This window comes from Lissotriton vulgaris, chromosome 1_1, assembly GCF_964263255.1.
Source record: "Lissotriton vulgaris chromosome 1_1, aLisVul1.2, whole genome shotgun sequence".
NCBI lineage: Eukaryota > Metazoa > Chordata > Amphibia > Caudata > Salamandridae > Lissotriton > Lissotriton vulgaris.
The window spans coordinates 1,209,132,526-1,209,203,531 of record NC_141685.1 but is presented as its reverse complement, the minus strand read 5'-3'; positions in this window follow the sequence as shown (position 1 = coordinate 1,209,203,531).

Genomic DNA, 71,006 nt, shown 5'->3' with positions numbered 1-71,006 from the left:
CGCAAAAATTGGTGCAGATGGTGCGGATCTCTAGACACCGGTGTTTCTGGTTCATTAACCTTCGTCAGCAGAGATTACAGATTTAGTTTTAGGGGTTTGCTGAGTAGGTTGCCAAAATCGTATCAGGTCAGGTACTGCTCACTGGCGCGCAGGTGCTTCGTCCACGAGCTCATCAGCTCCATGACTCACGGGAGTACTTTTAAATGAACAGCAGGTCTGGGAGCACACCGCTCACCTATCAGGCAAGGTTCGCCCCTGGCATTCTGGGTAATGCAGTCTCTGGTAGTTCACCTCATAGAAATGTTGTTGAGTTTTTCGCCAAAGTTGGCGCAGATGGTGCTGATCTCTAGACACCGGTGTTTCTGGTTCATTAACCTTCGTCAGTAGAGATTACAGACTTAGTTTTAGGGGTTTGCTGAGTAGGTTGCGAAAATCGTATCAGGTCAGGTACCGCTCACTGGCGCGCAGGTGCTTCGTCCACGAGCTCGTCAGCCCCATGACTCACAGGAGTACTTTTAAATAAACAGCAGGTCTGGGAGCACACCGCTCACCTATCAGGCAAGGTTCGCCCCTTGCATTCTGGGTAATGAAGTCTCTGGTAGTTCGCCTCGTAGAAATGTTGTTGAGTGTTTCGCCAAAGTTGGCGCAGATGGTGCTGATCTCTAGAGACTGGTGTTTCTGGTTCATTAACTTTCGTCAGTAGAGATTACAGACTTAGTTTTAGGGGATTGCTGAGTAGGTTGCCAAAATCGTATCAGGTCAGGTACCACTCACTGGCGTGCAGGTGCTTCGTACACGAGCTCGTCAGCTCCATGACTCACGGGAGAACTTTTAAATAAACAGCAGGTCTGAGAGCACACCGCTCACCTATCAGTCAAGGTTCGCCCCTGGCATTCTGGGTAATGCAGTCTCTGGTAGTTCCCCTCGTAGAAATGTTGTGGAGTGTTTCGCAAAAATTGGTGCAGATGGTGCGGATCTCTAGACACCGGTGTTTCTGGTTCATTAACCTTCGTCAGTAGAGATTACAGATTTAGTTTTAGGGGTTTGCTGAGTAGGTTGCCAAAATCGTATCAGGTCAGGTACTGCTCACTGGCGCGCAGGTGCTTCGTCCACGAGCTCATCATCTCCATGACTCACGGGAGTACTTTTAAATGAACAGCAGGTCTGGGAGCACACCGCTCACCTATCAGGCAAGGTTCGCCCCTGGCATTCTGGGTAATGCAGTCTCTGGTAGTTCACCTCATAGAAATGTTGTTGAGTTTTTCGCCAAAGTTGGCGCAGATGGTGCTGATCTCTAGACACCGGTGTTTCTGGTTCATTAACCTTCGTCAGTAGAGATTACAGACTTAGTTTTAGGGGTTTGCTGAGTAGGTTGCGAAAATCGTATCAGGTCAGGTACCGCTCACTGGCGCGCAGGTGCTTCGTCCACGAGCTCGTCAGCCCCATGACTCACAGGAGTACTTTTAAATAAACAGCAGGTCTGGGAGCACACCGCTCACCTATCAGGCAAGGTTCGCCCCTTGCATTCTGGGTAATGAAGTCTCTGGTAGTTCGCCTCGTAGAAATGTTGTTGAGTGTTTCGCCAAAGTTGGCGCAGATGGTGCTGATCTCTAGAGACTGGTGTTTCTGGTTCATTAACTTTCGTCAGTAGAGATTACAGACTTAGTTTTAGGGGATTGCTGAGTAGGTTGCTAAAATCGTATCAGGTCAGGTACAGCTCACTGGCGCGCAGGTGCTTCGTCCACGAGCTAATCAGCTCCATGACTCACGGGGGTACTTTTAAATAAACAGCAGGTCTGGGAGCACATTGCTCACCTATCAGGCAAGGTTCGCCCCTGGAATTCTGGGTAATGCAGTCTCTGGTAGTTCGCCTCGTAGAAATGTTGTTGAGTGTTTCGCCAAAGTTGGCGCAGATGGTGCTGATCTCTAGACACCGGTGTTTCAGGTTCATTAACCTTCCTCAGTAGAGATTACAGACTTAGTTTTAGGGGTTTGCTGAGTAGGTTGCCAACATCGTATCAGGTCAGGTACCGCTCACTGGCGCGCAGAGGCTTCGTCCACAAGCTCGTCAGCTCCATGACTCACGGGAGTACTGTTAAATAAACAGCAGGTCTGGGAGCACACCGCTCACCTATCAGGCAAGGTTCGCCACTGGAAATTCTGGGTAATGCAGTCTCTGGTAGTTCACCTCGCAGAAATGTTGTCGAGTGTTTTGCCAAAGTTGGTGCAGATGGTGCTGATCCCTAGACACCGGTGTTTCTGGTTCATTAACCTTCGTCAGTAGGGATTACAGACTTAGTTTTAGGGGTTTGCTGAGTAGGTTGCCAAAATCGTATCAGGTCAGGTACCGCTCACTGGCGCGCAGGTACTTCGTCCACGAGCTCATCAGCTCCATGACTCATTGGAGTACTTTTAAATAAACAGCAGGTCTGGGAGCACACCGCTCACCTATCAGGCAAGGTTCGCCCCTGGCATTCTGGGTAATGCAGTCTCTGGTAGTTCGCCTTGTAGAAATGCTGTCGAGTGTTTCGCCAAAGTTGGCGCATATTGTGCTGATCTCTAGACACCGGTGTTTCTGGTTCCTTAAACTTCGTCAGTAGAGATTAAAGACTTAGTTTTAGGGGTTTGCTGAGTAGGTTGCCAAAATCGTATCAGGTCAGGTACCGCTCACTGGCGTGCAGGTAATTCGTACACAAGCTCGTCAGCTCCATGACTCACGGGAGAACTTTTAAATAAACAGCAGGTCTGAGAGCACACCGCTCACCTATCAGGCAAGGTTCGCCCCTGGCATTCTGGGTAATGCAGTCTCTGGTAGTTCGCCTCGTAGAAATGTTGTGGAGTGTTTCGCCAAAGTTGGTGCAGATGGTGCGGATCTCTAGACACCGGTGTTTCTGGTTCATTAACCTTCATCAGTAGAGATTACAGACTTAGTTTTAGGGGTTTGCTGAGTAGGTTGCCAAAATCGTATCAGGTCAGGCACTGCTCACTGGCGCGCAGGTGCTTCGTCCACGAGCTTGTCAGCTCCATGACTCACGGGAGTACTTTTAAATGAACAGCAGGTCTGGGAGCACACCGCTCACCTATCAGGCAAGGTTCACCCCTGGCATTATGGATAATGCAGTCTCTGGTTGTTCGCCTCGTAGAAATGTTGTCGAGTGTTTAGCCAAAGTTGGCGCAGATAGTACTGATCTATAGACACCAGTGTTTCTGGTTCATTAACCTTCGTCAGTAGAGATTACAGACTTAGTTTTTGGGGTTTGCTGAGTAGGTTGCCAAAATCGTATCAGGTCAGGTACCGCTCACTGGCGCGCAGGTGCTTCGTCCATGAGCTTGTCAGCTCCATGACTCACGGGAATACTTTTAAATAAGCAGCAGGTCTGGGGGCACACCGCTCACCTATCACTCAAGGTGTGCCCCTGGCATTCTGGGTAATGCAGTTTATGGTAGTTCGCCTCATAGAAATGTTGTTGAGTGTTTCGCCAAAGTTGGCGCAGATGGTGCTGATCTCTAGACACCGGTGTTTCTGGTTCATTAACCTTCGTCAGTAGAGATTACAGACTTAGTTTTAGGGGTTTGCTGAGTAGGTTGCCAAAATTGTATCAGGTCAGGTACTGCTCACTGGCGCGCAGGTGCTTCGTCCACGAGCTCGTCAGCTCCATGACTCACGGGAGTACTTTTAAATAAACATCAGGTCTGGGAGCACACCGCTCACCTATCAGGCAAGGTTCGCCCCTGGCATTCTGGGTAATGCAGTCTCTGGTAGTTTGCCTCATAGAAATGTTGTTGAGTGTTTCGCCAAAGTTGGCGCAGATGGTGCTGATCTCTAGACACTGGTGTTTCTGGTTCATTAACCTTCGTCAGTAGAGATTACAGACTTAGTTTTTGGGGTTTGCTGAGTAGGTTGCCAAAATCGTATCAGGTCAGGTACCGCTCACTGGCGTGCAGGTGCTTCGTACACGAGCTCGTCAGCTCCATGACTCACGGGAGAACTTTCAAATAAACAGCAGGTCTGAGAGCACACCGCTCACCTATCAGGCAAGGTTCGCCCCTGGCATTCTGGGTAATGCAGTCTCTGGTAGTTCGCCTCGTAGAAATGTTGTGGAGTGTTTCGCCAAAGTTGGTGCAGATGGTGCGGATCTCTAGACACCGGTGTTTCTGGTTCATTAACCTTCGTCAGTAGAGATTACAGACTTAGTTTTAGGGGTTTGCTGAGTAGGTTGCCAAAATCGTATCAGGTCAGGTACCGCTCACTAGCACGCATGTGCTTCGTACACGAGCTTGTCAGCTCCATGACTCACTAAGAGTACTTTTAAATAAACAGCAGGTCTGGGAGCACACCGCTCACCTATCAGGCAAGGTTCGCCCCTGGCATTCTGGGTAATGCAGTCTCTGGTAGTTCGCCTCGTAGAAATGTTGTCGAGTGTTAAGCCAAAGTTGGCGCATATAGTGCTAATCTCTAGACACCGGTGTTTCTGGTTCCTTAAACTTCATCAGTAGAGAATAAAGACTTAGTTTTAGGGGTTTGCTGAGTAGGTTGCCAAAATCGTATCAGGTCAGGTACCACTCACTGGCGTGCAGGTGCTTCGTACACGAGCTCGTCAGCTCCATGACTCACGGGAGAACTTTTAAATAAACAGCAGGTCTGAGAGCACACCGCTCACCTATCAGGCAAGGTTCGCCCCTGGCATTCTGGGTAATGCAGTCTCTGGTAGTTCCCCTCGTAGAAATGTTGTGGAGTGTTTCGCAAAAATTGGTGCAGATGGTGCGGATCTCTAGACACCGGTGTTTCTGGTTCATTAACCTTCGTCAGCAGAGATTACAGATTTAGTTTTAGGGGTTTGCTGAGTAGGTTGCCAAAATCGTATCAGGTCAGGTACTGCTCACTGGCGCGCAGGTGCTTCGTCCACGAGCTCATCAGCTCCATGACTCACGGGAGTACTTTTAAATGAACAGCAGGTCTGGGAGCACACCGCTCACCTATCAGGCAAGGTTCGCCCCTGGCATTCTGGGTAATGCAGTCTCTGGTAGTTCACCTCATAGAAATGTTGTTGAGTTTTTCGCCAAAGTTGGCGCAGATGGTGCTGATCTCTAGACACCGGTGTTTCTGGTTCATTAACCTTCGTCAGTAGAGATTACAGACTTAGTTTTAGGGGTTTGCTGAGTAGGTTGCGAAAATCGTATCAGGTCAGGTACCGCTCACTGGCGCGCAGGTGCTTCGTCCACGAGCTCGTCAGCCCCATGACTCACAGGAGTTCTTTTAAATAAACAGCAGGTCTGGGAGCACACCGCTCACCTATCAGGCAAGGTTCGCCCCTTGCATTCTGGGTAATGAAGTCTCTGGTAGTTCGCCTCGTAGAAATGTTGTTGAGTGTTTCGCCAAAGTTGGCGCAGATGGTGCTGATCTCTAGAGACTGGTGTTTCTGGTTCATTAACTTTCGTCAGTAGAGATTACAGACTTAGTTTTAGGGGATTGCTGAGTAGGTTGCTAAAATCGTATCAGGTCAGGTACAGCTCACTGGCGCGCAGGTGCTTCGTCCACGAGCTAATCAGCTCCATGACTCACGGGGGTACTTTTAAATAAACAGCAGGTCTGGGAGCACATTGCTCACCTATCAGGCAAGGTTCGCCCCTGGAATTCTGGGTAATGCAGTCTCTGGTAGTTCGCCTCGTAGAAATGTTGTTGAGTGTTTCGCCAAAGTTGGCGCAGATGGTGCTGATCTCTAGACACCGGTGTTTCTGGTTCATTAACCTTCGTCAGTAGAGATTACAGACTTAGTTTTAGGGGTTTGCTGAGTAGGTTGCCAAAATCGTATCAGGTCAGGTACCGCTCACTAGCACGCAGGTGCTTCGTACACGAGCTTGTCAGCTCCATGACTCATGAGAGTACTTTTAAATAAACAGCAGGTCTGGGAGCACACCGCTCACCTATCAGGCAAGGTTCGCCCCTGGCATTCTGGGTAATGCAGTCTCTGGTAGTTCGCCTCGTAGAAATGTTGTCGAGTGTTAAGCCAAAGTTGGCGCATATAGTGCTAATCTCTAGACACCGGTGTTTCTGGTTCCTTAAACTTCATCAGTAGAGAATAAAGACTTAGTTTTAGGGGTTTGCTGAGTAGGTTGCCAAAATCGTATCAGGTCAGGTACCACTCACTGGCGTGCAGGTGCTTCGTACACGAGCTCGTCAGCTCCATGACTCACGGGAGAACTTTTAAATAAACAGCAGGTCTGAGAGCACACCGCTCACCTATCAGTCAAGGTTCGCCCCTGGCATTCTGGGTAATGCAGTCTCTGGTAGTTCCCCTCGTAGAAATGTTGTGGAGTGTTTCGCAAAAATTGGTGCAGATGGTGCGGATCTCTAGACACCGGTGTTTCTGGTTCATTAACCTTCGTCAGTAGAGATTACAGATTTAGTTTTAGGGGTTTGCTGAGTAGGTTGCCAAAATCGTATCAGGTCAGGTACTGCTCACTGGCGCGCAGGTGCTTCGTCCACGAGCTCATCAGCTCCATGACTCACGGGAGTACTTTTAAATGAACAGCAGGTCTGGGAGCACACCGCTCACCTATCAGGCAAGGTTCGCCCCTGGCATTCTGGGTAATGCAGTCTCTGGTAGTTCACCTCATAGAAATGTTGTTGAGTTTTTCGCCAAAGTTGGCGCAGATGGTGCTGATCTCTAGACACCGGTGTTTCTGGTTCATTAACCTTCGTCAGTAGAGATTACAGACTTAGTTTTAGGGGTTTGCTGAGTAGGTTGCGAAAATCGTATCAGGTCAGGTACCGCTCACTGGCGCGCAGGTGCTTCGTCCACGAGCTCGTCAGCCCCATGACTCACAGGATTACTTTTAAATAAACAGCAGGTCTGGGAGCACACCGCTCACCTATCAGGCAAGGTTCGCCCCTTGCATTCTGGGTAATGAAGTCTCTGGTAGTTCGCCTCGTAGAAATGTTGTTGAGTGTTTCGCCAAAGTTGGCGCAGATGGTGCTGATCTCTAGAGACTGGTGTTTCTGGTTCATTAACTTTCGTCAGTAGAGATTACAGACTTAGTTTTAGGGGATTGCTGAGTAGGTTGCTAAAATCGTATCAGGTCAGGTACAGCTCACTGGCGCGCAGGTGCTTCGTCCACGAGCTAATCAGCTCCATGACTCACGGGGGTACTTTTAAATAAACAGCAGGTCTGGGAGCACATTGCTCACCTATCAGGCAAGGTTCGCCCCTGGAATTCTGGGTAATGCAGTCTCTGGTAGTTCGCCTCGTAGAAATGTTGTTGAGTGTTTCGCCAAAGTTGGCGCAGATGGTGCTGATCTCTAGACACCGGTGTTTCAGGTTCATTAACCTTCCTCAGTAGAGATTACAGACTTAGTTTTAGGGGTTTGCTGAGTAGGTTGCCAACATCGTATCAGGTCAGGTACCGCTCACTGGCGCGCAGAGGCTTCGTCCACAAGCTCGTCAGCTCCATGACTCACGGGAGTACTGTTAAATAAACAGCAGGTCTGGGAGCACACCGCTCACCTATCAGGCAAGGTTCGCCACTGGCATTCTGGGTAATGCAGTCTCTGGTAGTTCACCTCGCAGAAATGTTGTCGAGTGTTTTGCCAAAGTTGGTGCAGATGGTGCTGATCCCTAGACACCGGTGTTTCTGGTTCATTAACCTTCGTCAGTAGGGATTACAGACTTAGTTTTAGGGGTTTGCTGAGTAGGTTGCCAAAATCGTATCAGGTCAGGTACCGCTCACTGGCGCGCAGGTACTTCGTCCACGAGCTCATCAGCTCCATGACTCATTGGAGTACTTTTAAATAAACAGCAGGTCTGGGAGCACACCGCTCACCTATCAGGCAAGGTTCGCCCCTGGCATTCTGGGTAATGCAGTCTCTGGTAGTTCGCCTTGTAGAAATGCTGTCGAGTGTTTCGCCAAAGTTGGCGCATATTGTGCTGATCTCTAGACACCGGTGTTTCTGGTTCCTTAAACTTCGTCAGTAGAGATTAAAGACTTAGTTTTAGGGGTTTGCTGAGTAGGTTGCCAAAATCGTATCAGGTCAGGTACCGCTCACTGGCGTGCAGGTAATTCGTACACAAGCTCGTCAGCTCCATGACTCACGGGAGAACTTTTAAATAAACAGCAGGTCTGAGAGCACACCGCTCACCTATCAGGCAAGGTTCGCCCCTGGCATTCTGGGTAATGCAGTCTCTGGTAGTTCGCCTCGTAGAAATGTTGTGGAGTGTTTCGCCAAAGTTGGTGCAGATGGTGCGGATCTCTAGACACCGGTGTTTCTGGTTCATTAACCTTCATCAGTAGAGATTACAGACTTAGTTTTAGGGGTTTGCTGAGTAGGTTGCCAAAATCGTATCAGGTCAGGCACTGCTCACTGGCGCGCAGGTGCTTCGTCCACGAGCTTGTCAGCTCCATGACTCACGGGAGTACTTTTAAATGAACAGCAGGTCTGGGAGCACACCGCTCACCTATCAGGCAAGGTTCACCCCTGGCATTATGGATAATGCAGTCTCTGGTTGTTCGCCTCGTAGAAATGTTGTCGAGTGTTTAGCCAAAGTTGGCGCAGATGGTACTGATCTATAGACACCAGTGTTTCTGGTTCATTAACCTTCGTCAGTAGAGATTACAGACTTAGTTTTTGGGGTTTGCTGAGTAGGTTGCCAAAATCGTATCAGGTCAGGTACCGCTCACTGGCGCGCAGGTGCTTCGTCCATGAGCTTGTCAGCTCCATGACTCACGGGAATACTTTTAAATAAGCAGCAGGTCTGGGGGCACACCGCTCACCTATCACTCAAGGTGTGCCCCTGGCATTCTGGGTAATGCAGTTTATGGTAGTTCGCCTCATAGAAATGTTGTTGAGTGTTTCGCCAAAGTTGGCGCAGATGGTGCTGATCTCTAGACACCGGTGTTTCTGGTTCATTAACCTTCGTCAGTAGAGATTACAGACTTAGTTTTAGGGGTTTGCTGAGTAGGTTGCCAAAATTGTATCAGGTCAGGTACTGCTCACTGGCGCGCAGGTGCTTCGTCCACGAGCTCGTCAGCTCCATGACTCACGGGAGTACTTTTAAATAAACATCAGGTCTGGGAGCACACCGCTCACCTATCAGGCAAGGTTCGCCCCTGGCATTCTGGGTAATGCAGTCTCTGGTAGTTTGCCTCATAGAAATGTTGTTGAGTGTTTCGCCAAAGTTGGCGCAGATGGTGCTGATCTCTAGACACTGGTGTTTCTGGTTCATTAACCTTCGTCAGTAGAGATTACAGACTTAGTTTTTGGGGTTTGCTGAGTAGGTTGCCAAAATCGTATCAGGTCAGGTACCGCTCACTGGCGTGCAGGTGCTTCGTACACGAGCTCGTCAGCTCCATGACTCACGGGAGAACTTTTAAATAAACAGCAGGTCTGAGAGCACACCGCTCACCTATCAGGCAAGGTTCGCCCCTGGCATTCTGGGTAATGCAGTCTCTGGTAGTTCGCCTCGTAGAAATGTTGTGGAGTGTTTCGCCAAAGTTGGTGCAGATGGTGCGGATCTCTAGACACCGGTGTTTCTGGTTCATTAACCTTCGTCAGTAGAGATTACAGACTTAGTTTTAGGGGTTTGCTGAGTAGGTTGCCAAAATCGTATCAGGTCAGGTACCACTCACTGGCGTGCAGGTGCTTCGTACACGAGCTCGTCAGCTCCATGACTCACGGGAGAACTTTTAAATAAACAGCAGGTCTGAGAGCACAACGCTCACCTATCAGTCAAGGTTCGCCCCTGGCATTCTGGGTAATGCAGTCTCTGGTAGTTCCCCTCGTAGAAATGTTGTGGAGTGTTTCGCAAAAATTGGTGCAGATGGTGCGGATCTCTAGACACCGGTGTTTCTGGTTCATTAACCTTCGTCAGTAGAGATTACAGATTTAGTTTTAGGGGTTTGCTGAGTAGGTTGCCAAAATCGTATCAGGTCAGGTACTGCTCACTGGCGCGCAGGTGCTTCGTCCACGAGCTCCTCAGCTCCATGACTCACGGGAGTACTTTTAAATGAACAGCAGGTCTGGGAGCACACCGCTCACCTATCAGGCAAGGTTCGCCCCTGGCATTCTGGGTAATGCAGTCTCTGGTAGTTCACCTCATAGAAATGTTGTTGAGTTTTTCGCCAAAGTTGGCGCAGATGGTGCTGATCTCTAGACACCGGTGTTTCTGGTTCATTAACCTTCGTCAGTAGAGATTACAGACTTAGTTTTAGGGGTTTGCTGAGTAGGTTGCGAAAATCGTATCAGGTCAGGTACCGCTCACTGGCGCGCAGGTGCTTCGTCCACAAGCTCGTCAGCCCCATGACTCACAGGAGTACTTTTAAATAAACAGCAGGTCTGGGAGCACACCGCTCACCTATCAGGCAAGGTTCGCCCCTTGCATTCTGGGTAATGAAGTCTCTGGTAGTTCGCCTCGTAGAAATGTTGTTGAGTGTTTCGCCAAAGTTGGCGCAGATGGTGCTGATCTCTAGAGACTGGTGTTTCTGGTTCATTAACTTTCGTCAGTAGAGATTACAGACTTAGTTTTAGGGGATTGCTGAGTAGGTTGCTAAAATCGTATCAGGTCAGGTACAGCTCACTGGCGCGCAGGTGCTTCGTCTACGAGCTAATCAGCTCCATGACTCACTGGGGTACTTTTAAATAAACAGCAGGTCTGGGAGCACATTGCTCACCTATCAGGCAAGGTTCGCCCCTGGAATTCTGGGTAATGCAGTCTCTGGTAGTTCGCCTCGTAGAAATGTTGTTGAGTGTTTCGCCAAAGTTGGCGCAGATGGTGCTGATCTCTAGACACCGGTGTTTCAGGTTCATTAACCTTCCTCAGTAGAGATTACAGACTTAGTTTTAGGGGTTTGCTGAGTAGGTTGCCAACATCGTATCAGGTCAGGTACCGCTCACTGGCGCGCAGAGGCTTCGTCCACAAGCTCGTCAGCTCCATGACTCACGGGAGTACTGTTAAATAAACAGCAGGTCTGGGAGCACACCGCTCACCTATCAGGCAAGGTTCGCCACTGGCATTCTGGGTAATGCAGTCTCTGGTAGTTCACCTCGCAGAAATGTTGTCGAGTGTTTTGCCAAAGTTGGTGCAGATGGTGCTGATCCCTAGACACCGGTGTTTCTGGTTCATTAACCTTCGTCAGTAGGGATTACAGACTTAGTTTTAGGGGTTTGCTGAGTAGGTTGCCAAAATCGTATCAGGTCAGGTACCGCTCACTGGCGCGCAGGTACTTCGTCCACGAGCTCATCAGCTCCATGACTCATTGGAGTACTTTTAAATAAACAGCAGGTCTTGGGAGCACACCGCTCACCTATCAGGCAAGGTTCGCCCCTGGCATTCTGGGTAATGCAGTCTCTGGTAGTTCGCCTTGTAGAAATGCTGTCGAGTGTTTCGCCAAAGTTGGCGCATATTGTGCTGATCTCTAGACACCGGTGTTTCTGGTTCCTTAAACTTCGTCAGTAGAGATTAAAGACTTAGTTTTAGGGGTTTGCTGAGTAGGTTGCCAAAATCGTATCAGGTCAGGTACCGCTCACTGGCGTGCAGGTAATTCGTACACAAGCTCGTCAGCTCCATGACTCACGGGAGAACTTTTAAATAAACAGCAGGTCTGAGAGCACACCGCTCACCTATCAGGCAAGGTTCGCCCCTGGCATTCTGGGTAATGCAGTCTCTGGTAGTTCGCCTCGTAGAAATGTTGTGGAGTGTTTCGCCAAAGTTGGTGCAGATGGTGCGGATCTCTAGACACCGGTGTTTCTGGTTCATTAACCTTCATCAGTAGAGATTACAGACTTAGTTTTAGGGGTTTGCTGAGTAGGTTGCCAAAATCGTATCAGGTCAGGCACTGCTCACTGGCGCGCAGGTGCTTCGTCCACGAGCTTGTCAGCTCCATGACTCACGGGAGTACTTTTAAATGAACAGCAGGTCTGGGAACACACCGCTCACCTATCAGGCAAGGTTCGCCCCTGGCATTCTGGGTAATGCAGTCTCTGGTAGTTCGCCTAGTAGAAATGTTGTCGAGTGTTTCGCCAAAGTTGGCGCAGATGGTGCTGATCTCTAGACACCGGAGTTTCTGGTTCATTAACCTTCGTCAGTAGAGATTACAGACTTAGTGTTCGGGGTTTGCTGAGTAGGTTGCCAAAATCGTATCAGGTCAGGTACCTCTCACTGGCACTCAGGTGCTTCATCCATGAGCTTGTCAGCTCCATGACTCACGGGAGTACTTTTAAATAAACAGCAGGTCTGGGAGCACACCGCTCACCTATCAGGCAAGGTTCACCCCTGGCATTATGGATAATGCAGTCTCTGGTTGTTCGCCTCGTAGAAATGTTGTCGAGTGTTTAGCCAAAGTTGGCGCAGATGGTACTGATCTATAGACACCAGTGTTTCTGGTTCATTAACCTTCGTCAGTAGAGATTACAGACTTAGTTTTTGGGGTTTGCTGAGTAGGTTGCCAAAATCGTATCAGGTCAGGCACTGCTCACTGGCGCGCAGGTGCTTCGTCCACGAGCTTGTCAGCTCCATGACTCACGGGAGTACTTTTAAATGAACAGCAGGTCTGGGAGCACACCGCTCACCTATCAGGCAAGGTTCGCCCCTGGCATTCTGGGTAATGCAGTCTCTGGTAGTTCGCCTAGTAGAAATGTTGTCGAGTGTTTCGCCAAAGTTGGCGCAGATGGTGCTGATCTCTAGACACCGGAGTTTCTGGTTCATTAACCTTCGTCAGTAGAGATTACAGACTTAGTGTTCGGGGTTTGCTGAGTAGGTTGCCAAAATCGTATCAGGTCAGGTACCTCTCACTGGCACACAGGTGCTTCATCCATGAGCTCGTCAGCTCCATGACTCACGGGAGTACTTTTAAATAAACAGCAGGTCTGGGAGCACACCGCTCACCTATCAGGCAAGGTTCACCCCTGGCATTATGGATAATGCAGTCTCTGGTTGTTCGCCTCGTAGAAATGTTGTCGAGTGTTTAGCCAAAGTTGGCGCAGATGGTACTGATCTATAGACACCAGTGTTTCTGGTTCATTAACCTTCGTCAGTAGAGATTACAGACTTAGTTTTTGGGGTTTGCTGAGTAGGTTGCCAAAATCGTATCAGGTCAGGTACCGCTCACTGGCGCGCAGGTGCTTCGTCCATGAGCTTGTCAGCTCCATGACTCACGGGAATACTTTTAAATAAGCAGCAGGTCTGGGGGCACACCGCTCACCTATCACTCAAGGTGTGCCCCTGGCATTCTGGGTAATGCAGTTTATGGTAGTTCGCCTCATAGAAATGTTGTTGAGTGTTTCGCCAAAGTTGGCGCAGATGGTGCTGATCTCTAGACACCGGTGTTTCTGGTTCATTAACCTTCGTCAGTAGAGATTACAGACTTAGTTTTAGGGGTTTGCTGAGTAGGTTGCCAAAATTGTATCAGGTCAGGTACTGCTCACTGGCGCGCAGGTGCTTCGTCCACGAGCTCGTCAGCTCCATGACTCACGGGAGTACTTTTAAATAAACATCAGGTCTGGGAGCACACCGCTCACCTATCAGGCAAGGTTCGCCCCTGGCATTCTGGGTAATGCAGTCTCTGGTAGTTTGCCTCATAGAAATGTTGTTGAGTGTTTCGCCAAAGTTGGCGCAGATGGTGCTGATCTCTAGACACTGGTGTTTCTGGTTCATTAACCTTCGTCAGTAGAGATTACAGACTTAGTTTTTGGGGTTTGCTGAGTAGGTTGCCAAAATCGTATCAGGTCAGGTACCGCTCACTGGCGTGCAGGTGCTTCGTACAGGAGCTCGTCAGCTCCATGACTCACGGGAGAACTTTTAAATAAACAGCAGGTCTGAGAGCACACCGCTCACCTATCAGGCAAGGTTCGCCCCTGGCATTCTGGGTAATGCAGTCTCTGGTAGTTCGCCTCGTAGAAATGTTGTGGAGTGTTTCGCCAAAGTTGGTGCAGATGGTGCGGATCTCTAGACACCGGTGTTTCTGGTTCATTAACCTTCGTCAGTAGAGATTACAGACTTAGTTTTAGGGGTTTGCTGAGTAGGTTGCCAAAATTGTATCAGGTCAGGTACTGCTCACTGGCGCGCAGGTGCTTCGTCCACGAGCTCGTCAGCTCCATGACTCACGGGAGTACTTTTAAATAAACATCAGGTCTGGGAGCACACCGCTCACCTATCAGGCAAGGTTCGCCCCTGGCATTCTGGGTAATGCAGTCTCTGGTAGTTCGCCTCATAGAAATGTTGTTGAGTGTTTCGCCAAAGTTGGCGCAGATGGTGCTGATCTCTAGACTCCGGTGTTTCTGGTTCATTAACCTTCGTCAGTAAAGATTACAGACTTAGTTTTAGGGGTTTGCTGAGTAGGTTGCCAAAATCGTATCAGGTCAGGTACCGCTCACTAGCACGCAGGTGCTTCGTCCACGAGCTTGTCAGCTCCATGACTCACGAGAGTACTTTTAAATAAACAGCAGGTCTGGGAGCACACCGCTCACCTATCAGACAAGGTTCGCCCCTGGCATTCTGGGTAATGCAGTCTCTGGTAGTTCGCCTCGTAGAAATGTTGTCGAGTGTTTCGCCAAAGTTGGCGCATATAGTGCTAATCTCTAGACACCGGTGTTTCTGGTTCCTTAAACTTCGTCAGTAGAGAATAAAGACTTAGTTTTAGGGGTTTGCTGAGTAGGTTGCCAAAATCGTATCAGGTCAGGTACCACTCACTGGCGTGCAGGTGCTTCGTACACGAGCTTGTCAGCTCCATGACTCACGGGAGAACTTTTAAATAAACAGCAGGTCTGAGAGCACACCGCTCACCTATCAGGCAAGGTTCGCCCCTGTCATTCTGGGTAATGCAGTCTCTGGTAGTTCGCCTCGTAGAAATGTTGTGGAGTGTTTCGCCAAAGTTGGTGCAGATGGTGCGGATCTCTAGACACCGGTGTTTCTGGTTCATTAACCTTCGTCAGTAGAGATTACAGACTTAGTTTTAGGGGTTTGCTGAGTAGGTTGCCAAAATCGTATCAGGTCAGGTACTGCTCACTGGCGCGCAGGTGCTTCGTCCACGAGCTCGTCAGCTCCATGACTCACGGGAGTACTTTTAAATAAACAGCAGGTCTGGGAGCACACCGCTCACCTATCAGGCAAGGTTCGCCCCTGGCATTCTGGGTAATGCAGTCTCTGGTAGTTCGCCTCATAGAAATGTTGTTGAGTGTTTCACCAAAGTTGGCGCAGATGGTGCTGATCTCTAGACACCGGTGTTTCTGGTTCATTAACCTTCGTCAGAAGAGATTACAGACTTAGTTTTAGGGGTTTGCTGAGTAGGTTGCCAAAATCGTATCAGGTCAGGTACCGCTCACTAGCACGCAGGTGTTTCGTCCACGAGCTTGTCAGCTCCATGACTCACGGGAGTACTTTTAAATAAACAGCAGGTCTGGAAGCACACCGCTCACCTATCAGGCAAGGTTCGCCCCTGGCATTCTGGGTAATGCTGTCTCTGGTAGTTCGCCTAGTAGAAATGTTGTCGAGTGTTTCGCCAAAGTCGGCGCAGATGGTGCTGATCTCTAGACACCGGAGTTTCTGGTTCATTAACCTTCGTCAGTAGAGATTACAGACTTAGTGTTCGGGGTTTGCTGAGTAGGTTGCCAAAATTGTATCTGGTCAGGTACCGCTCACTGGCGCGCAGGTGCTTCGTCCACGAGCTCGTCAGTTCCATGACTCACGGGAGTACTTTTAAATAAACAGCAGGTCTGGGAGTACACCGCTCACCTATCAGGCAAGGTTCACCCCTGGCATTATGGGTAATGCAGTCTCTGGTAGTTCGCCTCGTAGAAATGTTGTCGAGTGTTTAGCCAAAGTTGGCGCAGATGGTACTGATCTCTAGACACCAGTGTTTCTGGTTCATTAACCTTCGTCAGTAGAGATTACAGACTTAGTTTTAGGGGTTTGTTGAGTAGGTTGCCAAAATCGTATCAGGTCAGGTACCGCTCACTGGCGCGCAGGTGCTTCGTCCACGAGCTTGTCAGCTCCATGACTCATGGGAGTACTTTTAAATAAACAGCAGGTCTGGGAGCACACCGCTCACCTATCACGCAAGGTGTGCCCCTGGCATTCTGGGTAATGCAGTCTCTGGTAGTTCGCCTCATAGAAATGTTGTTGAGTGTTTCGCCAAAGTTGGCGCAGATGGTGCTGATCTCTAGACACCGGTGTTTCTGGTTCATTAACCTTCGTCAGTAGAGATTACAGATTTAGTTTTAGGGGTTTGCTGAGTAGGTTGCCAAAATCGTATCAGGTCAGGTACCGCTCACTGGCGCGCAGGTGCTTCGTCCACGAGCTCGTCAGCTCCATGACTCACGGGAGTACTTTTAAATAAACAGCAGGTCTGGGAGCACACCGCTCACCTATCACGCAAGGTGTGCCCCTGGCATTCTGGGTAATGCAGTCTCTGGTAGTTCGCCTCATAGAAATGTTGTTGAGTGTTTCGCCAAAGTTGGCGCAGATGGTGCTGATCTCTAGACACCGGTGTTTCTGGTTCATTAACCCTCGTCAGTAGAGATTACAGACTTAGTTTTAGGGGTTTGCTGAGTAGGTTGCCAAAATCGTATCAGGTCAGGTACTGTTCACTGGCGCTCAGGTGCTTCGTCCACGAGCTCATCAGCTCCATGACTCACGGAAGTACTTTAAAATAAACAGCAGGTCTGGGAGCACACCACTCACCTATCAGGGAAGGTTCGCCCCTGGCATTCTGGGTAATGCAGTCTCTGGTAGTTCGCCTCGTAGAAATGTTGTCGAGTGTTTCGCCAAAGTTGGCGCAGATGGTGCTGATCTCTAGACACCGGTGATTCTGGTTCATTAACCTTCGTCAGTAGAGATTACAGACTTAGTTTTAGGGGTTTGCTGAGTAGGTTGCCAAAATCGTATCAGGTCAGGTACTGCTCACTGGCGCGCAGGTGCTTCGTCTACGAGCTCGTCAGCTCCATGACTCACAGGAGTACTTTTAAATAAACAGCAGGTCTGGGAGCACACCGCTCACCTATCAGGCAAGGTTCGCCCCTGGCATTCTGGGTAGTGCAGTCTCTGGTAGTTCGCCTCGTAGAAATGTTGTTGAGTGTTTCGCCAAAGTTGGCACAGATGGTGCTGATTTCTAGACACCGGTGTTTCTGGTTCATTAACCTTCGTCAGTAGAGATTACAGACTTAGTTTTAGGGGTTTGCTGAGTAGGTTGCGAAAATCGTATCAGGTCAGGTAAAGCTCACTGGCGCGCAGGTGCTTCGTCCACGAGCTTGTCAGCTCCATGGCTCACTGGAGTACTTTTAAATAAACAGCAGGTCTGGGAGCACACCGCTCACCTATCAGGCAAGGTTCGCCCCTGGCATTCTGGGTAATGAAGTCTCTGGTAGTTCGCCTCGTAGAAATGTTGTTGAGTGTTTCGCCAAAGTTGGCGCAGATGGTGCTGATCTCTAGAGACTGGTGTTTCTGGTTCATTAACCTTCGTCAGTAGAGATTACAGACTTAGTTTTAGGGGTTTGCTGAGTAGGTTGCTAAAATCGTATCAGGTCAGGTACCGCTCACTGGCGCGCAGGTGCTTCGTCCACGAGCTCGTCAGCTCCATGACTCACGGGGGTACTTTTAAATAAACAGCAGGTCTGGGAGCACACTGCTCACCTATCAGGCAAGGTTCGCCCCTGGCATTCTGGGTAATGCAGTCTCTGGTAGTTCGCCTCGTAGAAATGTTGTTGAGTGTTTCGCCAAAGTTGGCGCAGATGGTGCTGATCTCTAGACACCGGTGTTTCTGGTTCATTAACCTTCCTCAGTAGTGATTACAGACTTAGTTTTAGGGGTTTGCTGAGTAGGTTGCCAACATCGTATCAGGTCAGGTACCGCTCACTGGCGCGCAGAGGCTTCGTCCACAAGCTCGTCAGCTCCATGACTCACAGGAGTACTTTTAAATAAACAGCAGGTCTGGGAGCACACCGCTCACCTATCAGGCAAGGTTCGCCACTGGCATTCTGGGTAATGCAGTCTCTGGTAGTTCGCTTCGCAGAAATGTTGTCGAGTGTTTCGCCAAAGTTGGTGCAGATGGTGCTGATCTCTAGACACCGGTGTTTCTGGTTCATTAACCTTCGTCAGTAGAGATTACAGACTTAGTTTTAGGGGTTTGCTGAGTAGGTTGCCAAAATCGTATCAGGTCAGGTACCGCTCACTGGCGCGCAGGCACTTCGTCCACGAGCTCATCAGCTCCATGACTCATTGGAGTACTTTTAAATAAACAGCAGGTCTGGGAGCACACCGCTCACCTATCAGGCAAGGTTCTCCCCTGGCATTCTGGGTAATGCAGTCTCTGGTAGTTCGCCTCGTAGAAATGCTGTCGAGTGTTTCGCCAAAGTTGGCGAATATGGTGCTGATCCCTAGACACCGGTGTTTCTGGTTCCTTAAACTTCGTCACTAGAGATTAAAGACTTAGTTTTAGGGGTTTGCTGAGTAGGTTGCCAAAATCGTATCAGGTCAGGTACCGCTCACTGGCGTGCAGGTGCTTCGTACACAAGCTCGTCAGCTCCATGACTCACGGGAGAACTTTTAAATAAACAGCAGGTCTGAGAGCACACCGCTCACCTATCAGGCAAGGTTCGCCCCTGGCATTCTGGGTAATGCAGTCTCTGGTAGTTCGCCTCGTAGAAATGTTGTGGAGTGTTTCGCCAAAGTTGGTGCAGATGGTACGGATCTCTAGACACCGGTGTTTCTGGTTCATTAACCTTCGTCAGTAGAGATTAAGGACTTAGTTTTAGGGGTTTGCTGAGTAGGTTGCCAAAATCGTATCAGGTCAGGTACCGCTCACTGGCGCGCAGGTGCTTCGTCCACGAGCTCGTCAGCTCCATGACTCACGGGAGTACTTTTAAATAAACAGCAGGTCTGGGAGCACACCGCTCACCTATCACGCAAGGTGTGCCCCTGGCATTCTGGGTAATGCAGTCTCTGGTAGTTCGCCTCATAGAAATGTTGTTGAGTGTTTCGCCAAAGTTGGCGCAGATGGTGCTGATCTCTAGACACCGGTGTTTCTGGTTCATTAACCTTCGTCAGTAGAGATTACAGACTTAGTTTTAGGGGTTTGCTGAGTAGGTTGCCAACATCGTATCAGGTCAGGTACCGCTCACTGGCGCGCAGAGGCTTCGTCCACAAGCTCGTCAGCTCCATGACTCACGGGAGTACTTTTAAATAAACAGCAGGTCTGGGAGCACACCGCTCACCTATCAGGCAAGGTTCACCACTGGCATTCTGGGTAATGCAGTCTCTGGTAGTTCGCCTCGCAGAAATGTTGTCGAGTGTTTTGCCAAAGTTGGTGCAGATGGTGCTGATCTCTAGACACCGGTGTTTCTGGTTCATTAACCTTCGTCAGTAGAGATTACAGACTTAGTTTTAGGGGTTTGCTGAGTAGGTTGCCAAAATCGTATCAGGTCAGGTACCGCTCACTGGCGTGCAGGTACTTCGTCCACAAGCTCATCAGCTCCATGACTCATTGGAGTACTTTTAAATAAACAGCAGGTCTGGGAGCACACCGCTCACCTATCAGGCAAGGTTCGCCCCTGGCATTCTGGGTAATGCAGTCTCTAGTAGTTCGCCTCGTAGAAATTTTGTCAAGTGTTTCGCCAAAGTTGGCGCATATGGTGCTGATCTCTAGACACCGGTGTTTCTGGTTCCTTAAACTTCGTCAGTAGAGATTAAAGACTTAGTTTTAGGGGTTTGCTGAGTAGGTTGCCAAAATCGTATCAGGTCAGGTACCGCTCACTGGCGTGCAGGTGCTTCGTACACGAGCTCGTCAGCTCCATGACTCATGGGAGAACTATTAAATAAACAGCAGGTCTGAGAGCACACCGCTCACCTATCAGGCAAGGTTCGCCCCTGGCATTCTGGGTAATGCAGTCTCTGGTAGTTCGCCTCGTAGAAATGTTGTGGAGTGTTTTCCAAAGTTGGTGCAGATGGTGCAGATCTCTAGACACCGGTGTTTCTGGTTCATTAACCTTCGTCAGTAGAGATTACAGACTTAGTTTTAGGGGTTTGCTGAGTAGGTTGCCAAAATCGTATCAGGTCAGGCACTGCTCACTGGCGCAGGTGCTTCGTCCACGAGCTTGTCAGCTCCATGACTCACGGGAGTACTTTTAAATGAACAGCAGGTCTGGGAGCACACCGCTCACCTATCAGGCAAGGTTCGCCCCTGGCATTCTGGGTAATGCAGTCTCTGGTAGTTCGCCTCATAGAAATGTTGTTGAGTGTTTCGCCAAAGTTGGCGCAGATGGTGCTGATCTCTAGACACCGGTGTTTCTCGTTCATTAACCTTCGTCAGTAGAGATTACAGACTTAGTTTTAGGGGTTTGCTGAGCAGGTTGCGAAAATCGTATCAGGTCAGTTACCGCTCACTGGCGCGCAGGTGCTTCGTCCTCGAGCTCGTCAGCCCCATGACTCACAGGAGTACTTTTAAATAAACAGCAGGTCTGGGAGCACACCGCTCACCTTTCAGGCAAGGTTCGCCCCTGGCATTCTGGGTAATGAAGTCTCTGGTAGTTCGCCTCGTAGAAATGTTGTTGAGTGTTTCGCCAAAGTTGGCGCAGATGGTGCTGATCTCTAGACACCGGTGTTTCTGGTTCATTAACCTTCCTCAGTAGAGATTACAGACTTAGTTTTAGGGGTTTGCTGAGTAGGTTGCCAACATCGTATCAGGTCAGGTACCGCTCACTGGTGCACAGAGGCTTCGTCCACAAGCTCGTCAGCTCCATGACTCACGGGAGTACTGTTAAATAAACAGCAGGTCTGGGAGCACACCGCTCACCTATCAGGCAAGGTTCGCCACTGGCATTCTGGGTAATGCAGTCTCTGGTAGTTCGCCTCGCAGAAATGTTGTCGAGTGTTTTGCCAAAGTTGGTGCAGATGGTGCTGATCCCTAGACACCGGTGTTTCTGGTTCATTAACCTTCGTCAGTAGAGATTACAGACTTAGTTTTAGGGGTTTGCTGAGTAGGTTGCCAAAATCGTATCATGTCAGGTACCGCTCACTGGCGCGCAGGTACTTCGTCCACGAGCTCATCAGCTCCATGACTCATTGGAGTACTTTTAAATAAACAGCAGGTCTGGGAGCACACCGCTCACCTATCAGGCAAGGTTCGCCCCTGGCATTCTGGGTAATGAAGTCTCTGGTAGTTCGCCTCGTAGAAATGTTGTTGAGTGTTTCGCCAAAGTTGGCGCAGATGGTGCTGATCTCTAGAGACTGGTGTTTCTGGTTCATTAACCTTCGTCAGTAGAGATTACAGACTTAGTTTTAGGGGTTTGCTGAGTAGGTTGCTAAAATCGTATCAGGTCAGGTACCGCTCACTGGCGCGCAGGTGCTTCGTCCACGAGCTCGTCAGCTCCATGACTCACGGGGGTACTTTTAAATAAACAGCAGGTCTGGGAGCACACTGCTCACCTATCAGGCAAGGTTCGCCCCTGGCATTCTGGGTAATGCAGTCTCTGGTAGTTCGCCTCGTAGAAATGTTGTTGAGTGTTTCGCCAAAGTTGGCGCAGATGGTGCTGATCTCTAGACACCGGTGTTTCTGGTTCATTAACCTTCCTCAGTAGTGATTACAGACTTAGTTTTAGGGGTTTGCTGAGTAGGTTGCCAACATCGTATCAGGTCAGGTACCGCTCACTGGCGCGCAGAGGCTTCGTCCACAAGCTCGTCAGCTCCATGACTCACAGGAGTACTTTTAAATAAACAGCAGGTCTGGGAGCACACCGCTCACCTATCAGGCAAGGTTCGCCACTGGCATTCTGGGTAATGCAGTCTCTGGTAGTTCGCCTCGCAGAAATGTTGTCGAGTGTTTCGCCAAAGTTGGTGCAGATGGTGCTGATCTCTAGACACCGGTGTTTCTGGTTCATTAACCTTCGTCAGTAGAGATTACAGACTTAGTTTTAGGGGTTTGCTGAGTAGGTTGCCAAAATCGTATCAGGTCAGGTACCGCTCACTGGCGCGCAGGCACTTCGTCCACGAGCTCATCAGCTCCATGACTCATTGGAGTACTTTTAAATAAACAGCAGGTCTGGGAGCACACCGCTCACCTATCAGGCAAGGTTCTCCCCTGGCATTCTGGGTAATGCAGTCTCTGGTAGTTCGCCTCGTAGAAATGCTGTCGAGTGTTTCGCCAAAGTTGGCGAATATGGTGCTGATCCCTAGACACCGGTGTTTCTGGTTCCTTAAACTTCGTCACTAGAGATTAAAGACTTAGTTTTAGGGGTTTGCTGAGTAGGTTGCCAAAATCGTATCAGGTCAGGTACCGCTCACTGGCGTGCAGGTGCTTCGTACACAAGCTCGTCAGCTCCATGACTCACGGGAGAACTTTTAAATAAACAGCAGGTCTGAGAGCACACCGCTCACCTATCAGGCAAGGTTCGCCCCTGGCATTCTGGGTAATGCAGTCTCTGGTAGTTCGCCTCGTAGAAATGTTGTGGAGTGTTTCGCCAAAGTTGGTGCAGATGGTACGGATCTCTAGACACCGGTGTTTCTGGTTCATTAACCTTCGTCAGTAGAGATTAAGGACTTAGTTTTAGGGGTTTGCTGAGTAGGTTGCCAAAATCGTATCAGGTCAGGTACCGCTCACTGGCGCGCAGGTGCTTCGTCCACGAGCTCGTCAGCTCCATGACTCACGGGAGTACTTTTAAATAAACAGCAGGTCTGGGAGCACACCGCTCACCTATCACGCAAGGTGTGCCCCTGGCATTCTGGGTAATGCAGTCTCTGGTAGTTCGCCTCATAGAAATGTTGTTGAGTGTTTCGCCAAAGTTGGCGCAGATGGTGCTGATCTCTAGACACCGGTGTTTCTGGTTCATTAACCTTCGTCAGTAGAGATTACAGACTTAGTTTTAGGGGTTTGCTGAGTAGGTTGCCAACATCGTATCAGGTCAGGTACCGCTCACTGGCGCGCAGAGGCTTCGTCCACAAGCTCGTCAGCTCCATGACTCACGGGAGTACTTTTAAATAAACAGCAGGTCTGGGAGCACACCGCTCACCTATCAGGCAAGGTTCACCACTGGCATTCTGGGTAATGCAGTCTCTGGTAGTTCGCCTCGCAGAAATGTTGTCGAGTGTTTTGCCAAAGTTGGTGCAGATGGTGCTGATCTCTAGACACCGGTGTTTCTGGTTCATTAACCTTCGTCAGTAGAGATTACAGACTTAGTTTTAGGGGTTTGCTGAGTAGGTTGCCAAAATCGTATCAGGTCAGGTACCGCTCACTGGCGTGCAGGTACTTCGTCCACAAGCTCATCAGCTCCATGACTCATTGGAGTACTTTTAAATAAACAGCAGGTCTGGGAGCACACCGCTCACCTATCAGGCAAGGTTCGCCCCTGGCATTCTGGGTAATGCAGTCTCTAGTAGTTCGCCTCGTAGAAATTTTGTCAAGTGTTTCGCCAAAGTTGGCGCATATGGTGCTGATCTCTAGACACCGGTGTTTCTGGTTCCTTAAACTTCGTCAGTAGAGATTAAAGACTTAGTTTTAGGGGTTTGCTGAGTAGGTTGCCAAAATCGTATCAGGTCAGGTACCGCTCACTGGCGTGCAGGTGCTTCGTACACGAGCTCGTCAGCTCCATGACTCATGGGAGAACTATTAAATAAACAGCAGGTCTGAGAGCACACCGCTCACCTATCAGGCAAGGTTCGCCCCTGGCATTCTGGGTAATGCAGTCTCTGGTAGTTCGCCTCGTAGAAATGTTGTGGAGTGTTTTCCAAAGTTGGTGCAGATGGTGCAGATCTCTAGACACCGGTGTTTCTGGTTCATTAACCTTCGTCAGTAGAGATTACAGACTTAGTTTTAGGGGTTTGCTGAGTAGGTTGCCAAAATCGTATCAGGTCAGGCACTGCTCACTGGCGCAGGTGCTTCGTCCACGAGCTTGTCAGCTCCATGACTCACGGGAGTACTTTTAAATGAACAGCAGGTCTGGGAGCACACCGCTCACCTATCAGGCAAGGTTCGCCCCTGGCATTCTGGGTAATGCAGTCTCTGGTAGTTCGCCTCATAGAAATGTTGTTGAGTGTTTCGCCAAAGTTGGCGCAGATGGTGCTGATCTCTAGACACCGGTGTTTCTCGTTCATTAACCTTCGTCAGTAGAGATTACAGACTTAGTTTTAGGGGTTTGCTGAGCAGGTTGCGAAAATCGTATCAGGTCAGTTACCGCTCACTGGCGCGCAGGTGCTTCGTCCTCGAGCTCGTCAGCCCCATGACTCACAGGAGTACTTTTAAATAAACAGCAGGTCTGGGAGCACACCGCTCACCTTTCAGGCAAGGTTCGCCCCTGGCATTCTGGGTAATGAAGTCTCTGGTAGTTCGCCTCGTAGAAATGTTGTTGAGTGTTTCGCCAAAGTTGGCGCAGATGGTGCTGATCTCTAGACACCGGTGTTTCTGGTTCATTAACCTTCCTCAGTAGAGATTACAGACTTAGTTTTAGGGGTTTGCTGAGTAGGTTGCCAACATCGTATCAGGTCAGGTACCGCTCACTGGTGCACAGAGGCTTCGTCCACAAGCTCGTCAGCTCCATGACTCACGGGAGTACTGTTAAATAAACAGCAGGTCTGGGAGCACACCGCTCACCTATCAGGCAAGGTTCGCCACTGGCATTCTGGGTAATGCAGTCTCTGGTAGTTCGCCTCGCAGAAATGTTGTCGAGTGTTTTGCCAAAGTTGGTGCAGATGGTGCTGATCCCTAGACACCGGTGTTTCTGGTTCATTAACCTTCGTCAGTAGAGATTACAGACTTAGTTTTAGGGGTTTGCTGAGTAGGTTGCCAAAATCGTATCATGTCAGGTACCGCTCACTGGCGCGCAGGTACTTTGTCCACGAGCTCATCAGCTCCATGACTCATTGGAGTACTTTTAAATAAACAGCAGGTCTGGGAGCACACCGCTCACCTATCAGGCAAGGTTCGCCCCTGGCATTCTGGGTAATGCAGTCTCTGGTAGTTCGCCTCGTAGAAATGCTGTCGAGTGTTTCGCCAAAGTTGGCGCATATTGTGCTGATCTCTAGACACCGGTGTTTCTGGTTCCTTAAACTTCGTCAGTAGAGATTAAAGACTTAGTTTTAGGGGTTTGCTGAGTAGGTTGCCAACATCGTATCAGGTCAGGTACCGCTCACTGGCGCGCAGAGGCTTCGTCCACAAGCTCGTCAGCTCCATGACTCACGGGAGTACTTTTAAATAAACAGCAGGTCTGGGAGCACACCGCTCACCTATCAGGCAAGGTTCACCACTGGCATTCTGGGTAATGCAGTCTCTGGTAGTTCGCCTCGCAGAAATGTTGTCGAGTGTTTTGCCAAAGTTGGTGCAGATGGTGCTGATCTCTAGACACCGGTGTTTCTGGTTCATTAACCTTCGTCAGTAGAGATTACAGACTTAGTTTTAGGGGTTTGCTGAGTAGGTTGCCAAAATCGTATCAGGTCAGGTACCGCTCACTGGCGCGCAGGTACTTCGTCCACAAGCTCATCAGCTCCATGACTCATTGGAGTACTTTTAAATAAACAGCAGGTCTGGGAGCACACCGCTCACCTATCAGGCAAGGTCCGCCCCTGGCATTCTGGGTAATGCAGTCTCTGGTAGTTCGCCTCGTAGAAATGTTGTGGAGTGTTTCGCCAAAGTTGGTGCAGATGGTGCAGATCTCTAGACACCGGTGTTTCTGGTTCCTTAAACTTCGTCAGTAGAGATTAACGACTTTGTTTTAGGGGTTTGCTGAGTAGGTTGCCAAAATCGTATCAGGTCAGGTACCGCTCACTGGCGTGCAGGTGCTTCGTACACAAGCTCGTCAGCTCCATGACTCATGGGAGAACTTTTAAATAAACAGCAGGTCTGAGAGCACACCGCTCACCTATCAGGCAAGGTCCGCCCCTGGCATTCTGGGTAATGCAGTCTCTGGTAGTTCGCCTCGTAGAAATGTTGTGGAGTGTTTCGCCAAAGTTGGTGCAGATGGTGCAGATCTCTAGACACCGGTGTTTCTGGTTCATTAACCTTCGTCAGTAGAGATTACAGACTTAGTTTTAGGGGTTTGCTGAGTAGGTTGCCAAAATCGTATCAGGTCAGGCACTGCTCACTGGCGCGCAGGTGCTTCGTCCACGAGCTTGTCAGCTCCATGACTCACTGGAGTACTTTTAAATGAACAGCAGGTCTGGGAGCACACCGCTCACCTATCAGGCAAGGTTCGCCCCTGGCATTCTGGGTAATGCAGTCTCTGGTAGTTCGCCTCATAGAAATGTTGTTGAGTGTTTCGCCAAAGTTGGCGCAGATGGTGCTGATCTCTAGACACCGGTGTTTCTCGTTCATTAACCTTCGTCAGTAGAGATTACAGACTTAGTTTTAGGGGTTTGCTGAGTAGGTTGCGAAAATCGTATCAGGTCAGTTACCACTCACTATCGCGCAGGTGCTTCGTCCTCGAGCTCGTCAGCCCCATGACTCACAGGAGTACTTTTAAATAAACAGCAGGTCTGGGAGCACACCGCTCACCTTTCAGGCAAGGTTCGCCCCTGGCATTCTGGGTAATGAAGTCTCTGGTAGTTCGCCTCGTAGAAATGTTGTTGAGTGTTTCGCCAAAGTTGGTGCAGATGGTGCGGATCTCTAGACACCGGTGTTTCTGGTTCATTAACCTTCGTCAGTAGAGATTACAGACTTAGTTTTAAGGGTTTGCTGAGTAGGTTGCCAAAATCGTATCAGGTCAGGCACTGCTCACTGGCGCGCAGGTGCTTCGTCCACGAGCTCGTCAGCTCCATGACTCACTGGAGTACTTTTAAATAAACAGCAGGTCTGGGAGCACACCGCTCACCTATCAGGCAAGGTTCGCCCCAGGCATTCTGGGTAATGCAGTCTCTGGTAGTTCGCCTCATAGAAATGTTGTTGAGTGTTTCGCCAAAGTTGGCGCAGATGGTGCTGATCTCTAGACACCGGTGTTTCTGGCTCATTAACCTTCGTCAGTAGAGATTACAGACTTAGTTTTCGGGGGTTTGCTGAGTAGGTTGCCAAAATCGTATCAGGTCAGGTACCGCTCACTGGCGCGCAGGTGCTTTGTCCACGAGCTTGTCAGCTCCATGACTCACGGGAGTACTTTTAAATAAACAGCAGGTCTGGGAGCACACCGCTCACCTATCAGGCAAGGTTCACCCCTGGCATTCTGGGTAATGCAGTCTCTGGTAGTTCGCCTCGTAGAAATGCTGTTGTGTTTCGCCAAAGTTGGCGCGTATGGTGCTGATCTCTAGACACCGGTGTTTCTGGTTCCTTAAACTTCGTCAGTAGAGATTAAAGACTTAGTTTTAGGGGTTTGCTGAGTAGGTTGCCAAAATCGTATCAGGTCAGGTATCGCTCACTGGCGTGCAGGTGCTTCGTACACGAGCTCGTCAGCTCCATGACTCACGGGAGAACTTTTAAATAAACAGCAGGTCTGAGAGCACACCGCTCACCTATCAGGCAAGGTTCGCCACTGGCATTCTGGGTAATGCAGTCTCTGGTAGTTCGCCTCGCAGAAATGTTGTCGAGTGTTTCGCCAAAGTTGGTGCAGATGGTGCTGATCTCTAGACACCGGTTTTTCTGGTTCATTAACCTTCGTCAGTAGAGATTACAGACTTAGTTTTAGGGGTTTGCTGAGTAGGTTGCCAAAATCGTATCAGGTCAGGTACCGCTCACTTGCGCGCAGGTACTTCGTCCACGAGCTCATCAGCTCCATGACTCATTGGAGTACTTTTAAATAAACAGCAGGTCTGGGAGCACACCGCTCACCTATCAGGCAAGGTTCGCTCTGGCATTCTGGGTAATGCAGTATCTGGTAGTTCGCCTCGTAGAAATGCTGTCGAGTGTTTTGCCAAAGTTGGGGCATATGGTGCTGATCTCTAGACACCGGTGTTTCTGGTTCCTTAAACTTCGTCAGTAGAGATTAAAGACTTAGTTTTAGGGGTTTGCTGAGTAGGTTGCCAAAATCGTATCAGGTCAGGTACCGCTCACTGGCGTGTAGGTGCTTCGTACACTTGCTCGTCAGCTCCATGACTCACGGGAGAACTTTTAAATAAACAGCAGGTCTGAGAGCACACCGCTCACCTATCAGGCAAGGTACGCCCCTGGCATTCTGGGTAATGCAGTCTCTGGTAGTTCGCCTCGTAGAAATGTTGTAAAGTGTTTCGCCAAAGTTGGTGCAGATGGTGCGGATCTCTAGACACCGGTGTTTCTGGTTCATTAACCTTCGTCAGTAGAGATTACAGACTTAGTTTTAAGGGTTTGCTGAGTAGGTTGCCAAAATTGTATCAGGTCAGGCACTGCTCACTGGCGCGCAGGTGCTTCGTCCACGAGCTCGTCAGCTCCATGACTCACTGGAGTACTTTTAAATAAACAGCAGGTCTGGGAGCACACCGCTCACCTATCAGGCAAGGTTCGCCCCAGGCATTCTGGGTAATGCAGTCTCTGGTAGTTCGCCTCATAGAAATGTTGTTGAGTGTTTCGCCAAAGTTGGCGCAGATGGTGCTGATCTCTAGACACCGGTGTTTCTGGTTCATTAACCTTCGTCAGTAGAGATTACAGACTTAGTTTTAGGGGTTTGCTGAGTAGGTTGCCAAAATCGTATCAGGTCAGGTACCGCTCACTAGCACGCAGGTGCTTCGTCCACGAGCTTGTCAGCTCCATGACTCACGGAAGTACTTTTAAATAAACAGCAGGTCTGGGAGCACACCCCTCACCTATCAGGCAAGGTTCGCCCCTGGCATTCTGGGTAATGCAGTCTCTGGTAGTTCGCCTAGTAGAAATGTTGTCGAGTGTTTCGCCAATGTTGGCGCAGATGGTGCTGATCTCTAGACACCGGTGTTTCTGGTTCATTAACCTTCGTCAGTAGAGATTACAGACTTAGTTTTCGGGGGTTTGCTGAGTAGGTTGCCAAAATCGTATCAGGTCAGGTACCGCTCACTGGCGCGCAGGTGCTTTGTCCACGAGCTTGTCAGCTCCATGACTCACAGGAGTACTTTTAAATAAACAGCAGGTCTGGGAGCACACCGCACACCTATCAGGCAAGGTTCGCCCCTGGCATTCTGGGTAATGCAGTCTCTGGTAGTTCGCCTCGTAGAAATGTTGTCGAGTGTTTCTCCAAAGTTGGCGCAGATGGTGCTGATCTCTAGACACCGGTGTTTCTGGTTCATTAACCTTCGTCAGTAGAGATTACAGACTTAGTTTTAGGGGTTTGCTGAGTAGGTTGCCAAAATCGTATCAGGTCAGGTACTGCTCACTGGCGCGCAGGTGCTTCATCCACGAGCTCGTCAGCTCCATGACTCACAGGAGTACTTTTAAATAAACAGCAGGTCTGGGAGCACACCGCTCACCTATCAGGCAAGGTACGCCCCTGGCATTCTGGGTAATGCAGTCTCTGGTAGTTCGCCTCGTAGAAATGTTGTCGAGTGTTTCGCCAAAGTTGGCACAGATGGTGCTGATTTCTAGACAACGGTGTTTCTGGTTCATTAACCTTCGTCAGTAGAGATTACAGACTTAGTTTTAGGGGTTTGCTGAGTAGGTTGCCAAAATCGTATCAGGTCAGGTACCGCTCACTGGCGCGCAGGTACTTCGTCCACGAGCTCATCAGCTCCAAGACTCATTGGAGTACTTTTAAATAAACAGCAGGTCTGGGAGCACACCGCTCACCTATCAGGCAAAGTTCGCCCCTGGCATTCTGGGTAATGCAGTCTCTGGTAGTTTGCCTCGTAGAAATGCTGTCGAGTGTTTCGCCAAAGTTGGCGCATATGGTGCTGATCTCTAGACACCGGTGTTTCTGGTTCCTTAAACTTCATCAGTAGAGATTAAAGACTTAGTTTTAGGGGTTTGCTGAGTAGGTTGCCAAAATCGTATCAGGTCAGGTATCGCTCACTGGCGTGCAGGTGCTTCGTACATGAGCTCGTCAGCTCCATGACTCACTGGAGAACTTTTAAATAAACAGCAGGTCTGAGAGCACACCGCTCACCTATCAGGCAAGGTTCGCCCCTGGCATTCTGGGTAATGCAGTCTCTGGTAGTTCGCCTCGTAGAAATGTTGTGGAGTGTTTTGCCAAAGTTGGTGCAGATGGTGCGGATCTCTAGACACCGGTGTTTCTGGTTCATTAACGTTCGTCAGTAGAGATTACAGACTTAGTTTTAGGGGTTTGCTGAGTAGGTTGCCAAAATCGTATCAGGTCAGGCACTGCTCACTGGCGCGCAGGTGCTTCGTCCACGAGCTCGTCAGTTCCATGACTCACGGGAGTACTTTTAAATAAACAGCAGGTCTGGGAGCACACTGCTCACCTATCAGGCAAGGTTCACCCCTGGCATTCTGGGTAATGCAGTCTCTGGTAGTTCGCCTCATAGAAATGTTGTTGAGTGTTTCGCCAAAGTTGGCGCAGATGGTGCTGATCTCTAGACACCGGTGTTTCTGGTTCATTAACCTTTGTCAGTAGAGATTACAGACTTAGTTTTAGGGGTTTGCAGAGTAGGTTGCCAAAATCGTATCAGGTCAGGTACCGCTCACTAGCACGCAGGTGCTTTGTCCACAAGCTTGTCGGCTCCATGACTCACGGGAGTACTTTTAAATAAACAGCAGGTCTGGGAGCACACCGCTCACCTATCAGGCAAGGTTCGCTCCTGGCATTCTGGGTAATGCAGTCTCTGGTAGTTCGCCTTGTAGAAATGTTGTCGAGTGTTTCTCCAAAGTTGGAGCAGATGGTTCTGATCTCTAGACACCGGTGTTTCTGGTTCATTAACCTTCGTCAGTAGAGATTACAGACTTAGTTTTAGGGCTTTGCTGAGTAGGTTGCCAAAATCGTATCAGGTCAGGTACTGCTCACTGGCGCGCAGGTGCTTCGTCCACGAGCTCGTCAGTCCCATGACTCACAGGAGTACTTTTTAATAAACAGCAGGTCTGGGAGCACACCGCTCACCTATCGGGCAAGGTTCGCCCCTGGCATTCTGGGTAATGCAGTCTCTGGTAGTTCGCCTCGTAGAAATGTTGTCGAGTGTTTCGCCAAAGTTGGCACAGATGATGCTGATTTCTAGACACCTGTGTTTCTGGTTCATTAACCTTCGTCAGTAGAGATTACAGACTTACTTTTAGGGGTTTGCTGAGTAGGTTGCTAAAATCGTATCAGGTCAGGTATCGCTCACTGGCGCGCAGGTGCTTCGTCCATGAGCTAATCAGCTCCATGACTCTCGGGGGTACTTTTAAATAAACAGCAGGTCTGAGAGCACACTGCTCACCTATCAGGCAAGGTTCGCCCCTGACATTCTGGGTAATGCAGTCTCTGGTAGTTCGCCTCGTAGAAATGTTGTTGAGTGTTTCGCCAAAGTTGGCGCAGATGGTGCTGATCTCTAGACATCGGTGTTTCTGGTTCATTAACCTTCCTCAGTAGAGATTACAGACTTAGTTTTAGGGGTTTGCTGAGTAGGTTGCCAACATCGTATCAGGTCAGGTACCGCTCACTGGCGCGCAGAGGCTTCGTCCACAAGCTCGTCAGCTCCATGACTCACGGGAGTACTTTTAAATAAACAGCAGGTCTGGGAGCACACCGCTCACCTATCAGGCAAGGTTCACCACTGGCATTCTGGGTAATGCAGTCTCTGGTAGTTCGCCTCGCAGAAATGTTGTCGAGTGTTTTGCCAAAGTTGGTGCAGATGGTGCTGATCTCTAGACACCGGTGTTTCTGGTTCATTAACCTTCCTCAGTAGAGATTACAGACTTAGTTTTAGGGGTTTGCTGAGTAGGTTGCCAAAATCGTATCAGGTCAGGTACCGCTCACTGGCGCGCAGGTACTTCGTCCACAAGCTCATCAGCTCCATGACTCACTGGAGTACTTTTAAATAAACAGCAGGTCTGGGAGCACACCGCTCACCTATCAGGCAAGGTTCGCCCCTGGCATTCTGGGTAATGCAGTCTCTGGTAGTTCGCCTCGTAGAAATGTTGTCAAGTGTTTCGCCAAAGTTGGCGCATATGGTGCTGATCTCTAGACACCGGTGTTTCTGGTTCCTTAAACTTCGTCAGTAGAGATTAAAGACTTTGTTTTAGGGGTTTGCTGAGTAGGTTGCCAAAATCGTATCAGGTCAGGTACCGCTCACTGGCGTGCAGGTGCTTCGTACACAAGCTCGTCAGCTCCATGACTCATGGGAGAACTTTTAAATAAACAGCAGGTCTGAGAGCACACCGCTCACCTATCAGGCAAGGTTCGCCCCTGGCATTCTGGGTAATGCAGTCTCTGGTAGTTCGCCTCGTAGAAATGTTGTGGAGTGTTTCGCCAAAGTTGGTGCAGATGGTGCAGATCTCTAGACACCGGTGTTTCTGGTTCATTAACCTTCGTCAGTAGAGATTACAGACTTAGTTTTAGGGGTTTGCTGAGTAGGTTGCCAAAATCGTATCAGGTCAGGCACTGCTCACTGGCGCGCAGGTGCTTCGTCCACGAGCTTGTCAGCTCCATGACTCACTGGAGTACTTTTAAATGAACAGCAGGTCTGGGAGCACACCGCTCACCTATCAGGCAAGGTTCGCCCCTGGCATTCTGGGTAATGCAGTCTCTGGTAGTTCGCCTCATAGAAATGTTGTTGAGTGTTTCGCCAAAGTTGGCGCAGATGGTGCTGATCTCTAGACACCGGTGTTTCTCGTTCATTAACCTTCGTCAGTAGAGATTACAGACTTAGTTTTAGGGGTTTGCTGAGTAGGTTGCGAAAATCGTATCAGGTCAGTTACCACTCACTATCGCGCAGGTGCTTCGTCCTCGAGCTCGTCAGCCCCATGACTCACAGGAGTACTTTTAAATAAACAGCAGGTCTGGGAGCACACCGCTCACCTTTCAGGCAAGGTTCGCCCCTGGCATTCTCGGTAATGAAGTCTCTGGTAGTTCGCCTCGTAGAAATGTTGTTGAGTGTTTCGCCAAAGTTGGCGCAGATGGTGCTGATCTCTAGAGACTGGTGTTTCTGGTTCATTAACTTTCGTCAGTAGAGATTACAGACTTAGTTTTAGGGGTTTGCTGAGTAGGTTGCTAAAATCGTATCAGGTCAGGTACAGCTCACTGGCGCGCAGGTGCTTCGTCCACGAGCTAATCAGCTCCATGACTCACGGGGGTACTTTTAAATAAACAGCAGGTCTGGGAGCACACTGCTCACCTATCAGGCAAGGTTCGCCCCTGGCATTCTGGGTAATGCAGTCTCTGGTAGTTCGCCTCGTAGAAATATTGTCGAGTGTTTCGCCAAAGTTGGCGCAGATGGTGCTGATCTCTAGACACCGTTGTTTCTGGTTCATTAACCTTCCTCAGTAGAGATTACAGACTTAGTTTTAGGGGTTTGCTGAGTAGGTTGCCAACATCGTATCAGGTCAGGTACCGCTCACTGGCGCGCAGAGGCTTCGTCCACAAGCTCGTCAGCTCCATGACTCACTGGAGTACTGTTAAATAAACAGCAGGTCTGGGAGCACACTGCTCACCTATCAGGCAAGGTTCGCCCCTGGCATTCTGGGTAATGCAGTCTCTGGTAGTTCGCCTCGTAGAAATGCTGTCGAGTGTTTCGCCAAAGTTGGCACATATTGTGCTGATCTCTAGACACCGGTGTTTCTGGTTCCTTAAACTTCGTCAGTAGAGATTAAAGACTTAGTTTTAGGGGTTTGCTGAGTAGGTTGCCAAAATCGTATCAGGTCAGGTACCGCTCACTGGCGTGCAGGTGCTTCGTACACGAGCTCGTCAGCTCCATGACTCACGGGAGAACTTTTAAATAAACAGCAGGTCTGAGAGCACACCGCTCACCTATCAGGCAAGGTTCGCCCCTGGCATTCTGGGTAATGCAGTCTCTGGTAGTTCGCCTTGTAGAAATGTTGTAAAGTGTTTCGCCAAAGTTGGTGCAGATGGTGCGGATCTCTAGACACCGGTGTTTCTGGTTCATTAACCTTCGTCAGTAGAGATTACAGACTTAGTTTTAAGGGTTTGCTGAGTAGGTTGCCAAAATCGTATCAGGTCAGGCACTGCTCACTGGCACGCAGGTGCTTCGTCCACGAGCTCGTCAGCTCCATGACTCACTGGAGTACTTTTAAATAAACAGCAGGTCTGGGAGCACACCGCTCACCTATCAGGCAAGGTTCGCCCCAGGCATTCTGGGTAATGCAGTCTCTGGTAGTTCGCCTCATAGAAATGTTGTTGAGTGTTTCGCCAAAGTTGGCGCAGATGGTGCTGATCTCTAGACACCGGTGTTTCTGGTTCATTAACCTTCGTCAGTAGAGATTACAGACTTAGTTTTCGGGGGTTTGCTGAGTAGGGTGCCAAAATCGTATCAGGTCAGGTAACGCTCACTGGCGCGCAGGTGCTTTGTCCACGAGCTTGTCAGCTCCATGACTCACGGGAGTACTTTTAAATAAACAGCAGGTCTGGGAGCACACCGCTCACCTATCAGGCAAGGTTTGCCCCTGGCATTCTGGGTAATGCAGTCTCTGGTAGTTCGCCTCGTAGAAATGTTGTCGAGTGTTTCGCCAAAGTTGGCGCAGATGGTGCTGATCTCTAGACAACGGTGTTTCTGGTTCATTAACCTTCGTCAGTAGAGATTACAGACTTAGTTTTAGGGGTTTGCTGAGTAGGTTGCCAAAATCGTATCAGGTCAGGTACCGCTCACTGGCGCGCAGGTACTTCGTCCACGAGCTCATCATCTCCAAGACTCATTGGAGTACTTTTAAATAAACAGCAGGTCTGGGAGCACACCGCTCACCTATCAGGCAAGGTTCGCCCCTGGCATTCTGGGTAATGCAGTCTCTGGTAGTTCGCCTAGTAGAAATGTTGTCGAGTGTTTCGCCAATGTTGGCGCAGATGGTGCTGATCTCTAGACACCGGTGTTTCTGGTTCATTAACCTTCGTCAGTAGAGATTACAGACTTAGTTTTCGGGGGTTTGCTGAGTAGGGTGCCAAAATCGTATCAGGTCAGGTAACGCTCACTGGCGCGCAGGTGCTTTGTCCACGAGCTTGTCAGCTCCATGACTCACGGGAGTACTTTTAAATAAACAGCAGGTCTGGGAGCACACCGCTCACCTATCAGGCAAGGTTCGCCCCTGGCATTCTGGGTAATGCAGTCTCTGGTAGTTCGCCTCGTAGAAATGTTGTCGAGTGTTTCGCCAAAGTTGGCGCAGATGGTGCTGATCTCTAGACACCGGTGTTTCTGGTTCATTAACCTTCGTCAGTAGAGATTACAGACTTATTTTTAGGGGTTTGCTGAGTAGGTTGCCAAAATCGTATCAGGTCAGGTACTGCTCACTGGCGCGCAGGTGCTTCGTCCACGAGCTCGTCAGCTCCATGACTCACAGGAGTACTTTTAAATAAACAGCAGGTCTGGGAGCACACCGCTCACCTATCAGGCAAGGTTCGCCCCTGGCATTCTGGGTAATGCAGTCTCTGGTAGTTCGCCTTGTAGAAATGTTGTCGAGTGTTTCGCCAAAGTTGGCACAGATGGTGCTGATTTCTAGACAACGGTGTTTCTGGTTCATTAACCTTCGTCAGTAGAGATTACAGACTTAGTTTTAGGGGTTTGCTGAGTAGGTTGCCAAAATCGTATCAGGTCAGGTACCGCTCACTGGCGCGCAGGTACTTCGTCCACGAGCTCATCAGCTCCAAGACTCATTGGAGTACTTTTAAATAAACAGCAGGTCTGGGAGCACACCGCTCACCTATCAGGCAAGGTTCACCCCTGGCATTCTGGGTAATGCAGTCTCTGGTAGTTCGCCTCGTAAAAATGCTGTCGAGTGTTTCGCCAAAGTTGGCGCATATGGTGCTGATCTCTAGACACCGGTGTTTCTGGTTCCTTAAACTTCATCAGTAGAGATTAAAGACTTAGTTTTAGGGGTTTGCTGAGTAGGTTGCCAAAATCGTATCAGGTCAGGTATCGCTCACTGGCGTGCAGGTGCTTCGTACATGAGCTCGTCAGCTCCATGTCTCACTGGAGAACTTTTAAATAAACAGCAGGTCTGAGAGCACACCGCTCACCTATCAGGCAAGGTTCGCCCCTGGCATTCTGGGTAATGCAGTCTCTGGTATTTCGCCTCGTAGAAATGTTGTGGAGTGTTTCGCCAAAGTTGGTGCAGATGGTGTGGATCTCTAGACACTGGTGTTTCTGGTTCATTAACCTTCGTCAGTAGAGATTACAGACTTAGTTTTAGGGGTTTGCTGAGTAGGTTGCCAAAATCGTATCAGGTCAGGCACTGCTCACTGCCGCGCAGGTGCTTCGTCCACGAGCTCGTCAGTTCCATGACTCACGGGAGTACTTTTAAATAAACAGCAGGTCTGGGAGTACACCGCTCACCTATCAGGCAAGGTTCGCCCCTGGCATTCTGGGTAATGCAGTCTCTGGTAGTTCGCCTAGTAGAAATGTTAGAAATGTTGTCGAGTGTTTCGCCAAAGTTGGCGCAGATGGTGCTGATCTCTAGACACCGGTGTTTCTGGTTCATTAACCTTCGTCAGTAGAGATTACAGACTTAGTGTTCGGGGTTTGCTGAGTAGGTTGCCAAAATCGTATCAGGTCAGGTACCGCTCACTAGCACGCAGGTGCTTCGTCCACGAGCTTGTCAGCTCCATGACTCACGGGAGTACTTTTAAATAAACAGCAGCTCTGGGAGCACACCGCTCACCTATCAGGCAAGGTTCGCCCCTGGCATTCTGGGTAATGCAGTCTCTGGTAGTTCGCCTAGTAGAAATGTTAGAAATGTTGTCGAGTGTTTCGCCAAAGTTGGCGCAGATGGTGCTGATCTCTAGACACCGGTGTTTCTGGTTCATTAACCTTCGTCAGTAGAGATTACAGACTTAGTGTTCGGGGTTTGCTGAGTAGGTTGCCAAAATCGTATCAGGTCAGGTACCGCTCACTGGCGTGCAGGTGCTTCGTACACGAGCTCGTCAGCTCCATGACTCACGGGAGAACTTTTAAATAAACAGCAGGTCTGAGAGCACACCGCTCACCTATCAAGCAAGGTTCGCCCCTGGCATTCTGGGTAATGCAGTCTCTGGTAGTTCGCCTTGTAGAAATGTTGTAAAGTGTTTCGCCAAAGTTGGTGCAGATGGTGCGGATCTCTAGACACAGGTGTTTCTGGTTCATTAACCTTCGTCAGTAGAGATTACAGACTTAGTTTTAAGGGTTTGCTGAGTAGGTTGCCAAAATCGTATCAGGTCAGGCACTGCTCACTGGCGCGCAGGTGCTTCGTCCACGAGCTCGTCAGCTCCATGACTCACTGGAGTACTTTTAAATAAACAGCAGGTCTGGGAGCACACCGCTCACCTATCAGGCAAGGTTCGCCCCAGGCATTCTGGGTAATGCAGTCTCTGGTAGTTCGCCTCATAGAAATGTTGTTGAGTGTTTCGCCAAAGTTGGCGCAGATGGTGCTGATCTCTAGACACCGGTGTTTCTGGTTCATTAACCTTCGTCAGTAGAGATTACAGACTTAGTTTTAGGGGTTTACTGAGTAGGTTGCCAAAATCGTATCAGGTCAGGTACCGCTCACTAGCACGCAGGTGCTCCGTCCACGAGCTTGTCAGCTCCATGACTCACGGAAGTACTTTTAAATAAACAGCAGGTCTGGGAGCACACCCCTCACCTATCAGGCAAGGTTCGCCCCTGGCATTCTGGGTAATGCAGTCTCTGGTAGTTCTCCTAGTAGAAATGTTGTCGAGTGTTTCGCCAATGTTGGCGCAGATGGTGCTGATCTCTAGACACCGGTGTTTCTGGTTCATTAACCTTCGTCAGTAGAGATTACAGACTTAGTTTTCGGGGGTTTGCTGAGTAGGGTGCCAAAATCGTATCAGGTCAGGTAACGCTCACTGGCGCGCAGGTGCTTTGTCCACGAGCTTGTCAGCTCCATGACTCACGGGAGTACTTTTAAATAAACAGCAGGTCTGGGAGCACACCGCTCACCTATCAGGCAAGGTTCGCCCCTGGCATTCTGGGTAATGCAGTCTCTGGTAGTTCGCCTCGTAGAAATGTTGTCGAGTGTTTCGCCAAAGTTGGCGCAGATGGTGCTGATCTCTAGACACCGGTGTTTCTGGTTCATTAACCTTCGTCAGTAGAGATTACAGACTTAGTTTTAGGGGTTTGCTGAGTAGGTTGCCAAAATCGTATCAGGTCAGGTACTGCTCACTGGCGCGCAGGTGCTTCGTCCACGAGCTCGTCAGCTCCATGACTCACAGGAGTACTTTTAAATAAACAGCAGGTCTGGGAGCACACCGCTCACCTATCAGGCAAGGTTCGCCCCTGGCATTCTGGGTAATGCAGTCTCTGGTAGTTCGCCTTGTAGAAATGTTGTCGAGTGTTTCGCCAAAGTTGGCACAGATGGTGCTGATTTCTAGACAACGGTGTTTCTGGTTCATTAACCTTCGTCAGTAGAGATTACAGACTTAGTTTTAGGGGTTTGCTGAGTAGGTTGCCAAAATCGTATCAGGTCAGGTACCGCTCACTGGCGCGCAGGTACTTCGTCCACGAGCTCATCAGCTCCAAGACTCATTGGAGTACTTTTAAATAAACAGCAGGTCTGGGAGCACACCGCTCACCTATCAGGCAAGGTTCGCCCCTGGCATTCTGGGTAATGCAGTCTCTGGTAGTTCGCCTAGTAGAAATGTTGTCGAGTGTTTCGCCAATGTTGGCGCAGATGGTGTTGATCTCTAGACACCGGTGTTTCTGGTTCATTAACCTTCGTCAGTAGAGATTACAGACTTAGTTTTCGGGGGTTTGCTGAGTAGGGTGCCAAAATCGTATCAGGTCAGGTAACGCTCACTGGCGCGCAGGTGCTTTGTCCACGAGCTTGTCAGCTCCATGACTCACGGGAGTACTTTTAAATAAACAGCAGGTCTGGGAGCACACCGCTCACCTATCAGGCAAGGTTCGCCCCTGGCATTCTGGGTAATGCAGTCTCTGGTAGTTCGCCTCGTAGAAATGTTGTCGAGTGTTTCGCCAAAGTTGGCGCAGATGGTGCTGATCTCTAGACACCGGTGTTTCTGGTTCATTAACCTTCGTCAGTAGAGATTACAGACTTATTTTTAGGGGTTTGCTGAGTAGGTTGCCAAAATCGTATCAGGTCAGGTACTGCTCACTGGCGCGCAGGTGCTTCGTCCACAAGCTCGTCAGCTCCATGACTCACAGGAGTACTTTTAAATAAACAGCAGGTCTGGGAGCACACTGCTCACCTATCAGGCAAGGTTCGCCCCTGGCATTCTGGGTAATGCAGTCTCTGGTAGTTCGCCTTGTAGAAATGTTGTCGAGTGTTTCGCCAAAGTTGGCACAGATGGTGCTGATTTCTAGACAACGGTGTTTCTGGTTCATTAACCTTCGTCAGTAGAGATTACAGACTTAGTTTTAGGGGTTTGCTGAGTAGGTTGCCAAAATCGTATCAGGTCAGGTACCGCTCACTGGCGCGCAGGTACTTCGTCCACGAGCTCATCAGCTCCAAGACTCATTGGAGTACTTTTAAATAAACAGCAGGTCTGGGAGCACACCGCTCACCTATCAGGCAAGGTTCGCCCCTGGCATTCTGGGTAATGCAGTCTCTGGTAGTTCGCCTCGTAAAAATGCTGTCGAGTGTTTCGCCAAAGTTGGCGCATATGGTGCTGATCTCTAGACACCGGTGTTTCTGGTTCCTTAAACTTCATCAGTAGAGATTAAAGACTTAGTTTTAGGGGTTTGCTGAGTAGGTTGCCAAAATCGTATCAGGTCAGGTATCGCTCACTGGCGTGCAGGTGCTTCGTACATGAGCTCGTCAGCTCCATGACTCACTGGAGAACTTTTAAATAAACAGCAGGTCTGAGAGCACACCGCTCACCTATCAGGCAAGGTTCGCCCCTGGCATTCTGGGTAATGCAGTCTCTGGTATTTCGCCTCGTAGAAATGTTGTGGAGTGTTTCGCCAAAGTTGGTGCAGATGGTGCGGATCTCTAGACACCGGTGTTTCTGGTTCATTAACCTTCGTCAGTAGAGATTACAGACTTAGTTTTAGGGGTTTGCTGAGTAGGTTGCCAAAATCGTATCAGGTCAGGCACTGCTCACTGCCGCGCAGGTGCTTCGTCCACGAGCTCGTCAGTTCCATGACTCACGGGAGTACTTTTAAATAAACAGCAGGTCTGGGAGCACACCGCTTACCTATCAGGCAAGGTTCGCCCCTGGCATTCTGGGTAATGCAGTCTCTGGTAGTTCGCCTCGTAGAAATGTTGTCGAGTGTTTCTCCAAAGTTGGAGCAGATGGTTCTGATCTCTAGACACCAGTGTTTCTGGTTCATTAACCTTCGTCAGTAGAGATTACAGACTTAGTTTTAGGGGTTTGCAGAGTAGGTTGCCAAAATCGTATCAGGTCAGGTACCGCTCACTAGCACGCAGGTGCTTCGTCCACGAGCTTGTCAGCTCCATGACTCACGGGAGTACTTTTAAATAAACAGCAGCTCTGGGAGCACACCGCTCACCTATCAGGCAAGGTTCGCCCCTGGCATTCTGGGTAATGCAGTCTCTGGTAGTTCGCCTAGTAGAAATGTTAGAAATGTTGTCGAGTGTTTCGCCAAAGTTGGCGCAGATGGTGCTGATCTCTAGACACCGGTGTTTCTGGTTCATTAACCTTCGTCAGTAGAGATTACAGACTTAGTTTTCGGGGTTTGCTGAGTAGGTTGCCAAAATCGTATCAGGTCAGGTACCGCTCACTGGCGCGCCGGTGCTTTGTCCACGAGCTTGTCTGCTCCATGACTCACGGGAGTACTTTTAAATAAACAGCAGGTCTGGGAGCACACCGCTCACCTTTCAGGCAAGGTTCGCTCCTGGCATTCTGGGTAATGCAGTCTCTGGTAGTTCGCCTCGTAGAAATGTTGTTGAGTGTTTCTCCAAAGTTGGAGCAGATGGTTCTGATCTCTAGACACCGGTGTTTCTGGTTCATTAACCTTCGTCAGTAGAGATTACAGACTTAGTTTTAGGGGTTTGCTGAGTAGGTTGCCAAAATCGTATCAGGTCAGGTACTGCTCACTGGCGCGCAGGTGCTTCATCCACGAGCTCGTCAGCTCCATGACTCACAGGAGTACTTTTAAATAAACAGCAGGTCTGGGAGCACACCGCTCACCTATCAGGCAAGGTACGCCCCTGGCATTCTGGGTAATGCAGTCTCTGGTAGTTCGCCTCGTAGAAATGTTGTCGAGTGTTTCGCCAAAGTTGGCACAGATGGTGCTGATTTCTAGACAACGGTGTTTCTGGTTCATTAACCTTCGTCAGTAGAGATTACAGACTTAGTTTTAGGGGTTTGCTGAGTAGGTTGCCAAAATCGTATCAGGTCAGGTACCGCTCACTGGCGCGCAGGTACTTCGTCCACGAGCTCATCAGCTCCAAGACTCATTGGAGTACTTTTAAATAAACAGCAGGTCTGGGAGCACACCGCTCACCTATCAGGCAAAGTTCGCCCCTGGCATTCTGGGTAATGCAGTCTCTGGTAGTTTGCCTCGTAGAAATGCTGTCGAGTGTTTCGCCAAAGTTGGCGCATATGGTGCTGATCTCTAGACACCGGTGTTTCTGGTTCCTTAAACTTCATCAGTAGAGATTAAAGACTTAGTTTTAGGGGTTTGCTGAGTAGGTTGCCAAAATCGTATCAGGTCAGGTATCGCTCACTGGCGTGCAGGTGCTTCGTACATGAGCTCGTCAGCTCCATGACTCACTGGAGAACTTTTAAATAAACAGCAGGTCTGAGAGCACACCGCTCACCTATCAGGCAAGGTTCGCCCCTGGCATTCTGGGTAATGCAGTCTCTGGTAGTTCGCCTCGTAGAAATGTTGTGGAGTGTTTTGCCAAAGTTGGTGCAGATGGTGCGGATCTCTAGACACCGGTGTTTCTGGTTCATTAACCTTCGTCAGTAGAGATTACAGACTTAGTTTTAGGGGTTTGCTGAGTAGGTTGCCAAAATCGTATCAGGTCAGGCACTGCTCACTGGCGCGCAGGTGCTTCGTCCACGAGCTCGTCAGTTCCATGACTCACGGGAGTACTTTTAAATAAACAGCAGGTCTGGGAGCACACTGCTCACCTATCAGGCAAGGTTCACCCCTGGCATTCTGGGCAATGCAGTCTCTGGTAGTTCGCCTCATAGAAATGTTGTTGAGTGTTTCGCCAAAGTTGGCGCAGATGGTGCTGATCTCTAGACACCGGTGTTTCTGGTTCATTAACCTTTGTCAGTAGAGATTACAGACTTAGTTTTAGGGGTTTGCAGAGTAGGTTGCCAAAATCGTATCAGGTCAGGTACCGCTCACTAGCACGCAGGTGCTTTGTCCACAAGCTTGTCGGCTCCATGACTCACGGGAGTACTTTTAAATAAACAGCAGGTCTGGGAGCACACCGCACACCTATCAGGCAAGGTTCGCCCCTGGCATTCTGGGTAATGCAGTCTCTGGTAGTTCGCCTAGTAGAAATGTTGGTAATGTTGTCGAGTGTTTCGCCAAAGTTGGCGCAGATGGTGCTGATCTCTAGACACCAGTGTTTCTGGTTCATTAACCTTCGTCAGTAGAGATTACAGACTTAGTTTTCGGGGGTTTGCTGAGTAGGTTGCCAAAATCGTATCAGGTCAGGTACCGCTCACTGGCGCGCAGGTGCTTTGTCCACGAGCTTGTCTGCTCCATGACTCACGGGAGTACTTTTAAATAAACAGCAGGTCTGGGAGCACACCGCTCACCTATCAGGCAAGGTTCGCTCCTGGCATTCTGGGTAATGCAGTCTCTGGTAGTTCGCCTTGTAGAAATGTTGTCGAGTGTTTCTCCAAAGTTGGAGCAGATGGTTCTGATCTCTAGACACCGGTGTTTCTGGTTTATTAACCTTCGTCAGTAGAGATTACAGACTTAGTTTTAGGGGTTTGCTGAGTAGGTTGCCAAAATCGTATCAGGTCAGGTACTGCTCACTGGCGCGCAGGTGCTTCGTCCACGAGCTCGTCAGTCCCATGACTCACAGGAGTACTTTTTAATAAACAGCAGGTCTGGGAGCACACCGCTCACCTATCGGGCAAGGTTCGCCCCTGGCATTCTGGGTAATGCAGTCTCTGGTAGTTCGCCTCGTAGAAATGTTGTTGAGTGTTTCGCCAAAGTTGGCACAGATGATGCTGATTTCTAGACACCTGTGTTTCTGGTTCATTAACCTTCGTCAGTAGAGATTACAGACTTACTTTTAGGGGTTTGCTGAGTAGGTTGCTAAAATCGTATCAGGTCAGGTATCGCTCACTGGCGCGCAGGTGCTTCGTCCATGAGCTAATCAGCTCCATGACTCTCGGGGGTACTTTTAAATAAACAGCAGGTCTGAGAGCACACTGCTCACCTATCAGGCAAGGTTCGCCCCTGGCATTCTGGGTAATGCAGTCTCTGGTAGTTCGCCTCGTAGAAATGTTGTTGAGTGTTTCGCCAAAGTTGGCGCAGATGGTGCTGATCTCTAGACATCGGTGTTTCTGGTTCATTAACCTTCCTCAGTAGAGATTACAGACTTAGTTTTAGGGGTTTGCTGAGTAGGTTGCCAACATCGTATCAGGTCAGGTACCGCTCACTGGCGCGCAGAGGCTTCGTCCACAAGCTCGTCAGCTCCATGACTCACGGGAGTACTTTTAAATAAACAGCAGGTCTGGGAGCACACCGCTCACCTATCAGGCAAGGTTCACCACTGGCATTCTGGGTAATGCAGTCTCTGGTAGTTCGCCTCGCAGAAATGTTGTCGAGTGTTTTGCCAAAGTTGGTGCAGATGGTGCTGATCTCTAGACACCGGTGTTTCTGGTTCATTAACCTTCCTCAGTAGAGATTACAGACTTAGTTTTAGGGGTTTGCTGAGTAGGTTGCCAAAATCGTATCAGGTCAGGTACCGCTCACTGGCGCGCAGGTACTTCGTCCACAAGCTCATCAGCTCCATGACTCACTGGAGTACTTTTAAATAAACAGCAGGTCTGGGAGCACACCGCTCACCTATCAGGCAAGGTTCGCCCCTGGCATTCTGGGTAATGCAGTCTCTGGTAGTTCGCCTCGTAGAAATGTTGTCAAGTGTTTCGCCAAAGTTGGCGCATATGGTGCTGATCTCTAGACACCGGTGTTTCTGGTTCCTTAAACTTCGTCAGTAGAGATTAAAGACTTTGTTTTAGGGGTTTGCTGAGTAGGTTGCCAAAATCGTATCAGGTCAGGTACCGCTCACTGGCGTGCAGGTGCTTCGTACACAAGCTCGTCAGCTCCATGACTCATGGGAGAACTTTTAAATAAACAGCAGGTCTGAGAGCACACCGCTCACCTATCAGGCAAGGTTCGCCCCTGGCATTCTGGGTAATGCAGTCTCTGGTAGTTCGCCTCGTAGAAATGTTGTGGAGTGTTTCGCCAAAGTTGGTGCAGATGGTGCAGATCTCTAGACACCGGTGTTTCTGGGTCATTAACCTTCGTCAGTAGAGATTACAGACTTAGTTTTAGGGGTTTGCTGAGTAGGTTGCCAAAATCGTATCAGGTCAGGTACCGCTCACTAGCACGCAGGTGCTTTGTCCACAAGCTTGTCGGCTCCATGACTCACGGGAGTACTTTTAAATAAACAGCAGGTCTGGGAGCACACCGCACACCTATCAGGCAAGGTTCGCCCCTGGCATTCTGGGTAATGCAGTCTCTGGTAGTTCGCCTAGTAGAAATGTTGGTAATGTTGTCGAGTGTTTCGCCAAAGTTGGCGCAGATGGTGCTGATCTGTAGACACCGGTGTTTCTGGTTCATTAACCTTCGTCAGTAGAGATTACAGACTTAGTTTTCGGGGGTTTGCTGAGTAGGTTGCCAAAATCGTATCAGGTCAGGTACCGCTCACTGGCGCGCAGGTGCTTTGTCCACGAGCTTGTCTGCTCCATGACTCACGGGAGTACTTTTAAATAAACAGCAGGTCTGGGAGCACACCGCTCACCTATCAGGCAAGGTTCGCTCCTGGCATTCTGGGTAATGCAGTCTCTGGTAGTTCGCCTTGTAGAAATGTTGTCGAGTGTTTCTCCAAAGTTGGAGCAGATGGTTCTGATCTCTAGACACCGGTGTTTCTGGTTCATTAACCTTCGTCAGTAGAGATTACAGACTTAGTTTTAGGGGTTTGCTGAGTAGGTTGCCAAAATCGTATCAGGTCAGGTACTGCTCACTGGCGCGCAGGTGCTTCGTCCACGAGCTCGTCAGTCCCATGACTCACAGGAGTACTTTTTAATAAACAGCAGGTCTGGGAGCACACCGCTCACCTATCGGGCAAGGTTCGCCCCTGGCATTCTGGGTAATGCAGTCTCTGGTAGTTCGCCTCGTAGAAATGTTGTCGAGTGTTTCGCCAAAGTTGGCACAGATGATGCTGATTTCTAGACACCTGTGTTTCTGGTTCATTAACCTTCGTCAGTAGAGATTACAGACTTACTTTTAGGGGTTTGCTGAGTAGGTTGCTAAAATCGTATCAGGTCAGGTATCGCTCACTGGCGCGCAGGTGCTTCGTCCATGAGCTAATCAGCTCCATGACTCTCGGGGGTACTTTTAAATAAACAGCAGGTCTGAGAGCACACTGCTCACCTATCAGGCAAGGTTCGCCCCTGGCATTCTGGGTAATGCAGTCTCTGGTAGTTCGCCTCGTAGAAATGTTGTTGAGTGTTTCGCCAAAGTTGGCGCAGATGGTGCTGATCTCTAGACATCGGTGTTTCTGGTTCATTAACCTTCCTCAGTAGAGATTACAGACTTAGTTTTAGGGGTTTGCTGAGTAGGTTGCCAACATCGTATCAGGTCAGGTACCGCTCACTGGCGCGCAGAGGCTTCGTCCACAAGCTCGTCAGCTCCATGACTCACGGGAGTACTTTTAAATAAACAGCAGGTCTGGGAGCACACCGCTCACCTATCAGGCAAGGTTCACCACTGGCATTCTGGGTAATGCAGTCTCTGGTAGTTCGCCTCGCAGAAATGTTGTCGAGTGTTTTGCCAAAGTTGGTGCAGATGGTGCTGATCTCTAGACACCGGTGTTTCTGGTTCATTAACCTTCCTCAGTAGAGATTACAGACTTAGTTTTAGGGGTTTGCTGAGTAGGTTGCCAAAATCGTATCAGGTCAGGTACCGCTCACTGGCGCGCAGGTACTTCGTCCACAAGCTCATCAGCTCCATGACTCACTGGAGTACTTTTAAATAAACAGCAGGTCTGGGAGCACACCGCTCACCTATCAGGCAAGGTTCGCCCCTGGCATTCTGGGTAATGCAGTCTCTGGTAGTTCGCCTCGTAGAAATGTTGTCAAGTGTTTCGCCAAAGTTGGCGCATATGGTGCTGATCTCTAGACACCGGTGTTTCTGGTTCCTTAAACTTCGTCAGTAGAGATTAAAGACTTTGTTTTAGGGGTTTGCTGAGTAGGTTGCCAAAATCGTATCAGGTCAGGTACCGCTCACTGGCGTGCAGGTGCTTCGTACACAAGCTCGTCAGCTCCATGACTCATGGGAGAACTTTTAAATAAACAGCAGGTCTGAGAGCACACCGCTCACCTATCAGGCAAGGTTCGCCCCTGGCATTCTGGGTAATGCAGTCTCTGGTAGTTCGCCTCGTAGAAATGTTGTGGAGTGTTTCGCCAAAGTTGGTGCAGATGGTGCAGATCTCTAGACACCGGTGTTTCTGGGTCATTAACCTTCGTCAGTAGAGATTACAGACTTAGTTTTAGGGGTTTGCTGAGTAGGTTGCCAAAATCGTATCAGGTCAGGCACTGCTCACTGGCGCGCAGGTGCTTCGTCCACGAGCTTGTCAGCTCCATGACTCACTGGAGTACTTTTAAATGAACAGCAGGTCTGGGAGCACACCGCTCACCTATCAGGCAAGGTTCGCCCCTGGCATTCTGGGTAATGCAGTCTCTGGTAGTTCGCCTCATAGAAATGTTGTTGAGTGTTTCGCCAAAGTTGGCGCAGATGGTGCTGATCTCTAGACACCGGTGTTTCTCGTTCATTAACCTTCGTCAGTAGAGATTACAGACTTAGTTTTAGGGGTTTGCTGAGTAGGTTGCGAAAATCGTATCAGGTCAGTTACCACTCACTATCGCGCAGGTGCTTCGTCCTCGAGCTCGTCAGCCCCATGACTCACAGGAGTACTTTTAAATAAACAGCAGGTCTGGGAGCACACCGCTCACCTTTCAGGCAAGGTTCGCCCCTGGCATTCTGGGTAATGAAGTCTCTGGTAGTTCGCCTCGTAGAAATGTTGTTGAGTGTTTCGCCAAAGTTGGCGCAGATGGTGCTGATCTCTAGAGACTGGTGTTTCTGGTTCATTAACTTTCGTCAGTAGAGATTACAGACTTAGTTTTAGGGGTTTGCTGAGTAGGTTGCTAAAATCGTATCAGGTCAGGTACAGCTCACTGGCGCGCAGGTGCTTCGTCCACGAGCTAATCAGCTCCATGACTCACGGGGGTACTTTTAAATAAACAGCAGGTCTGGGAGCACACTGCTCACCTATCAGGCAAGGTTCGCCCTGGCATTCTGGGTAATGCAGTCTCTGGTAGTTCGCCTCGTAGAAATATTGTCGAGTGTTTCGCCAAAGTTGGCGCAGATGGTGCTGATCTCTAGACACCGTTGTTTCTGGTTCATTAACCTTCCTCAGTAGAGATTACAGACTTAGTTTTAGGGGTTTGCTGAGTAGGTTGCCAACATCGTATCAGGTCAGGTACCGCTCACTGGCGCGCAGAGGCTTCGTCCACAAGCTCGTCAGCTCCATGACTCACTGGAGTACTGTTAAATAAACAGCAGGTCTGGGAGCACACCGCTCACCTATCAGGCAAGGTTCGCCACTGGCATTCTGGGTAATGCAGTCTCTGGTAGTTCGCCTCGCAGAAATGTTGTCGAGTGTTTTGCCAAAGTTGGTGCAGATGGTGCTGATCCCTAGACACCGGTGTTTCTGGTTCATTAACCTTCGTCAGTAGAGATTACAGACTTAGTTTTAGGGGTTTGCTGAGTAGGTTGCCAAAATCGTATCATGTCAGGTACCGCTCACTGGTGCGCAGGTACTTCGTCCACGAGCTCATCAGCTCCATGACTCATTGGAGTACTTTTAAATAAACAGCAGGTCTGGGAGCACACCGCTCACCTATCAGGCAAGGTTCGCCCCTGGCATTCTGGGTAATGCAGTCTCTGGTAGTTCGCCTCGTAGAAATGCTGTTGAGTGTTTCGCCAAAGTTGGCACATATTGTGCTGATCTCTAGACACCGGTGTTTCTGGTTCCTTAAACTTCGTCAGTAGAGATTAAAGACTTAGTTTTAGGGGTTTGCTGAGTAGGTTGCCAAAATCGTATCAGGTCAGGTACCGCTCACTGGCGTGCAGGTGCTTCGTACACGAGCTCGTCAGCTCCATGACTCACGGGAGAACTTTTAAATAAACAGCAGGTCTGAGAGCACACCGCTCACCTATCAGGCAAGGTTCGCCCCTGGCATTCTGGGTAATGCAGTCTCTGGTAGTTCGCCTCGTAGAAATGTTGTAAAGTGTTTCGCCAAAGTTGGTGCAGATGGTGCGGATCTCTAGACACCGGTGTTTCTGGTTCATTAGCCTTCGTCAGTAGAGATTACAGACTTAGTTTTAAGGGTTTGCTGAGTAGGTTGCCAAAATCGTATCAGGTCAGGCACTGCTCACTGGCGCGCAGGTGCTTCGTCCACGAGCTCGTCAGCTCCATGACTCACTGGAGTACTTTTAAATAAACAGCAGGTCTGGGAGCACACCGCTCACCTATCAGGCAAGGTTCGCCCCAGGAATTCTGGGTAATGCAGTCTCTGGTAGTTCGCCTCATAGAAATGTTGTTGAGTGTTTCGCCAAAGTTGGCGCAGATGGTGCTGATCTCTAGACACCGGTGTTTCTGGTTCATTAACCTTCGTCAGTAGAGATTACAGACTTAGTTTTAGGGGTTTGCTGAGTAGGTTGCCAAAATCGTATCAGGTCAGGTACCGCTCACTAGCACGCAGGTGCTTCGTACACAAGCTTGTCAGCTCCATGACTCACGGAAGTACTTTTAAATAAACAGCAGGTCTGGGAGCACACCCCTCACCTATCAGGCAAGGTTCGCCCCTGGCATTCTGGGTAATGCAGTCTCTGGTAGTTCGCCTAGTAGAAATGTTGTCGAGTGTTTCGCCAATGTTGGCGCAGATGGTGCTGATCTCTAGACACCGGTGTTTCTGGTTCATTAACCTTCGTCAGTAGAGATTACAGACTTAGTTTTCGGGGGTTTGCTGAGTAGGGTGCCAAAATCGTATCAGGTCAGGTAACGCTCACTGGCGCGCAGGTGCTTTGTCCACGAGCTTGTCAGCTCCATGACTCACGGGAGTACTTTTAAATAAACAGCAGGTCTGGGAGCACACCGCTCACCTATCAGGCAAGGTTCGCCCCTGGCATTCTGGGTAATGCAGTCTCTGGTAGTTCGCCTCGTAGAAATGTTGTCGAGTGTTTCGCCAAAGTTGGCGCAGATGGTGCTGATCTCTAGACACCGGTGTTTCTGGTTCATTAACCTTCGTCAGTAGAGATTACAGACTTAGTTTTAGGGGTTTGCTGAGTAGGTTGCCAAAATCGTATCAGGTCAGGTACTGCTCACTGGCGCGCAGGTGCTTCGTCCACGAGCTCGTCAGCTCCATGACTCACAGGAGTACTTTTAAATAAACAGCAGGTCTGGGAGCACACCGCTCACCTATCAGGCAAGGTTCGCCCCTGGCATTCTGGGTAATGCAGTCTCTGGTAGTTCGCCTTGTAGAAATGTTGTCGAGTGTTTCGCCAAAGTTGGCACAGATGGTGCTGATTTCTAGACAACGGTGTTTCTGGTTCATTAACCTTCGTCAGTAGAGATTACAGACTTAGTTTTAGGGGTTTGCTGAGTAGGTTGCCAAAATCGTATCAGGTCAGGTACCGCTCACTGGCGCGCAGGTACTTCGTCCACGAGCTCATCAGCTCCAAGACTCATTGGAGTACTTTTAAATAAACAGCAGGTCTGGGAGCACACCGCTCACCTATCAGGCAAGGTTCGCCCCTGGCATTCTGGGTAATGCAGTCTCTGGTAGTTCGCCTAGTAGAAATGTTGTCGAGTGTTTCGCCAATGTTGGCGCAGATGGTGCTGATCTCTAGACACCGGTGTTTCTGGTTCATTAACCTTCGTCAGTAGAGATTACAGACTTAGTTTTCGGGGGTTTGCTGAGTAGGGTGCCAAAATCGTATCAGGTCAGGTAACGCTCACTGGCGCGCAGGTGCTTTGTCCACGAGCTTGTCAGCTCCATGACTCACGGGAGTACTTTTAAATAAACAGCAGGTCTGGGAGCACACCGCTCACCTATCAGGCAAGGTTCGCCCCTGGCATTCTGGGTAATGCAGTCTCTGGTAGTTCGCCTCGTAGAAATGTTGTCGAGTGTTTCGCCAAAGTTGGCGCAGATGGTGCTGATCTCTAGACACCGGTGTTTCTGGTTCATTAACCTTCGTCAGTAGAGATTACAGACTTATTTTTAGGGGTTTGCTGAGTAGGTTGCCAAAATCGTATCAGGTCAGGTACTGCTCACTGGCGCGCAGGTGCTTCGTCCACGAGCTCGTCAGCTCCATGACTCACAGGAGTACTTTTAAATAAACAGCAGGTCTGGGAGCACACCGCTCACCTATCAGGCAAGGTTCGCCCCTGGCATTCTGGGTAATGCAGTCTCTGGTAGTTTGCCTTGTAGAAATGTTGTCGAGTGTTTCGCCAAAGTTGGCACAGATGGTGCTGATTTCTAGACAACGGTGTTTCTGGTTCATTAACCTTCGTCAGTAGAGATTACAGACTTAGTTTTAGGGGTTTGCTGAGTAGGTTGCCAAAATCGTATCAGGTCAGGTACCGCTCACTGGCGCGCAGGTACTTCGTCCACGAGCTCATCAGCTCCAAGACTCATTGGAGTACTTTTAAATAAACAGCAGGTCTGGGAGCACACCGCTCACCTATCAGGCAAGGTTCGCCCCTGGCATTCTGGGTAATGCAGTCTCTGGTAGTTCGCCTCGTAAAAATGCTGTCGAGTGTTTCGCCAAAGTTGGCGCATATGGTGCTGATCTCTAGACACCGGTGTTTCTGGTTCCTTAAACTTCATCAGTAGAGATTAAAGACTTAGTTTTAGGGGTTTGCTGAGTAGGTTGCCAAAATCGTATCAGGTCAGGTATCGCTCACTGGCGTGCAGGTGCTTCGTACATGAGCTCGTCAGCTCCATGACTCACTGGAGAACTTTTAAATAAACAGCAGGTCTGAGAGCACACCGCTCACCTATCAGGCAAGGTTCGCCCCTGGCATTCTGGGTAATGCAGTCTCTGGTATTTCGCCTCGTAGAAATGTTGTGGAGTGTTTCGCCAAAGTTGGTGCAGATGGTGCGGATCTCTAGACACCGGTGTTTCTGGTTCATTAACCTTCGTCAGTAGAGATTACAGACTTAGTTTTAGGGGTTTGCTGAGTAGGTTGCCAAAATCGTATCAGGTCAGGCACTGCTCACTGCCGCGCAGGTGCTTCGTCCACGAGCTCGTCAGTTCCATGACTCACGGGAGTACTTTTAAATAAACAGCAGGTCTGGGAGTACACCGCTCACCTATCAGGCAAGGTTCGCCCCTGGCATTCTGGGTAATGCAGTCTCTGGTAGTTCGCCTTGTAGAAATGTTGTCGAGTGTTTCTCCAAAGTTGGAGCAGATGGTTCTGATCTCTAGACACCAGTGTTTCTGGTTCATTAACCTTCGTCAGTAGAGATTACAGACTTAGTTTTAGGGGTTTGCAGAGTAGGTTGCCAAAATCGTATCAGGTCAGGTACCGCTCACTAGCACACAGGTGCTTCGTCCACGAGCTTGTCAGCTCCATGACTCACGGGAGTACTTTTAAATAAACAGCAGCTCTGGGAGCACACCGCTCACCTATCAGGCAAGGTTCGCCCCTGGCATTCTGGGTAATGCAGTCTCTGGTAGTTCGCCTAGTAGAAATGTTAGAAATGTTGTCGAGTGTTTCGCCAAAGTTGGCGCAGATGGTGCTGATCTCTAGACACCGGTGTTTCTGGTTCATTACCCTTCGTCAGTAGAGATTACAGACTTAGTGTTCGGGGTTTGCTGAGTAGGTTGCCAAAATCGTATCAGGTCAGGTACCGCTCACTGGCGTGCAGGTGCTTCGTACACGAGCTCGTCAGCTCCATGACTCACGGGAGAACTTTTAAATAAACAGCAGGTCTGAGAGCACACCGCTCACCTATCAGGCAAGGTTCGCCCCTGGCATTCTGGGTAATGCAGTCTCTGGTAGTTCGCCTCGTAGAAATGTTGTAAAGTGTTTCGCCAAAGTTGGTGCAGATGGTGCGGATCTCTAGACACCAGTGTTTCTGGTTCATTAACCTTCGTCAGTAGAGATTACAGACTTAGTTTTAAGGGTTTGCTGAGTAGGTTGCCAAAATCGTATCAGGTCAGGCACTGCTCACTGGCGCGCAGGTGCTTCGTCCACGAGCTCGTCAGCTCCATGACTCACTGGAGTACTTTTAAATAAACAGCAGGTCTGGGAGCACACCGCTCACCTATCAGGCAAGGTTCGCCCCAGGCATTCTGGGTAATGCAGTCTCTGGTAGTTCGCCTCATAGAAATGTTGTTGAGTGTTTCGCCAAAGTTGGCGCAGATGGTGCTGATCTCTAGACACCGGTGTTTCTGGTTCATTAACCTTCGTCAGTAGAGATTACAGACTTAGTTTTAGGGGTTTACTGAGTAGGTTGCCAAAATCGTATCAGGTCAGGTACCGCTCACTAGCACGCAGGTGCTTCGTCCACGAGCTTGTCAGCTCCATGACTCACGGAAGTACTTTTAAATAAACAGCAGGTCTGGGAGCACACCCCTCACCTATCAGGCAAGGTTCGCCCCTGGCATTCTGGGTAATGCAGTCTCTGGTAGTTCGCCTAGTAGAAATGTTGTCGAGTGTTTCGCCAATGTTGGCGCAGATGGTGCTGATCTCTAGACACCGGTGTTTCTGGTTCATTAACCTTCGTCAGTAGAGATTACAGACTTAGTTTTCGGGGTTTTGCTGAGTAGGGTGCCAAAATCGTATCAGGTCAGGTAACGCTCACTGGCGCGCAGGTGCTTTGTCCACGAGCTTGTCAGCTCCATGACTCACGGGAGTACTTTTAAATAAACAGCAGGTCTGGGAGCACACCGCTCACCTTTCAGGCAAGGTTCGCCCCTGGCATTCTGGGTAATGCAGTCTCTGGTAGTTCGCCTCGTAGAAATGTTGTCGAGTGTTTCGCCAAAGTTGGCGCAGATGGTGCTGATCTCTAGACACCGGTGTTTCTGGTTCATTAACCTTCGTCAGTAGAGATTACAGACTTAGTTTTAGGGGTTTGCTGAGTAGGTTGCCAAAATCGTATCAGGTCAGGTACTGCTCACTGGCGCGCAGGTGCTTCGTCCACGAGCTCGTCAGCTCCATGACTCACAGGAGTACTTTTAAATAAACAGCAGGTCTGGGAGCACACCGCTCACCTATCAGGCAAGGTTCGCCCCTGGCATTCTGGGTAATGCAGTCTCTGGTAGTTCGCCTTGTAGAAATGTTGTCGAGTGTTTCGCCAAAGTTGGCACAGATGGTGCTGATTTCTAGACAACGGTGTTTCTGGTTCATTAACCTTCGTCAGTAGAGATTACAGACTTAGTTTTAGGGGTTTGCTGAGTAGGTTGCCAAAATCGTATCAGGTCAGGTACCGCTCACTGGCGCGCAGGTACTTCGTCCACGAGCTCATCAGCTCCAAGACTCATTGGAGTACTTTTAAATAAACAGCAGGTCTGGGAGCACACCGCTCACCTATCAGGAAAGGTTCGCCCCTGGCATTCTGGGTAATGCAGTCTCTGGTAGTTCGCCTAGTAGAAATGTTGTCGAGTGTTTCGCCAATGTTGGCGCAGATGGTGCTGATCTCTAGACACCGGTGTTTCTGGTTCATTAACCTTCGTCAGTAGAGATTACAGACTTAGTTTTCGGGGGTTTGCTGAGTAGGGTGCCAAAATCGTATCAGGTCAGGTAACGCTCACTGGCGCGCAGGTGCTTTGTCCACGAGCTTGTCAGCTCCATGACTCACGGGAGTACTTTTAAATAAACAGCAGGTCTGGGAGCACACCGCTCACCTATCAGGCAAGGTTCGCCCCTGGCATTCTGGGTAATGCAGTCTCTGGTAGTTCGCCTCGTAGAAATGTTGTCGAGTGTTTCGCCAAAGTTGGCGCAGATGGTGCTGATCTCTAGACACCGGTGTTTCTGGTTCATTAACCTTCGTCAGTAGAGATTACAGACTTTTTTTTAGGGGTTTTCTGAGTAGGTAGCCAAAATCGTATCAGGTCAGGTACTGCTCACTGGCGCGCAGGTGCTTCGTCCACGAGCTCGTCAGCTCCATGACTCACAGGAGTACTTTTAAATAAACAGCAGGTCTGGGAGCACACTGCTCACCTATCAGGCAAGGTTCGCCCCTGGCATTCTGGGTAATGCAGTCTCTGGTAGTTCGCCTTGTAGAAATGTTGTCGAGTGTTTCGCCAAAGTTGGCACAGATGGTGCTGATTTCTAGACAACGGTGTTTCTGGTTCATTAACCTTCGTCAGTAGAGATTACAGACTTAGTTTTAGGGGTTTGCTGAGTAGGTTGCCAAAATCGTATCAGGTCAGGTACCGCTCACTGGCGCGCAGGTACTTCGTCCACGAGCTCATCAGCTCCAAGACTCATTGGAGTACTTTTAAATAAACAGCAGGTCTGGGAGCACACCGCTCACCTATCAGGCAAGGTTCGCCCCTGGCATTCTGGGTAATGCAGTCTCTGGTAGTTCGCCTCGTAGAAATGCTGTCGAGTGTTTCGCCAAAGTTGGCGCATATGGTGCTGATCTCTAGACACCAGTGTTTCTGGTTCCTTAAACTTCATCAGTAGAGATTAAAGACTTAGTTTTAGGGGTTTGCTGAGTAGGTTGCCAAAATCGTATCAGGTCAGGTATCGCTCACTGGCGTGCAGGTGCTTCGTACATGAGCTCGTCAGCTCCATGACTCACTGGAGAACTTTTAAATAAACAGCAGGTCTGAGAGCACACCGCTCACCTATCAGGCAAGGTTCGCCCCTGGCATTCTGGGTAATGCAGTCTCTGGTATTTCGCCTCGTAGAAATGTTGTGGAGTGTTTCGCCAAAGTTGGTGCAGATGGTGCGGATCTCTAGACACCGGTGTTTCTGGTTCATTAACCTTCGTCTGTAGAGATTACAGACTTAGTTTTAGGGGTTTGCTGAGTAGGTTGCCAAAATCGTATCAGGTCAGGCACTGCTCACTGCCGCGCAGGTGCTTCGTCCACGAGCTCGTCAGTTCCATGACTCACGGGAGTACTTTTAAATAAACAGCAGGTCTGGGAGCACACCGCTCACCTATCAGGCAAGGTTCGCCCCTGGCATTCTGGGTAATGCAGTCTCTGGTAGTTCGCCTCGTAGAAATGTTGTCGAGTGTTTCTCCAAAGTTGGAGCAGATGGTTCTGATCTCTAGACACCAGTGTTTCTGGTTCATTAACCTTCGTCAGTAGAGATTACAGACTTAGTTTTAGGGGTTTGCAGAGTAGGTTGCCAAAATCGTATCAGGTCAGGTACCGCTCACTAGCACGCAGGTGCTTCGTCCACGAGCTTGTCAGCTCCATGACTCACGGGAGTACTTTTAAATAAACAGCAGCTCTGGGAGCACACCGCTCACCTATCAGGCAAGGTTCGCCCCTGGCATTCTGGGTAATGCAGTCTCTGGTAGTTCGCCTAGTAGAAATGTTAGAAATGTTGTCGAGTGTTTCGCCAAAGTTGGCGCAGATGGTGCTGATCTCTAGACACCGGTGTTTCTGGTTCATTAACCTTCGTCAGTAGAGATTACAGACTTAGTTTTCGGGGGTTTGCTGAGTAGGTTGCCAAAATCGTATCAGGTCAGGTACCGCTCACTGGCGCGCCGGTGCTTTGTCCACGAGCTTGTCTGCTCCATGATTCACGGGAGTACTTTTAAATAAACAGCAGGTCTGGGAGCACACCGCTCACCTTTCAGGCAAGGTTCGCTCCTGGCATTCTGGGTAATGCAGTCTCTGGTAGTTCGCCTCGTAGAAATGTTGTCGAGTGTTTCTCCAAAGTTGGAGCAGATGGTTCTGATCTCTAGACACCGGTGTTTCTGGTTCATTAACCTTCGTCAGTAGAGATTACAGACTTAGTTTTAGGGGTTTGCTGAGTAGGTTGCCAAAATCGTATCAGGTCAGGTACTGCTCACTGGCGCGCAGGTGCTTCGTCCACGAGCTTGTCAGCCCCATGACTCGCAGGAGTACTTTTTAATAAACAGCAGGTCTGGGAGCACACCGCTCACCTATCAGGCAAGGTTCGCCCCTGGCATCCTGGGTAATGCAGTCTCTGGTAGTTTGCCTCGTAGAAATGTTGTTGAGTGTTTCGCCAAAGTTGGCACAGATGGTGCTGATCTCTAGACATCGGTGTTTCTGGTTCATTAACCTTCCTCAGTAGAGATTACAGACTTAGTTTTAGGGGTTTGCTGAGTAGGTTGCAACATCGTTTCAGGTCAGGTACCGCTCACTGGCGCGCAGAGGCTTCGTCCACAAGCTCGTCAGCTCCATGACTCACGGAGTACTTTTAAATAAACAGCAGGTCTGGGAGCACACCGCTCACCTATCAGGCAAGGTTCACCACTGGCATTCTGGGTAATGCAGTCTCTGGTAGTTCGCCTCGCAGAAATGTTGTCGAGTGTTTTGCCAAAGTTGGTGCAGATGGTGCTGATCTCTAGACACCGGTGTTCCTGGTTCATTAACCTTCGTCAGTAGAGATTACAGACTTAGTTTTAGGGGTTTGCTGAGTAGGTTGCCAAAATCGTATCAGGTCAGGCACCGCTCACTGGCGCGCAGGTACTTCGTCCACGAGCTCATCAGCTCCATGACTCATTGGAGTACTTTTAAATAAACAGCAGGTCTGGGAGCACACCGCTCACCTATCAGGCAAGGTTCGCCCCTGGCATTCTGGGTAATGCAGTCTCTGGTAGTTCGCCTCGTAGAAATGTTGTGGAGTGTTTCGCCAAAGTTGGTGCAGATGGTGCAGATCTCTAGACACCGGTGTTTCTGGTTCATTAACCTTCGTCAGTAGAGATTACAGACTTAGTTTTAGGGGTTTGCTGAGTAGGTTGCCAAAATCGTATCAGGTCAGGCACTGCTCACTGGCGCGCAGGTGCTTCGTCCACGAGCTTGTCAGCTCCATGACTCACGGGAGTACTTTTAAATGAACAGCAGGTCTGGGAGCACACCGCTCACCTATCAGGCAAGGTTCGCCCCTGGCAATCTGGGTAATGCAGTCTCTGGTAGTTCGCCTCATAGAAATGTTGTTGAGTGTTTCGCCAAAGTTGGCGCAGATGGTGCTGATCTCTAGACACCGGTGTTTGTGGTTCATTAACCTTCGTCAGTAGAGATTATAGACTTAGTTTTAGGGGTTTGCTGAGTAGGTTGCGAAAATCGTATCAGGTCAGTTACCGCTCACTGGCGCGCAGGTGCTTCGTCCACGAGCTTGTCAGCCCCATGACTCACAGGAGTACTTTTAAATAAACAGCAGGTCTGGGAGCACACCGCTCACCTATCAGGCAAGGTTCGCCCCTGGCATTCTGGGTAATGAAGTCTCTGGTAGTTCGCCTCGTAGAAATGTTGTTGAGTGTTTCGCCAAAGTTGGCGCAGATGGTGCTGATCTCTAGAGACTGGTGTTTCTGGTTCATTAACTTTCGTCAGTAGAGATTACAGACTTAGTTTTAGGGGTTTGCTGAGTAGGTTGCTAAAATCGTATCAGGTCAGGTACAGCTCACTGGCGCGCAGGTGCTTCGTCCACGAGCTAATCAGCTCCATGACTCACAGGGGTACTTTTAAATAAACAGCAGGTCTGGGAGCACACTGCTCACCTATCAGGCAAGGTTCGCCCCTGGCATTCTGGGTAATGCAGTCTCTGGTAGTTCGCCTCGTAGAAATGTTGTCGAGTGTTTCGCCAAAGTTGGCGCAGATGGTGCTGATCTCTAGACACCGGTGTTTCTGGTTCATTAACCTTCCTCAGTAGAGATTACAGACTTAGTTTTAGGGGTTTGCCGAGTAGATTGCCAACATCGTATCAGGTCAGGTACCGCTCACTGGCGCGCAGAGGCTTCGTCCACAAGCTCGTCAGCTCCATGACTCACGGGAGTACTGTTAAATAAACAGCAGGTCTGGGAGCACACCGCTCACCTATCAGGCAAGGTTCACTACTGGCATTCTGGGTAATGCAGTCTCTGGTAGTTCGCGTCGCAGAAATGTTGTCGAGTGTTTTGCCAAAGTTGGTGCAGATGGTGCTGATCCCTAGACACCGGTGTTTCTGGTTCATTAAACTTCGTCAGTAGAGATTACAGACTTAGTTTTAGGGGTTTGCTGAGTAGGTTGCCAAAATCGTATCATGTCAGGTACCGCTCACTGGCGCGCAGGTACTTCGTCCACGAGCTCATCAGCTCCATGACTCATTGGAGTACTTTTAAATAAACAGCAGGTCTGGGAGCACACCGCTCACCTATCAGGCAAGGTTCGCCCCTGGAATTCTCGGTAATGCAGTCTCTGGTAGTTCGCCTCGTAGAAATGCTGTCGAGTGTTTCGCCAAAGTTGGCGCATATTGTGCTGATCTCTAGACACCGGTGTTTCTGGTTCCTTATACTTCGTCAGTAGAGATTAAAGACTTAGTTTTAGGGGTTTGCTGAGTAGGTTGCCAAAATCGTATCAGGTCAGGCACTGCTCACTGGCGCGCAGGTGCTTCGTCCACGAGCTTGTCAGCTCCATGACTCACGGGAGTACTTTTAAATGAACAGCAGGTCTGGGAGCACACCGCTCAACTATCAGGCAAGGTTCGCCCCTGGCAATCTGGATAATGCAGTCTCTGGTAGTTCGCCTCATAGAAATGTTGTTGAGTGTTTCGCCAAAGTTGGCGCAGATGGTGCTTATCTCTAGACACCGGTGTTTGTGGTTCATTAACCTTCGTCAGTAGAGATTACAGACTTAGTTTTAGGGGTTTGCTGAGTAGGTTGCGAAAATCGTATCAGGTCAGTTACCGCTCACTGGCGCGCAGGTGCTTCGTCCACGAGCTTGTCAGCCCCATGACTCACAGGAGTACTTTTAAATAAACAGCAGGTCTGGGAGCACACCGCTCACCTATCAGGCAAGGTTCGCCCCTGGCATTCTGGGTAATGAAGTCTCTGGTAGTTCGCCTCGTAGAAATGTTGTTGAGTGTTTCGCCAAAGTTGGCGCAGATGGTGCTGATCTCTAGAGACTGGTGTTTCTGGTTCATTAACTTTCGTCAGTAGAGATTACAGACTTAGTTTTAGGGGTTTGCTGAGTAGGTTGCTAAAATCGTATCAGGTCAGGTACAGCTCACTGGCGTGCAGGTGCTTCGTCCACGAGCTAATCAGCTCCATGACTCACAGGGGTACTTTTAAATAAACAGCAGGTCTGGGAGCACACTGCTCACATATCAGGCAAGGTTCGCCCCTGGCATTCTGGGTAATGCAGTCTCTGGTAGTTCCCCTCGTAGAAATGTTGTCGAGTGTTTCGCCAAAGTTGGCGCAGATGGTGCTGATCTCTAGACACCGGTGTTTCTGGTTCATTAACCTTCCTCAGTAGAGATTACAGACTTAGTTTTAGGGGTTTGCCGAGTAGGTTGCCAACATCGTATCAGGTCAGGTACCGCTCACTGGCGCGCAGAGGCTTCGTCCACAAGCTCGTCAGCTCCATGACTCACGGGAGTACTGTTAAATAAACAGCAGGTCTGGGAGCACACCGTTCACCTATCAGGCAAGGTTCACTACTGGCATTCTGGGTAATGCAGTCTCTGGTAGTTCGCCTCGCAGAAATGTTGTCGAGTGTTTTGCCAAAGTTGGTGCAGATGGTGCTGATCCCTAGACACCGGTGTTTCTGGTTCATTAAACTTCGTCAGTAGAGATTACAGACTTAGTTTTAGGGGTTTGCTGAGTAGGTTGCCAAAATCGTTTCAGGTCAGGTACCGCTCACTGGCGCGCAGGTACTTCGTCCACGAGCTCATCAGCTCCATGACTCATTGGAGTACTTTTAAATAAACAGCAGGTCTGGGAGCACACCGCTCACCTATCAGGCAAGGTTCGCCCCTGGCATTCTCGGTAATGCAGTCTCTGGTAGTTCGCCTCGTAGAAATGCTGTCGAGTGTTTCGCCAAATTTGGCGCATATTGTGCTGATCTCTAGACACCGGTGTTTCTGGTTCCTTATACTTCGTCAGTAGAGATTAAAGACTTAGTTTTAGGGGTTTGCTGAGTAGGTTGCCAAAATCGTATCAGGTCAGGTACCGCTCACTGGCGTGCAGGTGCTTCGTACACGAGCTCGTCAGCTCCATGACTCATGGGAGAACTTTTAAATAAACAGCAGGTCTGAGAGCACACCGCTCACCTATCAGGCAAGGTTTGCCCCTGGCATTCTGGGTAATGCAGTCTCTGGTAGTTTGCCTCGTAGAAATGTTGTGGAGTGTTTCGCCAAAGTTGGTGCAGATGGTGCGGATCTCTAGACACCGGTGTTTCTGGTTCATTAACCTTCGTCAGTAGAGATTACAGACTTAGTTTTAGGGGTTTGCTGAGTAGGTTGCCAAAATCGTATCAGGTCAGGCACTGCTCACTGGCGCGCAGGTGCTTCATCCACGAGCTTGTCAGCTCCATGACTCACAGGAGTACTTTTAAATGAACAGCAGGTCTGGGAGCACACCGCTCACCTATCAGGCAAGGTTCGCCCCTGGCATTCTGGGTAATGCAGTCTCTGGTAGTTCGCCTAGTAGAAATGTTGTCGAGTGTTTCGCCAAAGTTGGCGCAGATGGTGCTGATCTCTAGACACCGGAGTTTCTGGTTCATTAACCTTCGTCAGTAGAGATTACAGACTTAGTGTTCAGGGTTTGCTGAGTAGGTTGCCAAAATCGTATCAGGTCAGGTACCGCTCACTGGCACACAGGTGCTTCATCCATGAGCTCGTCAGCTCCATGACTCACAGGAGTACTTTGAAATAAACAGCAGGTCTGGGAGCACACCGCTCACCTATCAGGCAAGGTTCAACCCTGGCATTATGGATAATGCAGTCTCTGGTAGTTCGCCTAGTAGAAATGTTGTCGAGTGTTTAGCCAAAGTTGGCGCAGATGGTACTGATCTCTAGACACCAGTGTTTCTGGTTCATTAACCTTTGTCAGTAGAGATTACAGACTTAGTTTTAGGGGTTTGCTCAGTAGGTTGCCAAAATCGTATCAGGTCAGGTACCGCTCACTGGCGCGCAGGTGCTTCGTCCACGAGCTCGTCAGCTCCATGACTCACGGGAATACTGTTAAATAAACAGCAGGTCTGGGAGCATACCGCTCACCTATCACGCAAGGTGTGCCCCTGGCATTCTGGGTAATGCAGTCTCTGGTAGTTTGCCTCTTAGAAATGTTGTCGAGTGTTTCGCCAAAGTTGGCGCAGATGGTGCTGATCTCTAGACACTGGTGTTTCTGGTTCATTAACCTTTGTCAGTAGAGATTACAGACTTAGTTTTAGGGGTTTGCTGAGTAGGTTGCCAAAATCGTATCAGGTCAGGTACCGCTCACTGACGCGCAGGTGCTTTGTCCACGAGCTTGTCAGCTCCATGACTCACGGGAGTAATTTTAAATAAACAGCAGGTCTGGGAGCACACCGCTCACCTATCAGGCAAGGTTCGCCCCTGGCATTCTGGGTAATGCAGTCTCTGGTAGTTCGCCTCGTAGAAATGTTGTCGAGTGTTTCTCCAAAGTTGGCGCAGATGGTGCTGATCTCTAGACACTGGTGTTTCTGGTTCATTAACCTTCGTCAGTAGAGATTACCGACTTAGTTTTAGGGGTTTGCTGAGTAGGTTGCCAAAATCGTATCAGGTCAGGTACTGCTCACTGGCGCGCAGGTGCTTCGTCCACGAGCTCGTCAGCTCCATGACTCACAGGAGTACTTTTAAATAATCAGCAGGTCTGGGAGCACACCGCTCACCTATCAGGCAAGGTTCGCCCCTGGCATTCTGGGTAATGCAGTCTCTGGTAGTTCGCCTCGTAGAAATGTTGTCGAGTGTTTCGCCAAAGTTGGCACAGATGGTGCTGATCTCTAGACACCGGTGTTTCTGGTTCATTAACCTTCGTCAGTAGAGATTACAGACTTAGTTTTAGGGGTTTGCTGAGTAGGTTGCGAAAATCGTATCAGGTCAGGTAAAGCTCACTGGCGCGCAGTTGCTTCGTCCACGAGCTCGTCAGCTCCATGACTCACCGGAGTACTTTTAAATAAACAGCAGGTCTGGGAGCACACCGCTCACCTATCAGGCAAGGTTCACCCCTGGCATTATGGATAATGCAGTCTCTGGTAGTTCGCCTCGTAGAAATGTTGTCGAGTGTTTAGTCAAAGTTGGCGCAGATGGTACTGATCTCTAGACACCAGTGTTTCTGGTTCATTAACCTTCGTCAGTAGAGATTACAGACTTAGTTTTAGGGGTTTGCTCAGTAGGTTGCCAAAATCGTATCAGGTCAGGTACCGCTCACTGGCGCGCAGGTGCTTCGTCCACGAGCTCGTCAGCTCCATGACTCACGGGAATACTTTTAAATAAACAGCAGGTCTGGGAGCACACCGCTCACCTATCACGCAAGGTGTGCCCCTGGCATTCTGGGTAATGCAGTCTCCGGTAGTTCGCCTCATAGAAATGTTGTTGAGTGTTTCGCCAAAGTTGGCGCAGATGGTGCTGATCTCTAGACACCGGTGTTTCTGGTTCATTAACCTTCGTCAGTAGAGATTACAGACTTAGTTTTAGGGGTTTGCTGAGTAGGTTGCCAAAATCGTATCAGGTCAGGTACCGTTCACTGGCGCGCAGGTGCTTCGTCCACGAGCTCATCAGCTCCATGACTCACGGAAGTACTTTTAAATAAACAGCAGGTCTGGGAGCACACCGCTCACCTATCAGGCAAGATACGCCCCTGGCATTCTGGGTAATGCAGTCTCTGGTAGTTCGCCTCGTAGAAATGTTGTCGAGTGTTTCGCCAAAGTTGGCGCAGATGGTGCTGATCTCTAGACATGGTGTTTCTGGTTCATTAACCTTCGTCAGTAGAGATTACAGACTTAGTTTTAGGGGTTTGCTGAGTAGGTTGCCAAAATCGTATCAGGTCAGGTACTGCTCACTGGCGCGCAGGTGCTTCGTCCACGAGCTCGTCAGCTCCATGACTCACAGGAGTACTTTTAAATAAACAGCTGGTCTGGGAGCACACCGCTCACCTATCAGGCAAGGTTCGCCCCTGGCATTCTGGGTAATGCAGTCTCTGGTAGTTCGCCTCGTAGAAATGTTGTCGAGTGTTTCGCCAAAGTTGGCACAGATGGTGCTGATCTCTAGACACCGGTGTTTCTGGTTCATTAAACTTCGTCAGTAGAGATTACAGACTTAGTTTTAGGGGTTTGCTGAGTAGGTTGCGAAAATCGTATCAGGTCAGGTAAAGCTCCCTGGCGCGCAGTTGCTTCGTCCACGAGCTCGTCAGCTCCATGACTCACTGGAGTACTTTTAAATAAACAGCAGGTCTGGGAGCACACCGCTCACCTATCAGGCAAGGTTCGCCCCTGGCATTCTGGGTAATGAAGTCTCTGGTAGTTCGCCTCGTAGAAATGTTGTTGAGTGTTTCGCCAAAGTTGGTGCATATGGTGCTGATCTCTAGACACCGGTGTTTCTGGTTCCTTAAACTTCGTCAGTAGAGATTAAAGACTTAGTTTTAGGGGTTTGCTGAGTAGGTTTCCAAAATCGTATCAGGTCAGGTACCGCTCACTGGCGTGCAGGTGCTTCGTACACGAGCTCCTCAGCTCCATGACTCACGGGAGAACTTTTAAATAAACAGCAGGTCTGAGAGCACACCGCTCACCTATCAGGCAAGGTTCGCCCCTGGCATTCTGGGTAATGCAGTCTCTGGTAGTTCGCCTCGTAGAAATGTTGTGGAGTGTTTCGCCAAAGTTGGTGCAGATGATGCGGATCTCTAGACACCGGTGTTTCTGGTTCATTAACCTTCGTCAGTAGAGATTACAGACTTAGTTTTAGGGGTTTGCTGAGTAGGTTGCCAAAATTGTATCAGGTCAGGTACTGCTCACTGGCGCGCAGGTGCTTCGTCCACGAGCTCGTCAGCTCCATGACTCACGGGAGTACTTTTAAATAAACAGCAGGTCTGGGAGCACACCGCACACCTATCAGGCAAGGTTCGCCCCTGGCATTCTGAGTAATGCAGTCTCTGGTAGTTCGCCTCATAGAAATGTTGTTGAGTGTTTCGCCAAAGTTGGCGCAGAGGGTGCTGATCTCTAGACACCGGTTTTTCTGGTTTATTAACCTTCGTCAGTGGAGATTACAGACTTAGTTTTAGGGGTTTGCTGAGTAGGTTGCCAAAATCGTATCAGGTCATGTATCGCTCACTAGCACGCAGGTGCTTCGTCCATGAGCTTGTCAGCTCCATGACTCACCGGAGTACTTTTAAATGAACAGCAGGTCTGGGAGCACACCGCTCACCTATCAGGCAAGGTTCGCCCCTGGCATTCTGGGTAATGCAGTCTCTGGTAGTTCGCCTAGTAGAAATGTTGTCGAGTGTTTCGCCAAATTTGGCGCAGATGGTGCTGATCTCTAGACACCGGAGTTTCTGGTTCATTAACCTTCGTCAGTAGAGATTACAGACTTCGTTTTCGGGGTTTGCTGAGTAGGTTGCCAAAATCGTATCAGGTCAGGTACCGCTCACTGGCGCGCAGGTGCTTCGTCCACGAGCTCGTCAGCTCCATGACTCACTGGAGTACTTTTAAATAAACAGCAGGTCTGGGAGCACACCGCTCACCTATCAGACAAGGTTCGCCCCTGGCATTCTGGGTAATGAAGTCTCTGGTAGTTTGCCTCGTAGAAATGTTGTTGAGTGTTTCGCCAAAGTTGGCGCAGATGGTGCTGATCTCTAGAGACTGGTGTTTCTGGTTCATTAACCTTCGTCAGTAGAGATTACAGACTTAGTTTTAGGGGTTTGCTGAGTAGGTTGCTAAAATCGTATCAGGTCAGGTACCGCTCACTGGCGCGCAGGTGCTTCGTCCACGAGCTCGTCAGCTCAATGACTCACGGGGGTACTTTTAAATAATCAGCAGGTCTGGGAGCACACTGCTCACCTATCAGGCAAGGTTCGCCCCTGGCATTCTGGGTAATGCAGTCTCTGGTAGTTCGCCTCGTAGAAATGTTGTCGAGTGTTTCGACAAAGTTGGCACAGATGGTGCTGATCTCTAGACACCGGTGTTTCTGGCTCATTAACCTTCGTCAGTAGAGATTACAGACTTAGTTTTAGGGGTTTGCTGAGTAGGTTGCCAAAATCGTATCAGGTCAGGTACCGCTCACTGGCGCGCAGGTGCTTCGTCCACGAGCTCGTCAGCTCCATGACTCATGGGAGTAGTTTTAAATAAACAGCAGGTCTGGGAGCACACCGCTCACCTATCAGGCAAGGTTCGCTCCTGGCATTCTGGGTAATGCAGTCTCTGGTATTTCGCCTCGTAGAAATATTGTCGAGTGTTTCGCCAAAGTTGGCGTAGATGGTGCTGAGCTCTAGACACCGGTGTTTCAGGTTCATTAACCTTCGTCAGTAGAGATTACAAACTTAGTTTTAGGGGTTTGCTGAGTAGGTTGCCAAAATCTTATCAGGTCAGGTACCGCTCACTGGTGCGCAGGTGCTTCGTCCATGAGCTCGTCAGCTCCATGACTCACAGGAGTACTTTTAAATAAACAGCAGGTCTGGGAGCACACCGCTCACCTATCAGGCAAGGTTCGCCCCTGGCATTCTGGGTAATGCAGTCTCTGGTAGTTCGCCTCGTAGAAATGTTGTCGAGTATTTCGCCAAAGTTGGCGCAGATGGTGCTGATCTCTAGACACCAGAAAGATTAACATGCAGAGTGGTTTCATTTTCGGTTCTACAGCCGGGGCATAATGAACTTGGCCCCCTGTCCACCTATCTATCATAGAGTAAAGGGGCAGCGTTCAAAATCTAAACTGTAGGTACAGCTTCTTCGCTAAAGTAGGTTGGATTACATCTATTTCTATTTCTTGTTCAAAGCTGTATATAGACTTATGGCTCAGGAAGGCACCAGTCAGGTTCGTAGATGATACTGAGCTACTGGTCCTCCCGAGACTAAAGTCCTTCACAGCACCGGACAATGTTTTCTTAGAAATAGTTAGGGAAGTGACCTCTGGATTTAGCCACAGATTTTCATAACCAATTTGAGCGAGAGACTGTCTTACGAAACGTAACCATGGAATTCTACCTGCTCCTGGGGAGGCTAGGACCACCTTTAATTCCCTTTTGTAGCTTTCCAGTTCGGGGGTGCTCCACAGCCTCCTCCAATAAAGAAGGGGGCGTGAGGCAATAGGTTCGGCTATAGGCCTAATATTCAGGTCTAGCCTGAGTGGGACTGGAGGAGTGCTTCTGGGCAGAGTTAGAATTTGCCTAATGAAGTTGTTTTCTGTGATGGTTAGGTCAGTGGAAGGAACATGTCCCCAAAGTTCCGCCCCATAAAGGGAAGAAGATCTTGCTTGAACTTTGAAGATTTCCAGTGGGGCACTTATATTTTTGTTCACACAGTTTTTTGGGACTTTTAAAATTCCCCCATTTGTCTGTACTAATTTTAGGTTTGCCTTAGCCATTTGTGCTCCCCACCCCATTTTGTCAGTTAGAGTCCACCCTAGATAATCAAATGTTGGGACTCTTACTAACGGTCTACCTTCCATCATGGGGTGAGGGCAATTGGTAGTATGGGCATTGAATACCATATACTTAGTCTTGTCGATGTTAACTACTAAATTTCTATGTTTGCAGAATTTAATAAACTGGTTTAAACCCCTCTGAATGCCCATGGGGGATTTTGACAGAAGCAGAGTATCATCTGCAAACATTAATGCAGGAAACCTCAGCGAGGCTAATTTTGGGGAATCAATATCTTTAGTTGATAGTAGGTCTTCAATGAGCCCATTAAGAAAAAGGGAGAAGAGGGTGGGGGCAAGGACACAGCCCTGCCTAACCCCTTTCTCAACCGGGAAGGGCCCTGTTAGCTGACCATACTTCCCGAAACACACTCTGGCAAAGGTGCCATCATGTAGGTGTTTAAATTGGTGGCACAAATAGGCTGGCACCCCCATTGATGATAAAATAGCCCAGAGTTGGTTACTATCCACCATATCGAATGGTGACTTTAGGTCCACAAACGTTAGATATACACTTCCCCGGTCCAGAACGATGTGCTTCCAATAAAGAACTTGGAGCCGGAAAAGTTGATCAATGGTAGACGTTTTGGCCCTAAAGCCTGCCTGGAGGGGAGTCAGTATATTATTATCGCTTACCCACTTCCGGAAAGCGTTGTAAAAGTAGTCTCGCATAGATTTTCTGACTGACATCGATAAGGCTAATGGGCCTGTAATTTGATGGTTCTAATGAGAACCCTTCTTAAAAATGGGAATTATCTCCGCCCCCAACCATGTGGCTGGCAGAGGTATGCCCTGCAAAATTGCATTATAGAGTAATAAAAGATAGGGAGCCCAGACAATTGGTTCTTCTTTGAAGAGGTCGCCTGGGATCCTATCTAACCCAGGGGCTTTGTTCGATTGCAGGGAGTGCACTGCAATAAGAACCTCGTCCAAGGTGAAAAGTGGTATGGGGCAGTTAGGGTCCATATCCGTCAAAACAGTAGGGACTAGGCTATTTAATGTTGGGGGGGTAGAATATAGCTCTTTAAAATATAGGGACCAAGATTTTCCGGGTATGTTTGGATCAATTGAGGTCCTACCTTCTGGTTTCTCTGTGTGAATTAGGTTCCGGAAGGACCGAGTATCTTTGGCCTCAAGCGCAGATCTGATGGCGTACCATCGTTCTTCTTCCCACTCTTTTTTTGCATTAAAAATCATTAATTTATAGGCACGCCTAGCTTCAGTCACGGCGGCCTGGGAGCCGTGTTTCAGTGCCATAAGTAGCCCCTGCTTCATTTCTTTGCAGCCCCCATTAAACCAGAGGTGTTTAGTAACAAAAGGTTTAGGTTTGATAGGGGTTGTTTTGTAAAAGGAGTTCACGAGTAAGGTAGTTAGTTCCTCATGCAACCCTGACAGAGACCTTTGTTCACTGTTGCCAAATGGATGAGTCGTGATTAGGTTTGCCCTTTCTAGGAGGGGGATTATACTCAGGTACAATTTACCCAAATCTTCAGTGGATTTCTTCATGTTAGCCCGTCTGATTCTCCTCATTTATCAAGTCAAAGTTAATCTCAGGTAACAGGGGATTGTGGTCGCTTTCCGTACGACTAGAGATTTGGAAATTGAGGATTCTAGGCCACAGGGGCATACTAACCATGAAATAATCGATTACGGAGGTATGACCCCTTCCACTGTAGGTTGGTTGCCCTGAGCTGTCCCCCTTAAAATGCCCATTGCATGCTCTAATAGAAAAGGAATAGGTTATGGAGGTTAGCTGAAGTACCGAGGGTGACCACTGTTTAACTGGATACATATTTGACCATATTTCATCCTCCTCTGTTGAGGTGTGATGGACTCCATTAAGTGCTTCGTAATGACAGTTGATGTCACCACCAATCATCAACTCAACATCTCCCAGGAGGGAGTGCAAAAGAGAGGACAAAGAGTCTAGGGTTTTGGAGGTGCCCCCCTGTCCTGCTGGCCTCGAGTAGATATTAATAAGTGCCAGTTTGGGTGTTTTGGTATGTAATAATATAATACAGGTTATATCAGGGCTATTGGTGTCTATTCTTTTTACAGAAAACCCAAGATGAACACCTATCCAAATACATAATCCCCCCGAAGGTCTACCTCTAGGGCCTTTCAAAGCTGGCTCCATAAACGTAACATAACCGAGTCTATGTATAGGGTTAAGAGCCCATGTTTCCTGGAATATACATATCCCGTGGAGGTCTACAAAAGCACACCAGTAAGGATTATCCTGGTTGGTGGTGAGTCCTGCTATGTTCCAGGTTATAATTTTTAAAGTTGAGTTTTGGTTATGGGTTCTAAATAGCCGATTACCACAATTAGCCAAGTTAATTGAACCATCAGGGGCATTCGTAGGCCCTTTTCGTACTATGTTGGGTGGAACAGGGGTAGGGACAATAATGTGGGCTGTTGGTAGGATTAATGTTGATCCTTTTGGTGATGAATCCCTATCCAGGGAGAATTTATCACTAGGGGATAGCAGATCAGTAAGATCTTCTGCACCCGTCAGCTCCAGTCTAACATCAAATAGTGGCTGGGCAAAATCTTGACCATGTCCTTTTTCCCCAGATCCCCCGATGTTTTGAGATATGATATTCTGTACTGGCGTTTGGGGCACAGAGCGTCAGTTGCAGTCCCCCAGGCCTGAGAGGGCATCAAATCTATTGAAGAGCATGATATTCCCTAGAGGGCAAATGTTCGGCAGTTCATCCTGTGGGAATAAGTCTCTTGCAGTTGGATAGCGGGGTTCATAGAAGTGAGACGTTGGTAGTGTGAGAATTACAGGCAGCAGAATATTTTGGGGCCAATTATAGATAAATTCGATGCACCTCTGGTCTCTAAAATTGATAATAACACAGTCCCCCACCGTGGTTTTGGTGCTCTTGCCAATCCAGTTCACTCTCCTAGCAAACATAATTTCTGCTGTAATATTTGTTGGGAGTGGTTGTTTCTGGTTGAGCCAGAATGTGCAGTTATTTTTGAGTTCTGCGTAGGTTTCCCTTTTTCCCTGTGCCAGCACGGGACCCCCACCAAAACCACCACATAAGGCGCTGATTGTGGTGGAAGATCGATGTTGGGCAGCGGATCAGTGTTCTGGACCAAGGGGGGTTTTTGAGATCTAGGTGCAGTGCTGTCGGCAGCTAATTGGTGGGATTTGTCCCTTGAAGCAGTATTTGCACCTGGTGGCAAACTGGGAACTAGGGCATCGACAGAGGTTAAGGCAGGGGATCTTTGGGTAGGGGCGGTACGACTTTTTGATGCTACAGCAGCGTTAGGATCGATTGGTCTTGGGGCTGGAGTTTTAGTCTGCCTAAGAGTAGAGTCATTGGCCCTCAGACCTACTTGCTTCTGGAGTGATGGGACTGAGAGTTCAAGGCAGACTAATCTATTCTCAATTGAATCCAGCTGTGTGGTAATTTGGGTACAGATTTTTTTAACGTACTTTCCAGTTTCTTCCAAAACAATGGGCTCATATTAGGTTGGACTTCTCCCCCCAGAGCGTTTTTTGGTCCACTATGCTCTTCTATGGCAATCGTTGGTGGATGGGGTGGACTAGATGAAAGTCTGACAGCTGGGACTTCGTTGGGCAAGTCCATTTTACCAGTTTTGGCTTTTTTGCCTCCTGGAGTAGTTTGTGCACCAGTGCGCTTCCTTTTAGCAGCCGCACCCACATCTAGCTGAGGAAGAGATGATTTTGCATTGGAGGCTGAACGGGTTTTAATATTAGGGGAGGGTATAGCCTTGGCGGCATTATGGACAACCGTCCCAGTAGGGGAGTTTGAACTGGTATTGTGAATAACAACCAGCTGTGATGTGTCAGTTCGCTCTACAACTCCAGAGGGAGGCAGCGTATCCTGAGAGTTAGATAAGTGGCAAATAGGTGATCTTGCCCTCGCCAGGCTTCCCAATGAGGATCTTTTGTCAAAAGGGGTGTCCAAGGAAAGTCTCTGTTCGGTGAGTTCGATATCCTTGGCCAGGGCTGACGATACCCTAACTAGAAAATTATCCAGGGTGCCTAATAATGAACCCCCGGTTGATTTCCTAGGATGTGGGGCTTCAGATGGTACGGTTGCCATGATTGCTTTTAAAGGGCCTGTTAGTTAAGCTCCTTAATAAGAAGGGCCAGTTATAATGGAACAGAAGAAAAGAAGACTGACCTTTATTTGCAGGGACAAATGACCAGTCTTGAATGGGCTTAAACGGGCCTGCCCTTGGCCCGGCCTTCGCCCGGCTGTCCCGCGCGTGTCCTGCAAAGCGGGTCTCCTGTGTGGTTTTAAGCGCCTTCTGGCGCTGTCATGGCGTCAGCTGAGCGCGCCGCCGCTGAAGCTGCCGGGATTTGT